The sequence below is a fragment of the Trachypithecus francoisi genome, unplaced genomic scaffold (genome assembly GCF_009764315.1).
Source record: "Trachypithecus francoisi isolate TF-2019V2 unplaced genomic scaffold, Tfra_2.0 Lachesis_group12, whole genome shotgun sequence".
Lineage (NCBI taxonomy): Eukaryota > Metazoa > Chordata > Mammalia > Primates > Cercopithecidae > Trachypithecus > Trachypithecus francoisi.
In genome coordinates, this window is record NW_022681457.1 from 14,303,941 (window position 1) to 14,376,029 (window position 72,089).

At 40.1% G+C, this 72,089-nt stretch overlaps 3 protein-coding genes across 16 annotated transcripts in view; all 3 read right to left on the minus strand.

The window, feature by feature from the left end:
• Nucleotides 1-5,298: 5,298 nt before the first annotated feature.
• Nucleotides 5,299-23,901, minus strand: ZNF227 (zinc finger protein 227). 7 transcript variants are annotated; one of them, XM_033224798.1, is made up of 6 exons: nucleotides 23,476-23,901; nucleotides 22,837-22,995; nucleotides 18,272-18,333; nucleotides 14,784-14,910; nucleotides 13,517-13,579; nucleotides 5,299-7,843 (listed from the first exon to the last, which is right to left on the minus strand). In XM_033224798.1, the coding sequence occupies exons 1-6, from the start codon at nucleotides 23,642-23,644 to the stop codon at nucleotides 5,724-5,726; spliced, it is 2,700 nt and encodes an 899-aa protein (XP_033080689.1). In that variant the 5' UTR covers nucleotides 23,645-23,901; the 3' UTR covers nucleotides 5,299-5,723. The 7 variants fall into 7 exon arrangements, with proteins under 7 accessions (XP_033080689.1, XP_033080688.1, XP_033080691.1 ...); XM_033224797.1 differs by having other exon boundaries at nucleotides 13,517-13,600; XM_033224800.1 differs by lacking the exon at nucleotides 23,476-23,901 and adding an exon at nucleotides 23,312-23,469 and having other exon boundaries at nucleotides 13,517-13,600.
• Nucleotides 23,902-48,777: 24,876 nt separating this feature from the next.
• Nucleotides 48,778-61,453, minus strand: ZNF226 (zinc finger protein 226). Of its 4 annotated transcripts, none has more exons than XM_033224809.1 (6): nucleotides 60,943-61,452; nucleotides 60,291-60,341; nucleotides 55,770-55,825; nucleotides 53,938-54,064; nucleotides 53,189-53,281; nucleotides 48,778-50,957 (listed from the first exon to the last, which is right to left on the minus strand). In XM_033224809.1, exons 3-6 carry the CDS (start codon nucleotides 55,782-55,784, stop codon nucleotides 48,784-48,786), a joined length of 2,409 nt encoding a protein of 802 aa, XP_033080700.1. In that variant the 5' UTR covers nucleotides 55,785-55,825; nucleotides 60,291-60,341; nucleotides 60,943-61,452; the 3' UTR covers nucleotides 48,778-48,783. The 4 variants fall into 4 exon arrangements, with proteins under 4 accessions (XP_033080700.1, XP_033080702.1, XP_033080704.1 ...); XM_033224811.1 differs by having other exon boundaries at nucleotides 60,840-60,954; XM_033224813.1 differs by lacking the exon at nucleotides 55,770-55,825 and having other exon boundaries at nucleotides 60,943-61,453.
• Nucleotides 61,454-68,063: 6,610 nt separating this feature from the next.
• The window catches only part of ZNF234 (zinc finger protein 234), a 17,048-nt gene continuing 13,022 nt past the window's right edge, over nucleotides 68,064-72,089 (minus strand). For all 5 annotated transcript variants that reach the window (XM_033224820.1, XM_033224819.1, XM_033224817.1 and 2 more), the window contains one exon: nucleotides 68,064-70,526. In XM_033224820.1, coding sequence (XP_033080711.1) covers nucleotides 68,659-70,526 — 1,868 coding nt within the window. In that variant the 3' untranslated portion in view covers nucleotides 68,064-68,658. The remainder of the gene's footprint in view (nucleotides 70,527-72,089) is intronic.

Consider the following 72,089-nt stretch of genomic DNA (forward strand, 5'->3'; position numbering starts at 1 on the left):
CCTGTAGCTGGGACTACAGGTACATGACACCATGCCCGGCTAATTTTTTTATTTTTTTGTAGAGATGGGGTCTCACTGTGTTGCCCATGTTGCTCTTGAATTCCGGGGCTCAAGCCATTCTCCTGCCTCAGCCTCTGAGAGTGCTGGGATTACAGGTATAAGCCACCATGCCTGGCAAAAGCTGCATATTTTTAAATAAACCTGATTTTGTGGAGAAACTACCAAGTAAATAGTTTCAGGTAAGTCCTAAAAAGGATTTCTTCCTCAAGTGGACTGCAAAATTATAGTTGGAAGAGGTACATTCAGTTAGGTTACAGCTACTAGGTTAAAGTTTCAAACATGGCTTTTTCAACATTTGAGTTAATTTTTCAGTATTAGATTTTCAATCATCAAACAAGAAGAAATATTTTAAAATGACATCAACAAGGTCAGAAACGTAATCAAGGAAGTAGGAAATATAAAACATATCTCTTAGATGGGGGTGTCCAATCTTTTGGCTTCCCTGGGCCACACTAAAAGAACTGTCTTGGGTCACACATAAAACAACTGATGAGGCCGGGCGCGATGGCTCAAGCCTGTAATCCCAGCACTTTGGGAGGCCGAGACGGGCGGATCACGAGGTCAGGAGATCGAGACCATCCTGGCTAACCTGGTGAAACCCCGTCTCTACTAAAAAAATACAAAAAAAACTAGCCGGGCGAGGTGGCGGGCGCCTGTGGTCCCAGCTACTTGGGAGGCTGAGGCAGGAGAATGGCGTAAACCCAGGAGGTGGAGCTTGCAGTGAGCTGAGATCCGGCCACTGCACTCCAGCCTGGGTGACAGAGCGAGACTCCGTCTCAAAAAAAAAAAACACCCAACTGATGAGCTTTAAAATTTTTCAAAAAAAAAAAAAAAAAAAACTCATGTTTTAGAAAGTTTATGAATTTGTGTTGGGCCACTTTCAAAGCTGTCCTGGACTGCAAGTTAGACAAGCTTGCCTTAGATTGTTGACTTATTATAGGAAAAGCCTGAGTCGAAATGGAGCAAAAGACTTCCTAGGCAAATCTGGTACTTTTTGAAGGATATTCCATTCTTATATTTGTACTTTATTCATGTGAAATGGGATGCATGCTCTACAGAATGTAAACTTAGGGGTTCTGGCCTTGCAATGTAATTTATGCAAACAGCATTTAAGAGTAGCTTTGAAGTCAGCAAGATAGACCTGAGTTCAAACTGTGGTTGTGGCATTTACTACTGACTGACTTAGGGAAGGTACTTAAACCTGTAAAACCTATATTTACTTACAAAAAAAAATACAAACATAACATTTATTCATAGAACTGCAGATTAACTACACATTGGACACACAGCACATTGCTTCATACATGGTCCTAATTTTCTGTAAAAAATATGCTTGTGTTTTCTTATGTCAATTTGAGCATTTTTTTAAACCTAAAAGACTTGAGAAGTGCTGAATTGAGATAATCCATATCTGTAGTACATATGTATCTCAGAAGCAAGGCTTCCGAGAAACTAAAATTTGCTTAGACCAAGGAATGGCAAACTTCCTAAAAACGGCCAGACAGTAACGTTTTGGGTCTGGTGGGCCACGGATGGTCTCTGTAGCATATTCTTTTTTTTTCTTATAACTCTTTAAACATTTAAAATCTCAGCTCTCGTGTTGTACAAAAAGAGAACACAGGCTAGATTTGGCCAGCAGGCTATAGTTTACTGATCCCTTGTTTAGAAATTTCTAGTATAAGTTAGCAGATATCTAGTAATAGTGACATCTATGTTGAAAATAATAGTTAACACTATACAGATCTTACTATATGCCAGGCATATAGTTTTAACCCTTAGCACAGAACTAAAAGATATTATCCTCAAACATTGACGACACAAGCAAATTGAGGAATAGAGAGGTTAAGCATTTTGTCTGCAGTTACACAACTAGCAAATGGCTGCACTGAACAAGAAAGTCTAATTCCAGGGTTGGCTTTTTCTTTTTTTCCTTTTTTTTTTTTTTTTTTGAGATGGAGTTTCACTCTTGTTGCCCAGGCTGGAGTGCAATGGCACGATCTCAGCTCACTACAACATCCACCTCCTAGGTTTAAGCAATTCTCCTGCCTTAGCCGAATAGCTGGGATTACAGGCGCCCACCACCACGCCTGGGTAACTTTTTGTATTTTTAGTAGAGACAGGGTTTTACCATGTTGGCCAGACTGGTCTGGAACTCCTAACCTCAGATGATCCACCCACTTTGGCCAGCCAAAGTGCTGGGATTAAAGGCGGCAGCCACTGCACCCAGCCAGCTTTTTCAAGATGGGGTCTCACCGTCACCCAGGCTGGAATGCAGTGGTGCAATCATAGCTCACTGCAGCTTCAAACTCCTGGGTTCACGTAATCCTCCCGCCTCAGCCTCTTGAGTAGTTGAGACTATAGGTGTGAACCACTGTGCCTGGCTGAGAGTCCGCTATTATACTATACTACTTTGTTACCAACCTTCTGACTTGGTCTCTTTAACACTAGTTTCTCCTAAAATGCCTTTGTCCTCTCAAGAAGCAGTAGAGGGATGCGGTTTGAGACTTTGTCAAACTACCTCTGAGAAGGTTAAGAAGAGAATGAGAGGTAAATAAAGCAATGTTAATCAGTGGCATCAGTGACACTCCCAGGCTAGGAGAGCTCTGCAACAGTTCACAAGAAACCATTCCTTAACATTAACTGTGCTAGTACCTGCAAGGAAACATTGACTGGAAGGCTCTCATCCGAATATATCTGTCTTTGGATATTTCTATCAGATACTTTTCTTCATGATCCTACGGGAACATTTTATTTGGTTTAAAGGGTCAATACCCTGAGAATGCGAAAAATTGTAATGTTTGGGAGACTATGCCATTCAAAAATCATCTCTGGCATCAGTCATCCAATACTCCCATTCTCTCCAAAAGACAGAACCCCCAAGTTCTAGTTGGATGCATGTCCACATTCCCCAGTAAATATATGAATGATACTGGGAGACAAATATCTGATTCTTGAAGAATGAAGATGCAACACAGAAAAGGGGTAAGGCTAGAAAAAAAAAAACCAAACACTATGATATTAAGAACTGGAGATAAAAGCAGGAACTCATCATTAATTCTTTCTACCTTCCTACTTCTCTTCCTGTCTATATACCTCTTTCCCCTCCTTCATCCCCTAGTGGAAAAAAAAAAAAAAAAAAGAAAAAAAAAGGCACATCTATTACAGCTATTACCCAGATCTTGATGTTTAACTACCATCCCCCAATCAGAAGAATCTGAGTTCTCAAAGAAACAGCAAATTCCATGGATGGGGCAGGAAGAATACAAGATGAGCTTGGAATATTGTATTGTGTAGATGTGCTCAAATTTATTTAAAAATACATGACGGGCAAACAAGACAGAAGGGAAACTTCCTTAGTGTAGAACAACAATCTAACAAGTATTGGAGGAATGATGAAGGTTGAATATATCACCCTACACCGTCAGAGCAATTACTGATTTAGGCCAGACGTAGAGAATACTTAAACTAGTGGAGGAAAATTTATGAAAAACAAGCTATTTATAGAGTCAGGAAGTGTCTCCCCACAAGTTGCCTTTGTAATTATTAATTACAAAGAAAAAAATAGTAATTTCGCAGTGGAAAAACCCAGCACGGCCCTCCCCAATCAAGTGTTCCAAGTTAACATCACCTATAAAGGTACAAACATACCGTGTTTCCTGATGTGCTGCACACCACTTAGAGTCCTCAGGGAAAAAAATGTAATTCAAATCCAATTGTAAGGAAACCTCAGGCAAATCCAAATTAAGAGACATTCTACAAAATAATCTCAAGAATATCAAGGTCATTAAAAACAATGAAAGAGGTAGCAATTCAGATTAAAGCAGTCTAAATGCAATGTGTAATCTTTGGACTCTCGAGCAGAAAACCAATAAATATATTATTGGGATAACTGTAAGATTTAAATAAGGTCTGTAGGTTACATAGTGTTATGCATCAATAGTAAATTTTCTTTCTGGGTGCAGTGGCTCATGCCCATAATCCTAGCATTTTGCAAGGCTGAGGTGGAAGGATCACTTAAGTCCAAGAGTTCGACACCAGTTTAGACAACATAGCGAGAGCCCATCTCTACAAAAATCTTTAAAATTAGGTGGGCATGGGGGTCAACGCCTGCAGTCCCAGCTACTTGAAAGGCTGAGTGGAGAGGATCGCTTGAGCCCAAGAGTTCAAGGCTGGGGTGAGCTATAATCACCCCCCTGCACTCAGCCTGGACAACAGAATGAGACCCTGTCTCTAAGTAAATAAATCACTGGAATGTTGCATTAAAGCTAAGCAGATATCCTTGTTCTTAGGAAAGCACACTTAAGTATTTAGTGTAGGGAGAAGGATATAACATATTCATATGGCAAAACTTTATGTATAAATGCATATAACATGTATAAGTATGGGTATATATATGCTCATACTTATTGAGAGAATAATTCAAACATGTTAACAACTGGTGAATCTGGGTAAAGAGTATATGGGAGCTTTTATATAATTTCTATAATTTTTCTGAAAGTTTTAAATTATTTCAAAATAAGTTGAAAGAAATATAAAAATATACATAAAGTAAAATCCCATTATTTAGAGAGAACTATAAATACTTATTCATCTATGTGTTTTTACAAAATAGGATCACATAAAAATCTCACATTTTTTTTTTCAAGTTAATATACTCTGAACATCTTCCAACATCCACAGCTAAAAATTTACCTTTTCCCATTTGATGTCTGCATAGTGTGCTGCTGGATTGGTAAAGCACAAAATACTTTGGCAATCCAACTATTTCTGTTTGCTATTAAAACAATGATGCACTGACTATCCTTTATTTGTTTATTTATTTGGGACGCAGTCTCACTCTGTCACCAGGCTGGAGTGCAATGGCGTGATCTTGGCCCACTGCAACCTCCACCTCCCGGGTTCAAACGATTCTCCTGCCTCAGCCTCCCAAGTAGCTGGGACTATAGGCACGTGCCACCACGCCTGGCTAATTTTTTTGTATTTTTAGTAGAGACGGGGTTTCACCATATTAGCCACGATGGTCTTGATCTCCTGACCTCATGATCCACCCGCCTTGGCCTCCCAAAGTGCTGTGATTACAGGCATGAGCCACCATGCCCGGCCATACTATCCTTTAATATACCTCTATGGCAGACATATATTTACTTCTGAAGATCAAAGATTCATCCCTGGGGATATATTCCTTAATTTTAAATCTATGTACCATATAAAATAATCATATTATGACTCCTTAGTTACAGATCAGTAATTTTATTCATTATTCATAGCTTTACAGCTTTCATGAAAATAATGATCACTGTAGGTATAAAATGAAAATTAAAAGGAATAATAACTCAAAACTCTCCCTGGCCAAAAAACCAGTTAGCATATGGCAAATATCCTTCCACACATTATCTTCAGGCATATATTCACATTGAAAGGTGATCATTTATATTAACTAGATCTTACCAAGAGAGCCACAAGCCCCATTTTTCCCCTAAATACGAGTTCTATTCCTGTTCATGGTTCTATGTCATCATCTTGATGGATTTGTTAGAAAGATTCCAAGCGTGAATAAACCCCCTTCCACTCTCAATACTTTTATAGGGTTTACCACCAGCATGCACTCTCCAAAAACTTGAGAAGGTCCATTCAGACAAAAGTTGGTAACATACTTCTCATTTCTAAAGCTTTTTGCCAGTATGGACTTTCTGATGATATGTAAGACGTGAACGGTGACGGAAGTCCTTATCACATATGTCACATTTGTATGGTTTTTCTCCAGTGTGGACTCTCTGATGGGCTTGAAGACGTGCACTCTGACTGAAGCCTTTACCACACTCTTCACATTTAAAGAGTTTTTCCCTGGTGTGAACACCCAGGTGGACTCGAAGATTTGAGGGGAGACTGAAGGCTTTACCACACTCCTCACATATGTGGGGTTTCTCTCCCGTGTGGACCCTCTGATGATGGCGAAGATTCAAGCTCCTACCAAAGCCTTTCCCACACTCTTCACATTTGTAAGGTTTTTCTCCAGTGTGGCCTCTCTGATGGTATATAAACTGCGAACTGTATCTAAAGCCCTTTCCACACACATCACATTTGTATGGCTTTTCCCCCGTGTGGACTCTCTGATGGGATTGAAGACCAGAAGACTGACTGAAGCCCTTACCACAGACACCACATTTGTATGGCTTCTCTCCAGTATGGACTCTCTGATGTACCCGGAAATCAATGGCCTGACTGAAGCTCTTATCACACTGCTCACATTTATAGGGTTTCTCTCCTGAGTGAACTCTTTGATGGGCATGAAGATTTGATCTCCAACTGAAGCCCTTCCCGCATTCCTCACATTTATATGGTTTTTCTCCAGTGTGAATTACTTGGTGTAGTTTAAGATTTGAACTATAACTGAAATCCTTACCACACACATCACATCTGTATGGTTTCTCTCCAGTGTGGACTCTCTGATGGGTTTGAAGCTTTGAGGACTGACTGAAGCCCTTCCCACACGTTTCACATTTGAATCGTTTCTCCCCAGTGTGGACATTTTGATGGACTTGGAGATTTGAAGCCTGACTGAAGCCCTTACCACACTCCTTACATTTATAGGGTTTCTCTCCCGTGTGAACTCTGAAATGAATATGCAGATCTGTATTACGGGTAAAGCCTTTCCCACACGCCTCACACTTGTATGGCTTCTCTCCTGTGTGGACTCTCCGATGGCATATTAATGGTGAATTGTGGCTGAAGCCCTTACCACACACATCACATTTGTAGGGTTTCTCTCCAGTGTGCACTCTCTGATGGATGTGAAAATGTGCAGCCTGAGTGAAGCCCTTACCACACTCCTCACATTTATAGGGTTTCTCACCCCTGTGGACCCTCTGGTGAACACGGAGATTAACACTCCAACCGAAGCCCTTACCACACTCTTCGCATTTGTATGGTTTTTCTTCAGTGTGGACTCTCTGATGGCACTGAAAATTTGAACTTTGACTGAAGCATTTACCACATTCCTCGCATTTATAGGGTTTCTCTCCAGTATGAGTTCTGTAATGAATGATAAGACCCGTGCTGCTACTGAATCCTTTGCCGCAACTGTCACATCTATAGGACTTTTCTCCTGTATGATTAGATTGGTAAGAATGAAAAGAGCTCTTACTGAAGCAATCACCAGATTCATGACATCTATTGAGTTTCTCTCCTGGGTGAATTCTCTGAAGAGTTTGCAGATGTGAGCTTTGACTGAGGCATTTTTCTCCTGTGTGAACATTCTGATGAAGGGGAAGCCCTGGATTATAACTGAAGCCCCTTCCACACTCACCACATGGATGGGGTTTCTCTCCTAAGGGTAATTTCTGATTGGTGCCATCACTAATGATTTTGCCATATTCATTACCTTTGCAGGGTTTTGGTTCTGTGTCAGTTTTAATATGCTCATGAAATGGTGACTTCTTCATGAAGTCTTCATGTATATGCAGGTTATTTTTCACATCAATTTGCTTACCTCTACTCTGAATCTGTGACTCACTCAGATATATAATCCTGCAAGAATGCTGGGTTCTCCAAAATGAAAACTCTTGATTTTCAATATAAATCCCTTTAGGGTTCATTATATTGTTCTCATTTTCAGAAACCTGAATAGAGTCACCTTGTAGTAACTGGGAACTCTTCCCCTGAAGACACCTGGTTAATTCCCTTGCAACCTGTTTCCAGATTTGCCAGCAGGATAGCTCTTGATTTGAAAGGTATTTTAATGCAAATTTTTGGAGTGTCTCCATCTTATTTTGATGCTGGCTGCCTATAAAAAAAAAAAAAGGCAATATTTAGAGATGAGAGCAGTAAATGCTTTCTTCAGAAATATCAGAATTTCACACTTAGGTCATGGGAGAAAGCCTTGATAAACCAGGGAAAAAGTGACCTTGTCCTTACAACATCGTGTATTCTTTTGTCATGTTTTTCATACAGGTGTAAACAAAGAATGGGGTCAACAGGCTCCCATTCACTAAGTATAAACATGATCCATTTAGAACCATAAGTCTAACAGTTTAATATGAGAGCTAAAAGCTAAAATCAGGTAGCTGCAGGGCAACAAAAAGACAATCCACATTGCGACCTACAATAACATCAATTAATAGCCTACTCACCTCTTCCTCAGTAGGCTTATGACAAGTGGGATTCTAATAACCAGTTAGGTTAGAAAAGTTCGGACTGTAGGCATAAAATAGTATTTTAGATCCTGTTAGAAACTATTATCCAACAGGAAATTTGGGAAAGCAGTTGGAATAAGATCATTGTTCTAAAACCTGGTAGAAATCCCGGTCTCTGGACAAGAAGTGGAAAAGGGAAAGTTAATCTTGTGTAACTAGGAGAGAACTTCGGAGAGGAAAGAAATAGAACATAATGCAAACTCTCAAAGCCAACACAGAAGACGAAGAGAGGGACAGGTATGTTCAGCTTGGAAACTTCCTCCCAGAAAGCAGGGAGCCTTGCTTGTTCTCTTGCTCCTGTCAGGTCTCTGCTCACATATTACATGTTACTCTATCCATGATGCCTTCCATAACACACGATCTAAAAATAAATCAACAGTACCACCATACACCTTTTTTTCTTTTTTTTTTTTTAAACAGTCTCGCTCTGTCGCCCAGGCTAGAGTGCAGTGGTGCAATCTCAGCTCACTGCAACCTCCACCTCCCAGGTTCAAGAGATTCTCTTCCTCGGCCTCCCAGGTAGCAGGGATTACTGGCACATGCCACTACACTCAGCCAATTTTTGTATTTTTAGTAGAGATGGGGTTTTGCCATCCTCGCCAGGCTGGTCTCAAACTCCTGACCTCAAGTGATCTGCCCACCTCGGGCTCCCAAAGTGCTGGGATTACAGGCTGAGCCACCACACCTGGCCTGCCATACAACTTCAACTCTTCCCAGTTCGATTACCCTGCTTGACTTTTCCCCACAGTACTTATTATTTGATTTACTATATACTTTCTTTTTTTTTCCTTTGTCTCTTTAGACCCACTAGAATGTAATGGTCATGAAAAAAACACGCATTTTGTTTTCTTCATTGCTTTATCCCCACTGTAACAAGGGTTTTCAAATTGCTGCGATGCATTAGTGCACCATGAAACCAAGTATATAACTTGTGACCAAAAAAAAAAAACCAGAATAAGAACATGCTTAGTGTGTTAAAAGCAATAAGAGTACCACTACAAGAAATACTTTAGTTTGTAAACATACACATAAATATAAACATATTTATGCTTAGTCAAGATGTAAAATTATACTTATGTTGAAGGTCATGGTTAGAAACGTATGAAAGACTTCGGCTTAAAATGTTTAGGGGGTGGTTTACCAAGTCCTAATCAAGTAATTTGCCTAAATGAAATGTTACATTCTAATAATACAAACTGAAAAAAAAATATTGACAGGTATCTACACATTTCTGGATATGGCAGGATGAGTAATGACACGCGACCCCCAAGAGATGTCCACATCCTGAACCCTCAAACCTGCGAATAGTTAATGTTATGGCAAAAAGGAATTTACAAGCCAGGCAGCTCATACCTATAATCCCAGCACTTTGGGAGGCTGAGGCAGGTGGATCACTTGAGGTCAGGAGTTCGAAACCAGCCTGGACAACACAGTGAAACCCCGTCTCCGCTAAAAAACATACAAAAACAATTAGCCTCGCGTGGTGGCGGGCACCTCTAAGCTACTAGGGAAGCTAAGACATGAGAATCACTTGATCCCAGGAGGCGGAGGTTGCAGTGAGCCAAGATTGCGCCACTGCACTTCAGCCTGGATGACAGAGCAAGACTCTGTCTACAAAAATTTTTTTATAAAGCAATTTATAGATATGATTAAATGAAAGCTCTTAAGGAGATTATCCTAGATTATCCAATGAGCCCGAAGTAATCACAAGTCCTTACAAAAGGGAAGAGGGAACTGTCCCAGATTTCACCCTATACATCTCTCCCTTTTGCTGGTTCCAATGTGTATCTTTTTTGCTATAATAAAACTGTAAGTCCAGGCCGGGTGCAGTGACTCACGCCTGTAATCCCAGCAATTCTGGGAGGCCGAGGCGGACAGATTACGAGGTCAGGAGATTGACACCATCCTGGCTAACACGGTGAAACCCCGTCTCTACTAAAAAATACAAAAAATTAGCCAGGTGTGGTGGCGGACACCTGTAGTCCCAACTACCTGGGAGGCTGAGGCAGGAGAATGGCGAGAACCTGGGAGGTGGAGCTGTAGTGAGCCAGGATCGTGCCACTGTACTCCAGCCTGGGTGACAGAGCGAGATTCCATCTCAAAAAAAAAAAACAAAAAAAAAACTGTAAGTCCAGCACCTTCCCGAATTCTGTTAGTCATTCTAACAAATTATCACGGAACTCCCAAATTTGTAGCTACTTGGTCAGAGGTGAGCAAAATTATCTGGGAATCCCTAAACTTAGAGCTGGTATATAGAGAGCAGTCTTGTGGAAGACTATGCCCTTACTCTGAAAGTCCAGACTACCTTCAGGTGTTTGGTACCAGAAGTCATTGAAACATGTAAAGTGCTTCTCATATTGCTTGTGGTGGAAGCTAAGATTAATACATGTGGATGCAAATTACACTGGAAAACCAATTTAGAAATTCTGGAATTTTCTTTGCCTAATCAGGACTCACCGCAACTCCACAGGTATGTCAGTGCCTTTGGACTTCTGGAAATGTCCAATTCAAAACTGCTGAAGAACTACTGTATGTAAGTTATATAACTGTTTGGGTATTAGAGGGAAGGGAAAATGGGAAAGTGGGAAGTCCGCTGTATGGATAAGGCAGTTTTCACCAATTGAGTAAAGCCAACTTGATACTGATACAAGGAAACTGATGAACTGTAATACCTGCCAATTGCCACTGATAATTTTTGATAGTGTAGTTACACATTCCAACAGCTGTGAATAGCTTTTATCTTCTAAGGTTAGTAGGTTTGAATATTTACATATCCAAAAATGTCTTAGAAATTACGAGTTATGTTAGACAGCCACTAGAAGACAGTGTTCCCAAATAATTAATCACACTGCTGTGCTCTCAATCTATGAGTTAACTCTCAGAGTAAAAGGGATGTGATGTCTACTTGTCTCCATTCTCTTTTTTTGTTAATAATTCTTATAAAAATAAACCCTTTGGCTGGGCATGGTGGTTCATGCCTGTAATCCCAGCACTTTGGGAGGCTGAGACAGGGAGACCGCGAGGTCAGGAGTTCGAGATCAGCCTGGCCAACATGGTGAAACCCCATCTCTACTAAAAGTACAAAAACAAGCCAGGTGTGGTGTAGCTGTAATCCCAGCTACTCAGGAGGCTGAAGTAAGAGAATTGCTTGAACCCAGGAGGCAAAGGTTGCAGTGAGCCAAGATCACACCACTGCACTCCAGCCTAGGTGACACAGCCAGACTACATCTCGGGGAGCGGGGGTGAGGAGGCAGGGGAAGCCCTTTAACATGTGTTCCTCTGACTTATGAAGAATGTTTCAGAATATTACTTGTACATGGAGCATAGTTGCAAAATCCTGAAACATGTTGAAGGTATCAAAGAAAAACCTTTGAGATAGGGTGGCAGAAAATGCTACAAGATTTGTTAAAAGAAGGACTTTGTTTATTATGCAAAAATGAAAAGTAACAATACCTAGGATAATTCCTGAGGTTAAGTTTGCATATGAAAATGAGACCCACTAAAGTGAAGCAAATATCTAACATTCCTAAACACGTCAAACATGAAGCAGCATGTAGACCTAAAAAGGGAGATGAAGCAAAGAAGATGAATTATATCCATCAACTACTCAGAGAATTCAGAGCCTAGTCTATCATGTTAATAGATAAGCTTCCTTGTTTTGTTTTTGGGGTGGGGAGAGCATATAAATTTACATCATCCATGGTGTCTCACGCCAGTAATCCCAGCACTTTGGGAGGTCAAAGTGGGTGGATCAGGAGATCAGAAGTTCGAGACCAGCCTGGCCAACATGGTGAAACCCCATCTCTACTAAAAATACAAAAATTAATTGGGCGTGGTGGTGGTCACCTGTAATCCCAGCAACTTGGGAGGCTGAGGCAGGAGAATCGTTTGAACCTGGGAGGTGGAGGTTGCAGTGAGCCAAGATGGCACCACTGCACTCTAGCCTGGGTGACAGAGTAAGACTCAGTCTTAAAAAAAAAAAAAAAAAAATTCACATCATCTAGGAATACCTAATTTTTATTTTTAATTTTGTGTGTGAGACAAAGTCTCACTATGTTGTCCAGGTTGATTTCAAATTCCTGGGCTCACTTGATCCTCTTGCCTCAGCCTCCCAAGTAGCTGGGACTACAGGTGTATGCTAACATGCCTGGCTAATATTTTTTTATTTTTTTGTAGAGATGGAGTCTCATTGTGTTGCCCAGGTTGGTCCGGAACTCTTCAACTCAAGTGATCCTCCCACTTCAGCCTCCCACGTAGCCAAGATTACAGGTGTGCACCACCATACCCAGCTTACTTTTAATTTTTAAGTAAGTAGACCTGAGGAATATGCAAATTAAAGAGAAAGCAAAGAGGAGAGAAAGGAAAGGTAAGGGGATGGAAAATGGAAAGAAGATGGTATTTTAAATTAAAATGGTAAATTTAAACATAGAAGACCTCTCTAATGATATAACATTTGAGCAATGACTTGAGTGCAATTAAGTAAGGTGCCGGGGAGACTCTCCACCAAGGCAATGAGGAGAGCTAGTTAGAAGCCATGGAACAGAAGGGAACTTGGTATGTTTAACAAATACTCCAAGGGCGGCCAGCATGGCTGAGATGATCTAAGCAAAGGGAAAGGAATGGAAGATCAAAGAGAAACTTGGTGAAATCTGACCAGAAAGGGTCTTGCAGTTCAGTACAAGGACTTTCAGTGAAATGGGAAGGTTATGAAGGCTTCTGAGCAGAGGAATGACATAATCTAACGTGTTCTTTAAAGAACCATTCTGGGCCAGCTGCGGCAGCTCACATCTATAATCCCAGCACTTTGGGAGGCTGAGGTGGAAAGAATGCTTGAGTCCAGGAGTTTGAGACCAGCCTGGGCAACACAGCAAGACCTCATCTCTACAAAAAATAAAAAATTCGCCAGGTGTCATGATATACACCTATAGTCCTAGCTACTTAGGAGGCTGAGGCGGGAGGTCCACTTGAAATTAGGAGGTTGAGGCTGCAGTGAGCTACAGTCACGCTGCTGCACTCCAGCTTGGGTGACGGTGAGACCCTGTCTCAAAAAATAAAGATATTTAAAAAAATAACCACTCTGGCTAACATTTAGAAAGTAAACTGTAGGAGCACAAGGGAGGCGGTGGGGAGACCAGCATAGAAGCTCTTGTTATAATCCAGGTGAAAGATGACCACATTTGGACCAGGGGGGTAATGGACATGGTAAGGTGCAGACTAACCAGTACCTGAAAGAACAGACACAGGGCTCTCACCAGAATACCTACTTCTTTGGGTTTCTGTTTCCATCATCCAAAGCTTTTCTTCTGCTTCCAATTGGGATACCATATCTGGTTGGAAGGGAAGATGCCCTATGAAAATGTAGATTTATATGTATTTAAGATGAACACACAACTAAAATACATTTTTGTCTGAACTGTATAAGCCTCACAACCTCTAGCGTGATATTTTATTACTTATTTTATTTATTTTTTATTTTGAGACAGAGTCTCACTCTATCGCCCAAGCTAAAGTGCAGTGACACAATCTCGGCTCACTGCAACCTCTGCCTTCAGGGTTCAAGCAATTCTCCTGCCTCAGCCTCCCGAGTAGCTGGGATTACAGGCACCTGCCACTATACCTGGCCAATTTTAGCATTTTTAGTAGAGATGGGGTTTCACCATGTTGGCCAGGCTGGTCTCGAACTCCTGACTTCAAGTGATTCACCCATCCTGGCCTCCCATATTGCTGCGATTAAAGGCATAAGCCACCATGCCCGGCCTCTAGAGTGATTTATTTTAAGATGTTTTTAGATCATGAACTATAATAAGAAATTTAGGTTGTGGCCTAGTTCATATACATATATATGTGTGTGTGTATATATATATCTCAAGTTATACTTAGCTAATGTCTGTTTTCATCACATTTGCAACACTGTATCTCACATCATTCACTGAAAATTGTCACAGTTTTTGATGCAATGTGAGCAGTTCCTGATAAGGAACTCTGATATTTTCTATCCTTATCTGTTTTATTTCACTGGAAAAAAAAAAGCCAATATAATGCACTAAGTTAATGTATTGATGGGTTTCATTTGAAAGACAAGGTGTTTGAAAGATAAAGCATAGAAGCTAAATTGTCCATTTATGGTTCATTTAAAACAGGGTTTTGCAACTGCGGCACTACTATTTTGGACTGGTCAATTCTCTGTTGGGAGCACTGTCCTGTGCACTGTAGGAGATTTAGCAGAATTCCTGGCTACTACCCACAAGATGCCAATAGCACCCCTCCGTCAGGTGTAACAACCATTTCCAGACATTGCCAAATATCTTCTGGGGGCGAAATCATCTGTGGTTGAGAACCAGCAATTTAAAAGGACAGAATTTTGCCTGAACAGAAAGACCGGAAAAACATATGCTGTTTTCCCAGAGATTAGAAAACCTTTCGTCTTCAAGAGCAAGGAATCGTTTTAAAAGGTTTAAACCCTTGAACACCTGAGAGCAAAGAGATTCTCAAGGGAGTTGAAATTCAGGGTCAGACAGTGCCTGTCCTCACCCACTGCAACCAGGTTCTTGAAGTTCTCCACCATGACATCTCGGTACAGCTTCCTCTGGGTAAGATTCAGCAGTCGCAGTTCCTCCCTGGAGAAGACTACAGCCACATCCTTGAATGTCACAGCCTCCTACAACATCAAACAGATGTAACCTCAATCTTACAACCAACCTCCACTGGAAGAAGGGTGGCATCAAGAAGGAAAAGAGCACTACAAAAAAATTGTTATAGATTCCAAGAGATCTGTCCATTTTCAGTTGTGATAGTTTTCCCTCTCTCACTATCTCCTACGCCCGTCCCCACAAAGCCTGGACTTTATCAGTGTTTTCTGTTTTTTTCTTTTTGAGACGGAATCTCACTCTGTCACTCATGCTGGAGTGCAGTGGCGCGATCTCTGCTCACTGCAACCTCCGCCTCCTGGGTTCAAGAGATTCTCCTGCCTTAGCCTCCCAAGTAGCTGGGATTACAGGCGTCCACCACCATGCCTGGCTAATTTTTGTATTTCTTTAGTAGAGATGGGGTTTCACCATGTTGGCCAGGCTGGTTTCAAACTCCTGACCTCCAATGATCTGCCCGCCTCGGCCTCCCAAAGTGCTGTGATTACAGGTGTGAGCCACCCCACCTAGCCCTATCATTGTTTTTAATGTTTGCAAAGCTCACAGGCCTTCAGCAACCCCCAGGACGGGTATATAGCTCTTCCTGTGCTTTCAAGGCACATGTCACATCCACCTACTACAGGATGCACAGCTGCTTAAAGCACTGGCTCTGGAGTCTGGCCAGGTTCAAATTTCAAGGTTTTGCCTTTTACTAGTTATAGGACCTTGGGCAAATTCCTTAATCTCTCACTAACTCAATTTTCTCTTCTTTATCATTGTATCTAAACTATAAGGTGTACGAGCCTGACACAGAAGGATCACTTCAGGCCATGAGTTTCAGGCTGCAGTGAGCCATGATTGTGCCACTGCACTTCAGCCTGTCTCACTTTTTAAAAATAAATACATTTTCAGGCTAGGCGCAGTGGCTCACCCCTGTAATGTCAGCAGTTTGGGAGGCCGAGGCGGGCAAATCACTTGAGGCCAGGAGTTTGAGACCAGCCAGGCCAAGATGCTGAAACCCTATCTCTACTAAAAATGCAAAAACATTAGCCAGGCGTGGTGATATGCATCTGTAATCCCAGCTACTCAGGAGGCTGAGGCAGGAGTATCACTTGAACCTGGGAAGCGGGGGTTGCAGTGAGCCAAGATGGCGCCACCGCACTCCAGCATGGATGACAGGGGTGAGACAGTATCTTAAAATAAATAAATGTTTAAAATTAAAATAAATAGATCATAAAGTGTTTGAAAGGATGATATGAATGAATATATGTAAAGCACTTAGAAGTGCCTGGCACACCATACGTGCTCAATAAATTCAAACAACGAATATCTTTATGATCTCTTTTGCCCCATTTTGTGACTATATACAGTAGTATTCCTTGGAACTGATGATTTATCTTTAACCAATCCAAATAATGTACAATTAATTACAGATTTTTACTCTAACCAATACTGCAAAGATCCTTTCACAGAGATAATGGTCAAGAAGAAGGAACTGCAGAGTGACAGAATATTTACTTTAAAAATTTTGGAAGTGTAATGGAAGATTTTCCTCTCCAAAGGTTTTCCCAGTTCACTTTTCATGCAACAGTATAAGCATTCCTGAATTTCTAGACCCTGGCTAAATAGGACTCAGTTCCTTTTTCTAAAAAGGTCATTGACAGTGTAAGTAAAACCAATATATAAATAGAAAGCTATTTTATTAACATTTTCACAGATTTATTACTGACCATCTTTTTTTTCATAAATTTGTTTCTTTTCTTTATGACACTCCTACTTATTTCTTTTGCTCATATTCCAGCTGGAATTTTCTCTATATTACTAATCTTAACAGGAATTTTAGCCATTAGACCTTTACCTAATGTTTACGTATATGCCACCGGTTTGCTGCCTGATAGCTTTTGCTGTAGGGAAATTTAAAACACTTATATAAAAACTGTGCTTGAGTATCTATGTTCATGGAATGACTAAGAGACAAAACTAGAGAAGAGATAGGCATTGAGATGGAAACTGGATGAGGGGCATTGCTGGGGTCTATCCTCCAAAAGGTAACATCAGGGTCAGCTGCACTGGTTCACACCTATAATCCCAGCACTTTGGGAGGCCAAAGTGGGTGGATCACCTGAGGTCAGGAGTTCGAGACCAGCCTGGCCAACGTGGTAAAACCCTGTCTCTAATAAAAATACAAAATTAGCCAGGCGTGGTGGTACATGCCTGTAATCCCAGCTACTTGGGAGGCTGAGGCAGGAGAATCACTTGAACCTGGGAAGCAGAGGTTAAAGTGGGCTGAGAACATGCTGTTGCTCTCTGGCCTGGGTAACAAGAATGAAACTCTGTCCCAAAAGAATAAAAAGGTAACATCAGGTACTTCTATGATATGCGCTCATGTCTGTGAATGGAAAACTCTTTTGTTCTGTCTACCTTTACATGAAAATAGAATACCAGATATTCCTAATAGTTGGAAGCTTCAGTGTCCAATGAGTCAGCTACCTGGGAAATTTGGGGCAGCTATAAAATGTTCCCAAAACCTGTTTCTTCCTATTTAAACTGCAGATAAATCATCCCCATCCTCACATCTGAAAAATGCAATGACAGATGGAAAGGGCTGGCAAGACATCTAAGTACTACTAGACCCGAAATTTATGTACATGTAGTTACTTTGATGAAGTAAATTCATACAAGAAATAAATGAGTGATAAAAACATAAACAGGAAAAAATATATAGCTCTTCTTCTCTGAAAGCATCTAATAAAATTACACCATGTCATTCTTTAGATGTTCTGTTTACAAAAACCTGAGGGAACCAACATGAAACTGAGATATGAACCTCTTCAATGCAGAGTTCCTAAAACTTTAAGGACAAATAATATTGAATTCCACCAGAATTTCTTTTGATGGAATTGTTTTTATGTGTAGGAAGAAAAAAGTCACTGTATTTACTTTAAAGTAGTAAAATTCTTAAAATTTCTGGAAGGCTAAATAAGGAATAGTTTCTTTTGTTGTTTTTTAAGGGCACTGCAATTCAATGGCATATGATGTAATCACATACAATGCAGGTGATGCAATTAAGTGGAGAATACACACTTGAAAATTTCATCTACCCAAGTATTGCAAAATGTGTATGAAAAAGGAACATGGGAAAATGAAAAAAGCTGGTTCATAAGTAGGAGAGTAGTGTAGATTATTTTTGATTAAAGCTTCTATTATTTTTTCAAACACTGTTTTGTAAAATAGTAAAGGTGATAAACTAAAACAAACAAAACACATACATGTTAGCATACAACATGCCCTGAAGATCTGTTTTCCACTAACCTTTCCAAGAAAGACAAAAAATAAATCTCTAATCTTTGAGAAATAAATCACACCTTAAAAGACAGTAAGGAATCCTTTACTTACCTGAAACTTGGTCATTTTCTCCTGCTCCTTCTGGGGAAGGTCATAGTCCTGAGATGGCATAACTGGGGAAGACCAAAGACGCCATGAGACACAAGCCTGCTGTTAGCCCATGTGGACATATAAGGAAATTACAGAAATAGCCCTACTTCAGACAGGTATAGCCACATACAGTTTGGTAAGCAGAACACGGACTGTATTCCAGCTACAAAAAGGCATGATAGTTCAGGGCCACTGGGCAGTGAAAAGTCTGCACAAATGCAGCATCCCTGCTACAAGGATATCTGATGGCAGAGACAGTAGGAAACAAGAGGCAGTGTAACAACATATGAGGGCTCTCAAGTCAAGTATCTGGGTTTAATTCCTAGAAATGATACTTACCAGCTGTGTAACCTTGGGGATATTAAAAACCCTCTCTGTGCCTCACTTCTCTTACGTATACAGTAAGGACATGGTAAGAATCATAAATCGTACCTCCCTCATAGGGTTTTTCCAAGGATTAAATAAGTAGATGGAGAGTTCCAAGAACCAGGAGACCCTTTCTCTTATAGTTACAAAAAAGCAGATGAGGCCTGGCATGATGGCTCCTGCCTGTAATCCCAGCACTTTAGGATGCCAAGGAGGGAGGATCACATGAGGTCAGAAGTTTGAGACCAGCCTGGCCAACATGGCAAAACCTCATCTCTACCAAAAATAAAAAATTAGCCAGGCGTAGTGGTGCACGTCTGTAATCCCAGCTACTTGGGAGGCTGAGGCACGAGAATTGCTAGAACCTGGGAGGTGGAGGTTATAGTGAGCCAAGATGGCGCCAATGAACTCCAAACTGGACAACAGAGTGAGACTGTCTCAAAAAAAAAAGCAGATGATACTTTGCATTATACACTTGGCTTGCAAATATTGCTCTCCTATGAAAGTCACCTTTAATTTCTGATAAGCCAAAATCTGACTTAAAATTTCTTTTTATTAATTTGTTGCCCAGCTAGTAATATTTTACTGACACTGATATCAGTTTTCTAAAATGTATCATTCCAGGTCCATTTACTTCATTAAGCCTGGAAACAATCATTGGTAAATCTCTTTTATGTGCACAGAGAAAAACACACAACAAAGGGAAAGATAAAGACACAAATGAAAAATCAAGAAACATGAAAGATAAATTGAGAGGCTTCCATATTTGTCTAACAGGAATGGGAGAAGAGAATGCAGGATGGAGGGAATGACTGAGAGGTCTTAATTTCAAGATACAATTGCTGAGAATTTCACACAATTGATAAAAGGTACAAGTTCGCATACAGAAATTCCAAACAGTATAAATAAAAATAAACATACTCCTAAACAAATCACAGTAAAACTCAGGAATGCAAAAGACTAAACAAACATAAAGAACTGGAAACAACAATCACCTTAAAGCTCCTAGAAAGAAAATATAGTTGACCTAAAAGAAATAACAATTGGCTTGACAGAAATAGGGTAATGGAGATTTAAAACAAATGAATATTACCTCCAAAATAAAGAAATTGTCAACCTGAATTCTATGTTCAACTAAATGATAATTTACATGAGAAAGAAACAATATTTTAGCTGAAAAAAAATGAAGAAAAATTTGTAACCATGTGAACCCTAAAAGATGGACTGTAAAAAGCAATGGTAAGAAAACATTTGTGACTATATTGGTAATATAGTAATCTTTGTTTAAAAAAAGCCAAAGAACTATAATGACAAATTTTGAGGGTGGTTATAATAAAAAGTAGACCTATAAACACCTAGTCTTCTTAAAAAAAAAAAAAAAAGGTACATCATCTTCTTTTTCTTTCTTTCTTTTTTTTTTGAGACGGAGTTTTGCTCTTGTCGCCCAGGCTGGAGTGCAATAGCACGATCTCAGCTCACTGCAACCTCTGCCTCCCAGGTTCAAGCGATTCTCTCACCTCAGACGCCCGAGTAGCTGGGATTACAGGTACACGCCACCACGTCGGGCTAATTTTTGTGTTTTTAGTAGAAACGGGGTTTCACTATGCTGGCCAGGCTGGTCTCAAACTCCTGACTTCAAGTGATCCACCCGCCTCAGCCTCCTGAAGTGCTGGGATTACAGGCAGGAGCCACCACGCCTGGCCCTATCTTCTTTTATATTTTTTTTAGTCTCAATATTCTTCAGAATAAGAACACATGCTGATTAAATTTAGTATTTGCTAAGAGAATATTTTTAAAGTTATAAGAATGACACAAAACCATATAAACCCCAGACCAGTTGAGCACAAATAAAAGGGAATAAGTTGAACAAAAAAACACAAGAAAGGAGAACAAAATATACACAGAGATAGTAAAAGCAAATTATCCCAGACTGCACTAAAAAAAAAAAAATTATATAAATATATTCTAAAAGACACTATGAAAACATAATGACAAAAAGTTTGAAAGAAAAAGACCAAAAAAAGATATACTGTACTGAGCAAATGGCAAAATAAAGCTTCAGTTTCAGAGGTCATGGTAAAATATGAAAAAAAACTGACCCCAGCTACTCAGGAGGCTGAGGCAGAAGAATCGCTTGAATCCAGGAGGCGGAGGTTGCAGTGAACCAAGATGGAGCTACTGCACTCCGGCCTGGGCAACAGAGCGAGACTCCACTTAAAAAAAAACAAAAAAAAAACCTGACCTGATGTCTGGTATATGCTTTAAGATAACCGTCTGCAGCCTTTTTGGCACCAGGGACCAGTTTCGAGGAAGACAATTTTTCCATGGATGGGGACAGGGGAGATGGTTTGGGGATGAAATGTTCCACCTCAAATCATGAGGCATTAGTTACATTCTCATAAGGAGCGCACAACCTAGATCCCTCGCATATGCAGTCCCTCCTATGAGAATCTAATGCCCCTGCTAATCTGGCAGGAGGCAGATCTCAGGCGGTACCACTCCAATCACCTCCTTCTGTGCCGTCAGGGTCCTAACAGGCCACAGACTAGTACCAGGTTTGCTGCCCAGGGGTTGGGGACTTCTGCTTTAAGACAATCTAGTTTTTTTTTTTTTTTTTAAAGGAGGGGGAGGTGGAAGGAGGAGGAGATAGTCTGCAGCAAATGTTGTGTTGATTACATGGGATTCACTGCACCACTCTTGACAGTTGAATATGCTTGAAATTTTTCAGCTGGGAACAGTGGCTCATGCCTGTAATCCCAGCACTTTGGGAGGCCGAGGTGGACGGATCACCTGAGGTCAGGAGTTTGAGATTAGCCTGGGTAACATGGTAAAACCCCGTCTCTATCAAAAATACAAGAATTAGCTGGGAGTGGTGGTGCACACCTGTAATCCCAGTTACTCAGGAGGCTGATGCAGGAGAATCACTTGAACCTGGGAGGTGGAGGTTGCAGTGAGTTGAGATTGTGCCATTGCACTCCAGCCTGGGTAACAAGAGTGAATCTCCGTCTCACAAAAAAAAAAAAAAAAAAGAAAGAAAAAAAGAAAATGTTCATAATATATTAAGAAAAAAACTACACAGAATACCAAACCTATTTTGAGAAACATCCATAGCAAATACTAAAGAGAAACACACTAAAGTGTCAGCAGTTTTATTATAAGTAATTTTTTTATTCTTGTTTTCTGAATCACTGTCCAATAGAAATATACTGAGACACATATGTAATTTTAAATTTTCTAGCAGTGACATATAAAAAAGGCAAAACAAAAACAAAAATAGGCAAAGTTAATTTTAACAATATATTTAAGCCATTGAATCCAAAATATTACCATTTTGACAAATAATACAAAAAATTATCAGTAAGCCATCTTACACTTTTTGTACAAAGTTTTTGAAATCCAGTGTGTATTTAACATTTACAGCACATCTCAATTTGGACTAGACACATTTCAAGTGCTCCTAGGGCACACATGGCTTATAGCTACTGGATTGGATAGTGCATCCTATAATGAGCATTCATTACTTCTATAACCAGAATATGACATATTTTGACATGGAATGAAATTAAGTAAGTGAGATGTTGTAAGATTTTTCTAAAAAATTCAAAATTCATCAGTGCAGTTTTTGAGGTCTTCCACAGTAAAATCTATACCTACATTCCCAAGGCTGATTTCCAATGACTCACCTGTAGCCATATGGATTACTATTTAAGATAACTGAAGATGACTATATCATTAAGATCACAGACACTGAAAAAGGAATAGAAAATAAACAACAACAAAAACCAAAGAAACAAAAACAAACAAACAAAAAAGATCACACACTCTGAAAAGGAATGCTTGGGTTCAATCCCAAATCCACCTCTTACTATCAGTTGAATAACTTCGGTAAAGTATTTAATAACATAAGCTCAGCCTAATTTCCTCATAACATAATAACTAGACCTACTTCATCAATACCTATGGTCCACAGACGAAAGGCTTAAAATCGAAGTGGTAAGATGTTATTGGTAATACTCATTTCCAAATAGCTTTCCTACCCACTCTCACATTTATTCAACAAATATTTCATCATTTTTCAGTAGTAACTTACTGAGTGAAGGAAACTTGACTAACTGAAAGGGCAGAAAACGGAACAACAAAGTGCGTTCAAGAGCAGGTACCTGGGGCTATGCTGGGAGAAGCCAAGAAGTCCCTCCTTCCTCCTCTTTGCGAATTAGGAGGCGGTGAATAAAAGGATGCTGTCAGCACGATGGAGTCTCCATCCCGGATAAACGGCAGTAAACATCCCCACGCATTGGAGCCCGATGACTCAATCCTTCCTAAAAAAAAAAAAAAAAAAAGATTAGTAAAAGTTCGGAAAGAGCTCGGTCTCCTGAAGGATACGTCATGGCATAAAGCCCTGACCTTTCTTCTCTCTTCACTGGAGCTTCCGGTAAAAAGGGCGCTTGTGAGGTAATCACTGTATCAACAGTACAAGCCAACTCGGTATCTGGTGCCACCACCGTTCTAAGGTTTCACCCGTATTATCTTAATTCTAATTACAACCCTACCCAGTAACTACTATCTTTACTGCTATTTTAAAGATGAGGAAATAGGAGCGCGTATCATAGTTAACTCGCTGTTTATTATACCCACAGAAGTAGCGGCGCTGCTCGCCAAGTGCAGGAGGAGAGCAAACTTCCACCCTCGGCCTCTCGGCCTCCGCCGCGGCCGCAACCTCTCCATCCTAAGACTGATGGCTGGGGAGCGCCTGTTCCCAAGCGGAGGCTGAAAAGGTTCAAGGTGGCGGCTTGACTCACCTCCCAGACCCAAAAGATGGTGACGGCCTCGCTTTCTGGGGCGGAAGTGGCTCTCCTTGCCCAGAGCTCTTGAACTACCCTTCCCAGAAGGCCCGCGCTCCTGCGGCCCAGTTGTTTCCGGACAGAGTGCTGGAATACGTTTCCCAGAACTCCCAGGAGGAAGAATCATCCAGGTGCCGCCCTCTTCGCGTGTAAAAAAAAAAAAAAAAAAAACAAAAAAAAAAGAAGAAGAGAAAGAGCGAGTGAGAGAAGGTTACCGAGAGTGTGACATAAGAACCTCCAAATTCTCGGAGCTCCCGGACTACAACATCCAGAATCCCCTTTATGGCTTCTTGCTGTTTAGCCAGGCGGAAGCAGTTCTCTGATGTCAGTGGAATTTAGGTTTTTCTTATTAACAAAAAGTAACAGCAAATGTGTGAAGAATTGGAGCCCTAAAATAAAAAAAAGATTATAGGCCGGGCGCTGTGGCTCATGCCTGTAAGCCCAGCACTTTGGGAGGCTGGGGGGCTGGAGGGGGCGGATCACTTGGTCACGAATTCGAGACCAGCCTGGCCAATATGATGAAACCCTGTCTCTACTAAAAATATAAAAATTAGCCGGGTGTGGTGGCGCGCGCCTGTAGTCCCAGCTACTTGGGAGGCTGAGGCAGAAGAAACACTTAAACCCGGGAGGTGGAGGTTGCAGTGATCCAAGATCCTGCCACTGCACTCCAGCCTGGGTGACAGAGTGAGATTCCGTCTCAGAAAAACAAAAAACAAAACAAACGATTATAAGAAACAGATCATGTGATCCTGTACTAATAGAATTATACCCACCACGTCCCCCAAAAAGGCAGGGGAAACCCTTTTTCACATTTAACAGGATCAACTAATAGGAAAAGTACTCTTTAGTTACAAAAAGAATGAAAGAGCAACCAAAAAATGCAAGGAAGGCAGAATATATTGTGGATTTCCACTTTTGTTAATAGCACAGTCATATAATTCAGAGCAGCTTGCTTGCTGAGGATAGCTAGACATAGAAAACACAAGCTTTGGCATATTGTGTGATCAATTCCTCAAAGCAACTGAGGCCGCTGTAATCATTCCTCAAGGAGTTTCTGACTCTGAAAGATGAACAAGTTTATTACTTCAGTGTTTAAACCATGATCTTTATTTGCTTAAATGTGTGATGGAATTGATGTTTTGAAGAATTGAGAGTTGAAAGAAGAGAGCAATACCTAAAAATATCCACATATCCACTACGATACATGTTTGCAGTTCTCATTTACTAAATATATATTCTTTATTCTGTTATATACAACTATCTCTTATAAAGAACCAAGTATGTGCCAGAAACTAGTCCAAACTATTCAGACTCTGGGACCCTCACTATATTTTCACAATTTTTTTCTTTTTTCTTTTCTTTTTTCGTGTTGTTGTTGTTGTTGTTGTTGTTGTTAGATGGAGTTTGGCTCTTTTGCCCAGGCTGGAGTGAAGTGGCACAATCTCGGCTCACTGCAACCTCCGCCCTCACTCAGGGTTCAAGCGATTCTCCTGCCTCAGCCTCCCCAGTAGCTGGGGTTATAGGCACCCACCACCACCACCACTGCGCCCAGCTAATTTTTGTATTTTTAGTAGAGATGGGGTTTTGCCATCTTGGCCAGACTAGTCTCAAATTCCTGACCTCAGATGATCCACCCACCCCAGCCTACCAAACTGCTAGGATTTCAGGCATGAGCCACCGCACTTAGCCCATTTTCACAACTTTTTAAAGACAAATAATGTAATGTCCTCTAGTTTACTCTTTGGGATCCAGAGGCAGAGAGAGGTTAAGTATATCTCCTAAAATGGAAATTTGATTATTTTCACCTGCATGTCTATCCAGTGCCCTTAAGAGAAGGTTCAAATGCTTTAACAAGTCACACAAACAGGAATTTTCCAGATGCTGTTTCTCTCTTCAAATCCACTTTCCACTCTACATGTCCAGTCATAGTGGACTATTTGTACTCCTACAAAAAGCCTCTAATTCTTTGTATTTGCTGTCCCTTCTGTCATAACCTGCTACTCTTTTCCCTCCTGGGTGACAGTCTTCATCCATAGCTTAAATATTCCCTGCTCTAGGAAGACTTACTGTGGGTTCTTGCCTTGCAAACTAATAAAAGTAGTGTGTAGTAGCCAAGATTACAGACTTAGTATGAAGCTGCCTAGATTAAAATACTAGTGCTACCATTTCTTCTGTCCCTTTTTTCTTCATTTGTAAAATGGAGACTATAATAGGGTTGATATCAGATACAAATGAATAAATACACATAAAACATTGGAAATTCTGCCTGATTCATGACTACCCTATAAAAAGTTAGCAACTGTTAACCTCAGATGATAAACACAGGACACATAAATTATGGATGGAAGGTTTCTACAAAAATTTGCTTTGATCATTAAAATATTATCAATAACCACACATCAACTTTTGATTACTGTGAAAAAACTAGAAGAATATGCAAATGCATCCCACCAAAAGTGAGATAAAGGGTCACTAATATTGACATTATTTCCTTTTATTTTTTCCTAAATCCATTTTGGGAATTCTGAATACAATCTAAATGATCTGCAGGTTTCTGTTTCAAGATACTGGGCAGCTCCACAAACCATAAACACTAAACTCCTCCTTGCCAGTCTTGTGCTAGGTGCTAAGCACATGGTAAAGAATGGGACATAATCCCTGCAACAAAGTAATATGCAGCCTAAGGGAGAAACAGATCAGATCTAAAAGACCCTAAGTAAAACATTCCAAATACGGAAGCCAAATTCATAACTATTCCTTTCCAAATCTCAATGTTTCCCTCTCCCTGTTTTTCACATAACTACCTTCTTCCTAGTTTCCAGGAAAGAAAACTCTGAAGTTATTTGCTTCCTTTGCTCTTCATTCATAATTACTTTATGTTAGTTAATTTTAATTTCTACTGACTAGGATTTGGTTTTGATTTTAAATAGTCAAACTCCTCCTCTTCCCACCAAAAACATATGTAGGAGAAGAGTAATAGATGCAATAAGATAGGCAAAATGTTTACAAGAGTTAAAGACAAATGATGGCGGGGTTGGGGTCATTAACACTATTTTCTCTATATGTATGTTTGGGAATTTCTATAAGAAAAATTACAGAAATACCATGTGGGTGGTATGGCACCAATGAATAAATGCATTTAAAATGTTAGCAGTGGTTATCTCTAAATCCTGAGATTATGGGTTAAAGGGACGGGGTCTCGCTGTCAACCAAGCTGGAGTGCAGTGCCGTGATTGTAGCTCACTGCAGCTTCAAACTCCTGAGCTCAAGCGATCCTCCCACCTCAGCCTCCCAAGTAGCTGGGACTATCGGTATGCAACACCACACCCAGCTAATTGTTTAACTATACAGCAGTGAATATGGGTAACTTTCATTTCCTTTTATACACTTCTGTATTTTCTAATCTCTCTAAAATGGTCATGCATTATTTCTATAAGGAGAACATAGACTCTAAAGCCCCAGATCACCTTCCAAACCTGATAGAAAAAGACTTCCACAAACCATATACACGATAATTTCGCACGGTTCTAAGAAAAATGTACAGCGTGGAAAATACGAACACAGACTTGAGGCTCCAAATTCTTGGGTTCATATGGACGTTCTGCCTCTTACTAACTGAACGTTTTAGGGTTCGTCTTCCCTTTTCTTCTTAGAGCATTTCCATAAGAAACCTAGTGCTTCTGAATCCTTTCTCTAACCTTTTGATATGCATGTAAATTTCGTTAGAGACTATGTGAGCCTCTAGCCAGGTGTACAACCTAGAAGTATTTGTGAAAGTTCTGAGATTTGTTCCTTTTGAATATAAATATCTGAGAAAATAACAACCCGCTGTCCCTATCACTGTAAGAGTTTAACCATGGTGCCTCTCTTTAAACTGTAAATCGGCTAGCAGATGAGGTAAGAGAAGTTTTATTATCACTTCGGATAAAGTTAGTTACTAAGACTGGATTCTCAAGTAAATTTAGAATAAATGTATAAAAGAATTTGCAGTAAATGATGAGACCAAGTCCTCTTATTGAAAAATCATTAATCTTGAGAACTGATGTACAGAGTGGTCAAAAGTAAAACTGTATAAAAAGTTTAAAACTGCTTGACTATACACATAGGGCGGAATTTTTTAATAATATTTTTCTTCAGATTGCCTACAATACTATACAGTGGTTGTCCTTATTCAGTAATAAGACAGCTTTCTTTTCTACATTGCGTAGAGAGGTCTATTATCTTCGTCTTTAGAACGTAGTGGTACCTACCACATAACGCTATTTTGGACACCTAATGAATAATTCGTATAAAAGTATAAGGACCTCCTACTAATGACTCTACTTCAAAAATGAGGAGAACGGCATAAAGATTAACTCACAAAACGTTATAACACTAGTAAGAGGCAGAGCTGCCAAGTAGGTGGGAGAGGCTGGCTGGGGAACGCCAGGAGACCCTCTAACCAAGCGACAACCGACACAGGACGCTCCCAACCCGGGGACGCACGAACTGCTCCAAACGTGAGGCTCAGTCGAGGGGAAAGAAAACAAACTGCTTCCAACTCCAGCCTCGAAGCTGGCCACAGCTTCTCAGGCCCTCCTCCAGACGAGGGCCAGGGCCCCGCTTGCTCCCCAACGAGGTTCAGAAAACTTGGAGGGTCCCTGCGGATCCAAACACTTGTCTCCTTGAGCCCTCTTAGAGCGAAAAAGCCTTCCGGCAACTAAAGAGAAACCCTGGACCATTTCCCACAATTCCCTAGCTCGGCCATCCAAAAGCGGAAGTGCCCCAGGCTATGCAGACCCCTGACTACACTTCCCAGAATGCCCCAGGAGGAAAACGGCTATAGTTCCGCCCCTTGGAGCGGAAATACTTCCGAGTAACCTGAGCTTCCGGGTATCCTAGAAAGCCAGAGCGAATCTTAGCCAAGATTTGCAATTTAGAGTGGAAGTGTCTGTCTTGGTGGTACCTACCGATTCTGTTGTTCAAGGACCTCGGGGAAGAAGTTACGGATCGGGAGAAGGGTACCTAGTAAAACTCAAAGAGCTGCCCTACAGGAATAAAGATAAAAGGCAAATAGATCGTCTTCACTAGGGGACTAAAGCAAAACTTGAAATCACATTCGTACCTGAAAACAGATTAAAGTAAACCTTTTCTGTTAGTGTTTGCAGGTACCTGACATAAACAAATAAAATATAGAGAAAGAGACTGTCGTCCTAGGCCTCATATTCTTTCTCTAATTTTAAAATATATTAATATTGGACAAAGTACAATAGTCCTTGAAGAAAAGAACATTTTAAGATATACAAAGAAACAATTCATAATAATGAAAATTTTCTATTAACTATAACAGCCGTATATAATACAAAGCAAACTTTATAAAGAAAAATTGATTGACAGACTCATAAGGAGAAAAACACTTACTAACAGGAGAGGTTTTAATACATAATTAGAAGGAAACACAGAAAGCCTTGAAATCATATACAGGTCCTGGAGTTAACAATGGTTCACTTAAGATTTTTCGACTTCATGATGGGGTGAAAGCAATACACATTCAGTACAGTGCCTATACAACCCTTCTGTTTTTCCCTTTCAATACCTATTCAATAAATTATATGATATTCAACACTTTGTTATGAAATAAGCTTCTTTTTGTTAGATAACGTTGCCCTTGGATCATCTGAGGTCAGGAGTTTGAGACCAGCCTGGCCAATATGGCGAAACCCTGTCTCTACTAAAACTATGAAAATGAGTCAGGCATGGTGGTGCGCATCCATAGTCCCAGCTACTCCGGAGGCTGAGGCAGGAGAATCGCCTGAACGTGCGAGGCGGCGGTTGCAGTGAACCAAGATCCAGCCATTGCACTCCAGCCTGGGCAACAGAGAGACTCCGTCTCAAAACAAAACGAAACAAAAAAAAAACCTTGCCCAACTGGGGGCTAATGTAAATGTCGTGAGCACGTTTAAGGTAGGCTAGCCTAAGCTATGATGTTTGGTAGACTGGGTGTATTAAATGCATTTTCGACTTGGGATACTTTTAAATTACAGTTCATCAGAATGTAAGCCCATTGTAAGTTGAGGAGCACCTATCCTAAAACAGGAGAAAAGCTGAACAAAAAAATAAAAATATTCGTCTCAGGAATTCAATAAACAAATATCAAAACCACAGTGGGTAGATGAACGAAATGATGAAGATAATAGGAAATGCATGAAATAGAACACGAAATGGAGTGGATCTTAAAAAGCAAAATGATCATTCTATAAATAGAACAATAAAATTGACAAAGTCCAGTGACAGTAAACACAAAAGACAGAAATGACATATTACCAATTTCAGAAGTAAAAGGGAGCATCACTAAATATATTAAGAGAATATTATGAGGAACATTATGACGATACATTTGAGAAATATAAATTCCCACTTAAAACTAAAACATACACAACAATTAACAAAATGTTGAAAATTTATCTCTGAGAATGAGAATGGGAAAAGAATGCTGAATATCACCACTTCTAAACAAATTGTACTGAACCTTATATCTTGCAACTTGGTCAAAATAATTTTATTATTTATTTATTCCTTTCTTTCTCCTATGGAACACTTTCATTTCCTCCTGCAGCCCCATATTTTGTTTGTTGTGTTTCTCTTTGTGTGTGTTTTGAGCAAAATGCATGTGATGTGGTTGTGTGTGCACGTTTTTAGTTTATATAAGAGGTATTATGTCATAAAAATAAATGTCAAGACTTTTGAAACTCAGCAGTATGTTTTAAAGATTCATCCATGTTTCTAGTATATATTAACCTATTTTATAGGACTAATTGTCTACACCCAAAATATTTTATCTATTTACTATTCCATGACAGAAACCTGGATTGTCAGTGGCAATAACAATGCTAGGAACATCACTATACATCTTCATAGAAATGTGTGACAATTTATTTAGGACACATATCCATAAGTGCAGTTGTTGGTTCATAGCAGAGTCATATACTTACACATTTACGAATAATATTAATAGCTATATTGCTCTCCTGAATGGTTAAACCATTCCACATTCTCATGAGCACTAAATACAGTTTGTTGTGTAACCACCCATTTCCATATCATCATTTGCCATGATCAGTCATCCTATGTCTTGCCACTCCATTAAACACATACTGGTACTTCACTGTTTTAATTACATTTATCTGATTTCTAATAAGTTTGAGCATTTTTTCAAAATACAGCCTATTCTGTAAACTGTATATTTATGCCCTTTTCTTCTGTTATGGGTGCCATATTTTCCTTGTTCACTTGGATTATATACCATTAATATTAATACCTTATGCATTTGAGACGTAGCAATATCTACTACTTGGTATTTTTTGATATTTCTTATAGAAACTTTATTGAGATATAATTGAAATACTATACAGTTTACCCATTTAAAGAGCACAATTAAATGAATTTTATTATATCCACAGAGTTGTGCAACTATCACTGCAATCAATTTTTAGGACATTTACATAATCTCAAAAAGATACCTGATACCCATTAACGGTCACTTCCAATTTTTCCCAAACTCCTCAGCCCTAGGCAATCACTAATCTACTTTCTGTAGATGTACATATTTTGAACATTTTCTGTCAGTGTACTCACACAATATGTGGTCTTTTGAAACAAACTTTCTTTACTTAGCATAACATGTTGAAGGGTCATCCATGTTGATGCATGAATCAGTTATTCATTTCTTTTCACGGCTACATAATGTGCCATTGGATGAATACACAACATCTTATTTATTCATTAATGGATATTTTGGATTGTTTCCACATTTGGCTGTAATGAATAATGCTGCTTTCAACATTTATGTACAAGCTTATATGTAGACATAGGTTTTAATTTCTCTTGGTTGTATATCTAGGAGTGGAATGCTGAGTCATATAATAACTCTATGTTTAAACCCTTGAGAAACTGCCAGACTGTTTGCCAAATAAATTGCACCATTTTACATTCCCACCAACAATGTATGAGGGTTCCAATTTCTCCACTCTCTTGGCAACCGTTTTATTACCTGTCTTTTTTACTGCAACCAATCTGGTGGATAAGTAATATCTCATTGTGGGTTTGATTTGCATTTCCCTAATGACTTATGACATTGACCATCTTTTCATGTGCCTATTGCTCATTTGTATGTCTTCTTTTGAAAAACGTCTATTCAGATACTTTGGCCCATTGTTTAATTGGGTTATCTGTCTTTCTAAAGTGTTGAATTGCAAGGGTTCTTTATATATTCTAGCTACAAGTCCCTTATCAGATATATGATTTACAAATATGTTCACCTATTATGTTGGTGTCTTCAGTTTCTTGATGGTATCCATTGATGCACAAAAGTTTTTCATTTTGAGGAGTTCCAAATCATTCATTTATTTTTTGTTGTTCCTTGAGCTTTTGATGTCATATCTAAGAAACCATTGCCTATTTCAAGGTCATGAAGATTTATACCTATGATTTCATCTAGTTGTTTATAGTTTTAGGTCTTACATTTAGGCCTTTTACCCACTTGAATTTTTGTATATGGTGTAAAGTATGGGGTCCAACTTCACTCTTTTTCATGTGCACATCCAATTTTCTCAGCACCATTCACCATTTGTTGAAGAGACTGTCCTTTTTTCATTGAATTGTCTTGGCACATGTACTTGATTTTAATATTCACATACTCTGTCTCACATTGAATAAACATCCTTAATTTTGAGGAAAGAAATTTAATAAACATTTTCCTTAATTTCTGTGCTTTTGAAATTCCTAGGTTTCAAGAATATTCTCTTACATTAAAAAAATTAACTTTCTAAATTTACCTTTGCCATTTAGGCCCTTTAATCCTTTTGAAGTCTATCTATGTAAATATTATTAGGTAAGGATCTGCTATTATTTTCCTGCATATATTTTAAAAACCTTAAAAATAATTATAATAAATAAATAATCATATTCATGGATAGACAATTTAATATTTTAAACATGTCAATATTCTTCCCCAAAGTAATCCATCATATCAATGCAAACCCAATAAAAATACTAGAATTTTTCTGTAAATTGGCACAAATATTAAAAAATTTGGAGTAAAATCTGAGAACTAAGAATAGTCAGGATAATGTGAAAGAATAACAAAATGGGGCCGGGCGCGGTGGCTCAAGCCTGTAATCCTAGCACTTTGGGAGGCCGAGACGGGCGGATCACGAGGTCAGGAGATCGAGACCATCCTGGCTAACACGGTGAAACCCCGTCTCTACTAAAAAAAACTACAAAAAACTAGCCGGGCGAGGTGGCGGCGCCTGTAGTCCCAGCTACTCAGGAGGCTGAGGCAGGAGAATGGCGTAAACCCGGGAGGCGGAGCTTGCAGTGAGCTGAGATCCGGCCACAGCACTCCAGCCTGGGTGACAGAGCGAGACTCCGTCTCAAAAAAAAAAAAAAAAAAAAAAAAAAAGAATAACAAAATGGAAGACTTACTTTATGAGATATTAAATCATATTATAAAGCTACAATATCAGTGTGGCATTTGCTTAAAGATATACAAAGGAAGAGAATAGAGGGTAGATCAAAGTAAATACTGTCATTTCATTTGTGAAGAAGACATGCTGCTGTACAGATTTTAAAAGTTCTTTTTAATATGTGCTTCTGGCCGGGCGCGGTGGCTCACGCCTGTAATCCCAGCACTTTGGGAGGCCAAGGTGGGCAGATCACGAGGTCAGGAGATCGAAACCATCCTGGTGAACACGGTGAAACCCCGTCTCTACTAAAAATACAAAAATTTAGCCAAGCATGGTGGCAGGCACCTGTAGTCCCAGCTACTTGGGAAGCTGAGGCAGGAGAATGGCGTGAACCTGGAGGGGAGGCCTGCAGTGAGCCAAGATCGCGCCACTGCACTCCAGCCTGGGGGACAGAGTGAGATTGTGTCTCAATAAAATAAAATAAAATAATATGTGCTTCTTCATCAATTAGATACCCACATGAGAAAATATATATTAGTCTGTACTTCACAGAATTCACAAATACAACTTTCAGAAAAACTGTAGATCTAATTTTGGAAAGTAAAGCAATGACACTGAGGGAAACAAAAGAATCTGTTTGTTGCCTTGAAGTAGAAAAAATTATTATATGAGACCAAAATAATCCACAATTTTTAAAAAATTAGTTGACTTAGACTATTTTAAACATGAAGAATTTCTCTTAATTAAGGCACCAATAAGAAAATGAAAGGGTAATTCTCAAATTGAGAAAATTTGTAAACCATATATATGACAAAAGATTCATATCCTGAGCATATAAAGAATACGTAAATTCTAAAATCTATAAGAAAAAGTCAGGCAAACAGATAAGAAAAATGTAAAAATAACTGAACAGATAGTTCAGAAAAGATGACATAAATACTCAAAAATCAAATAAAAAGATACTCAAGTTCCTGAGTCATCAAAGAAACTCAAAATATTGTGAGAACTCCACTACATTCCAACCAGAAAGGTTAAATTAAGAATTAGGCGGATCACGAGGTCAGGAGATCCAGACCATCCTGGCTAACATGGTGAAACCCCATCTCTACTAAAAATACAAAAAAATTAGCCGGGCGTGGTGGCGGGCGCCTGTAGTCTCAGCTACTCGGGAGGCTGAGGCAGGAGAATGGCGTGAACCCGGGAGGCGGAGCGTGCAGTGAGCCGAGATCGTGCCACTGCACTCCAGCCTGGGCAGCAGAGCAAGACTCCGTCTCAAAAAAAAAAAAAATTAAGAATTAGTCAAAGAAAGCTTGACAAAAATGCAAATACTTGGATCGTGTAGGAGTGTAGTTTTATACAACCACTTTGCAATATAGTTTTGCAGTAATTACTGAAGCTGAGTAGTTTTAATGCTACTACTAAAACTTTTAGTGCTATTACTAAAACTGTCCTATAACCCTTAGATCCATGCTTATATATATATATTATTAATAGAAGGAGATTCATATGTTCAGCAAAAGACATGTCTTTTTATGTTTCTACAAACACTATTTTATTTTATTCATTTTCTATTTATGTATCTCTTTTTTTGTTGTTTTTTTTTGAGGTGGAGTCTCGCTCTGTCGCCCGGGCTAGAGTGCAGTGGCCGGATCTCAGCTCACTGCAAGCTCCGCCTCCCGGGTTCACGCCATTCTCCTGCCTCAGCCTCCCGAGTAGCTGGGACTATAGGCGCCCGCCATCTCGCCCGGCTGTTTTTTTGTATTTTTTTAGTAGAGACGGGGTTTCACCGTGTTAGCCAGGATGGTCTCGATCTGCTGACCTCGTGATCCGCCCGTCTCGGCCTCCCAAAGTGCTGGGATTACAGGCTTGAGCCACCGCGCCCGGCCATCTTTTTTTTTTTTAGATGAAACCTTGCACTGTCGCCCAGGCTGGAGTGCAGTGGTGCAATCTCAGCTCACTGCAACTTCTGTCTCCCGCATTCAAGCAATTCTCCTGCCTCAGCCTCCTGAGTAGCTAGAATTATAGGCACATGCCACCAAGTCAAGCTAATTTTTGTATTTTTGGTAGAGACGGGGTTTCACCATGTTGGCCAGGATGATCTGGAACTCCTAAATTTGTGATCCACACACTTGTGATCCGCCCACCTCGGCCTCCCAAAGCTCTGGGATTACAGGCGTGAGCCACCGCGCCCAGCCTACAGGCACTGATTTTAATAACCAAGGACAAGAAACTACACAAAATCTATCAACAATTAAATGAATTAATAAGTTATGTGATATTTATACATTAAAATAATACACATTAATGAGAGTAAACCAGTTATATTCACTTCCAACAGTATGGATAAATGTCATGGGCATAATGTAGACAAATAAAGAAAACACAAAATTGTACATATTTCATTATTCTATTTATATGAAGTATAAAAAACAGCAAAGTAAATCTATGCTATTATAAATCAGAATAGTGCCTACCTTCAGAGAAAAGTAGGGATTTGAATTGGGCACGAACGTTTTTAGGGTGATGTGCTAATGCACCTTCTCTTAGAAATAAAAATGCAGCCAGGCGAAGTGGCTCACGCCTGTAATCCCAGCGCTTTTGGAGGCCGAGGTGGGCGGGATCACCTGAGGTCGGGAGTTCCAGACCAGCCTGACCAACATGGAGAAACCCCATCTCTATGAAAAATACAAAATTAGCCAGGCGGTGTGGCACATGTCTGTAACCCCAGATACTCAGTAGGCAGAGGCAGGAAAATCGCTTGAACATGGTCGAGTTTGCGGTGAGCTGAGACCTCGCCATTGCACTCCAGCCTGGGCAACAAGAATGAAACTCCGTCTCAAAAAAAAAAAAGAAAAGAAAAGAAAAGAGAAGGAAGGAAGGAAGGAAGGAAGGAAGGAAGGAAGGAAGGAAGGAAGGAAGGGAAAAAGAAAAAAAATGCAAAGGCAGGATTAGTTGTGTCAGAATTTTATTAGTGAAAATGACTGTGAGAGAAAACAGAGAAGCTGGAAGAATTAATTGCCAGACCACGATGTAAATCTAACACTGAGTAAAGAACAAAAGGCAGCCTAGGGAACAAAGTGAGACTCTGTCTCTACAAAAAAATACAAAAACTAACTGGGTGTGGTAGCACGTGCCTGTAGTCCCTGCTACTTGGCAGGCAGAGGCTGGAGGATCACTTGAGCGGGGGAGGCAGAGGTTGCAGTGAGCCAAGATTGTGCCATTGCACTTCAGCCTGGGTGACAGAGTGAGACCCTGTCTCAATAACAACAACAACAACAACAACAAAGGAAGACTGGATACAATCATTCTGGACTTCCACACAGCCTAAGAAAAGTTACATTAGGCTGGGTGCAGTGGCTTACACCTGTAACCCCAGCATTTTGGGAGGCCGAGGCGGATAGATCACCTGAGGTCATGAGTTCAAGACCAACCTGGCCAACATGCTGAAACCCTGTCTCTACTAAAAATACAAAGATTAGCTGGGTGTGGTGGCGTGCCTGTAATCCCAGCTACTCGGGAGGCTGAGGCAGGAGAATCCTTTGAACCCTGGAGGCGGAGGTTGCAGTGAGCTGATACCGTGCCACTGCACTCCAGCCTGCGTGACAGAGTGAGACTAAATCTCAAACAAAAGAAAGAAAAGTTACATTAAAGAAAAAGCCATTAAAGTCAGGTATTCACAATCTTATCTACCCAACAGAGAAGATACATGTCTTCCTGAACAGGTCTACCTTAGAATCCTTACTGCTCTCAGACATTGATTGGGAGCAGCAGCCCTCAGAAAATCTGGTCTTGGTTCTAACACAGGACTGACCTTAAAACACAACAATAGGGGTCTTTGGTTACTTGCATTAAAATATTTGTGAAGTACATTTTCATGGCTACCACACGATGGTTATGTGCAGTTTCTTGATACAGATGCTGGTATTTTGAATGTGTTGAAAATTAAACAATCATGACACATATGACATACACATTTTTCTACATCTATTTATACTTCAATGAAAATTTAAAATATGTGGTGCTATTCATATACTGGAAAATTCAATGTTGTAAAGCTATCAGTGCTCCTTTGAATAATCTGTATATTTAATAAAATTCTTAGCAGTTTTTTGGTGAAAACTAGCAAGCTGAGTCTAAAATCTGTAAAGAAAAGCAACAGTCAAGAATAACCAACGCATCAAAAGAAAATAGAGGCCGGGCGCGGTGGCTCAAGCCTGTAATCCCAGCACTTTGGGAGGCCGAGACGGGTGGATCACGAGGTCAGGAGATCGAGACCATCCTGGCTAACACGGTGAAACCCTGTCTCTACTAAAAAATACAAAAAACTAGCTGGGCGAGGTGGCGGGCGCCTGTAGTCCCAGCTACTCGGGAGGCTGAGGCAGGAGAATGGCGTAAACCCGGGAGGCGGAGCTTGCAGTGAGCTGAGATCCGGCCACTGCACTCCAGCCTGGGCGATAGAGCGAGACTCTGTCTCAAAAAAAAAAAAAAAAAAAAAAAGAAAATAGAAAGAGGTGGGTTTATGCGATAAGACATCAAGACTTTTTATGTATTTGTAGTAATTAAAACAGTGTATTATATATGCAATACGAATAGACTAATGGAAGATAACAAAAAGTTCAGAAACAGATTTACATATATCTAGTCATTTGATACTTGACAAAGATAATAACTGAAATGGAGAAATCTCTTAAGAAGTAAGGATAGGTCCTTTGTATATTCTTCAATGGAAAAATAATTCATCTTGACCTTTAGCACGTCTCATATGTAAATATCAATATGAGATGGAATATGGATCTTAAAGGATTTTTAAAAATAGTTACTAAAATATCTTTGTGGGCTTCTCTAATGTTGGCAAGGATTTTTTAAAGCACCAACTGAAAAATACAATAGAGAAACTTAAAATGAGAATGGTTGTTCACCAAATGTACCACAAGGAAAGTGAAAATGCTGGCCACATTGAAAAGACAATCACAATACACACACACATGTCAAAAGGCTTATAAGCAGAATATAAAGAAATCCAATAAATACAAGAATAAAACTGACAACCAAATAGACAAATCAACAAATCACTTGACTAAGTAAGCACTATACAAAAAAGAATATACAAATGTATAACAAGGCTTCAGATACATGCTCTGTTTGCTCAACTTCATTAGTCATTACAGCAGTATAAATTAAACCCTCAATGAGACAACTCTATCGACACACCAGAATGACTAATTTAGACTCATGTCTAACTGATATGTTATATCTTTTGACCAATATGTCCCAATCCCTCCACTCCAACCCCTGGAGTTGGAGTAGCTACTCTAGTACCCCTAGAGTAGCATTATACTCTACTTCTTTTAAAATATTAGAATGATGAATTTAAAAAATAATTTAAAAACAATTTAAGTCTGACAACACCAAGCACTGGCAAGGACATGAAGCAGATGGAACTCTACCATGGTCCTTGTAAAAATGTAAATTGGTACAATCACTTTGGAAAATGTTTCACAGTATCTGCTAGAGATAAATTTATGCATTCTCTATGACACAGAAATTCCACTTCTAGCAAGCAGAAACACACACACACACACACACACACCCGAAATATATACAAGATTTCACCCATGGGATGTAGTGTGCCTATACTTGCCCTACAGTAACAAAATAAGTAAACAATTGCTATAAAACAGCAGCATAGTTCAATCTCACAAACATAATGTTGAGCAAAACAGAGACACAAAAAGATATATACAATATGATTTCATATATATAAAGATACACAAAAGGAAAAGTAGTCAGCTGCGATAGAAGTTAGGAAAGTGATTATGGTTGAGAGAGAGGGGTAGTGTCTGAAAAGGAGCAGAAATGGTTCAATATCAGTCATGGTTCAATCAGGAAAGTGGAATCACTAGGATTTTAGGGACATTTTATGTCCCACATTTTAAAGTAGGAATTAGGTATACAAACATGGGAAGACAAATCAGAGATGGTAGGACTCTGAGAATTGAGGAATGTCTCACTACTGAAATGGAACTGTTAACAGGAATCATGGTAAGTTTAGTGAATTCTATGAACATGAGCCCAATGAACGCAATTCATTTTTTGAAAAATGACTGCCCTGGTCACAAGCAATGCTGGGTGGAATTCCATAGGAGAGAATAAAACATTTTGTAAAGTCCACAGGTGATGCTTTTATCAGAAGCATTGGAACAGGAAAGGCAAATTCCTATCTAGAGTAATTGTTTCTTCCATTGAAAACAAAGTGCTGTCTCCTTCATGATGAAAGTGGTTCGGTGTAATCAAATTCCAGCAGGAGGTTGGTAGTCCCCTTTGAAGAACAGTGCCTATCTGAAGCCCAGTGTTAGTCTGTACTTTTGATAGATTGGCCATATAAATGTGATCGTAGCCAGACTGGATTCAGTGAATGGAATTTCATAGTACTGAACTAATAAGCTCCATTTCCTCCACCATGACTACACTGTTCATGCACCCACTGGGAATGGACATGGTTGGCTAGAGAAAAATCTTGAAGAACATTCACAGAATGGACCATCTTGATCACCTGATTTTTAAGCTCACCTTCTTGTGAGGTTGCTCATTATTGACAATTAAATAGGTCACAAGTAATTTTATACTCTGCTCATTAAAAGTAGTCCACTCACATACCATTGTCAATTTGCCTTGTCACCAATTATCAGTCATGCTTATTTGAAGTCCATGACCATCCAGCAAAACTATTTGTTCCCCTGGCATCTTTCCTTCTGGGAAAAAAACTATGAGGTACACTACTCAAAATTCTAACAAATGGGAATATTTTCTTTTACCACTCTCCTTTGGGGCCACCACAGCATGAGGCTGTAGTGTGCCAGCTGTCCAGTTTTAGGTGATGCTAGAATATTATGAAGAATTACCTATAAACCAGGCCCACATGTTTCTTCTTCATTCAACTGATTATAGCAAACTCCTCATGAAGTCAAATGTATGGACTAAAAGACTGGTGTCACCATAGCAGGACAAATGGAACCAAGGGAGGTCATGAAAAGAAGGTTCTCATGCATATATGCCTGATAAGAGGAACTTTTGCACAAAAGACTGCAAAAATCACAACCTTGCACAAAGGCCACCACAACCTTACACACACAAAAATACTTTGGTTAGGACAGCTGCCCAGCAACTGGCTGTCCAACCTTGAATTACTACCTTTGTTATTGATCCTTGTAGTCAAAGATAATTGTTTCAAACAACTCATGTAACCCTCATTTCTCCTTTAAAAAGTCGTTGTCTTTCTTTACCTCCCTGAATACACCCACTATATTCCCATTGCAATACTCATTCCTGAATAAATACAATTTTCTTTTAGACATCTTCTCTCTGTGTCTATTATTTAGGTTGACATAAAGTTTGTGTCAAGAAGTGAGACTGAAGTCAGCTGACCTCAATTGGGCCAGCATCCCCTGGAGTCTAGTGAGATACCAACGTTGACCCCTTTTGAGCCCTCTGCTTCTATGGCCTTCCTTTTCTGCTCTGGTGAATCTTCGCTAGATTCTCAGACGTCCTTTGTTCGGTAAGTTCTTTTGACTTTATTCAGGATCTGGGTTTGGCTATAAGGCCACCTTAAATTAATGACCTTGCAACCCTTGTGGGACTACAAAAGACTTTTTGTCTTCTCTGGAAAGCCTCTTCTGGTATAAGGCCAAGTGTTCTTTTGGAGAGTACTCTGGTTCCTACAGAACTTATGTTCTGTGAGGCATGTATTTTCTAGTGAATTTGCTTTGGTTTTTCTGCAAACATGGTTTTATATTTTGTTTGCTCTGCAAGCCTGGCTTAAAATTTTTCTGGGCATGCTTCATTTGGTTTCATGTCAGTTTGGTTACATGCAACTGTAAATAATTTGGCTCTTTTATTTGTTTTCCCTGCTTGTTTCTGAACATCTTCCAAGAGAAAAAATAAACATTATAAACGGCACAGTATATTACTGTTTTAATGTATCATGACTAAAATTTTAAAGGGAAAATATATTTTTGTGTTGTCTGTATGTTCTTGTGTCTATATCTTATATGTATATATTTTCTACCAAAATATATGAAAGAGCTCTATTTAATTGACTTAAAGAAAACAATTAAGCACTTAATAATTTATCAGAAAAATAGTAGTTGACCCAAATTTTAAAAATTTCGTATGACTTCGGTAAATCTTTGGTAAATAAACTGATTCTAGTGGACAATTAAAGCCACTAGGACCAGGCATGGTGGCTTGTGCCTGTAATCCCAGCCAGTTGGGAGGCTGAGATGAGAGAAACACATGAAACCAGGACTTTCATACCAGCCTGGGCAACATAACAAGACCCTGTCTCTAAAAATATTTCTTTAGAAATTAGCCAGGTGTGGTGATGCACGCATGTCTGCGCAGCTACTCAGGAGGCTGCTGTAAGAGGATCACTTTGCCCAGGATTTCAAGGCTGCAGTGAGCTATGACTGCACCACTGCACTCCAGCCTGGGCAACAGAGTGAGACCTTGTATCTAAACAACAACAATAACAACAAAATAAGTATAATAATAAATGCCACTAGGAAGGTCACTGCCATCTATGAGGGACTCCAGTCTCCAAAGAAAACATCTCCCATGTAAGGATAAAATGATCACAGACAAGGAAGATTACCACTGAGGCACTTGTCAGTCTCAAGAAAATTTCTGTGCAACCAGGGAAAACTTGGTCATAGGTTAGACAACTAGGACAAAGGCCATCTGCCAAGCATAAAAAGATGAATTCTGTGCCAGGATGTAACGTTGGAAGACCTGTGCACTGTTGGTGGAAATGTAGAATGGTATAGCCATTATAGAAAATAATATGGAGGCTCCTCAAAAAATTAAAAATAGAATTACTAGATAATCCAGCAATCCCACTTCTGGGTATATATCCAAAAGAACTCAAAGCAGGATCTCAAAGGAATAGATATTCATTACAGCATTATAGCCAACATGCAGAAGCGACCCAACTGTTCACTGACAGAAGAATGGATAAAGAAAATGTGCTATACACATACAATGCAATATTATGCAGCCTTTAAAAGGAAATCCTGTTACATGGCATGACATGAATCAACCTCGAGAATATGATGCTAAGTGAAATAAGCAAATCACAAAAGGGCAAATACTGTAAGATTCTACTCATATGAAACATCTAAAGTAGTCAAAATCACAGGAACAAAATTTAGAAAGGTAGTTACCAGGGGCTGGGAGGAGGGGGGAGGAAATAGTATCTAATTGGTATAGATTTTCAGTGTTGTAAGATGAAAAGTTCTATTGATCTGTTGCATCATGTGAATAGAATTTACACTAATGAATTGTACACTTAAAAATGTTAAGATTAAAAAATGGTTAAGATGGTAAATTTAGTGTTATGGTTTTTTTAACCATAATAAAATTTTAAAGTCAAGCATACACATACAAAACTCACTAAGAATCCTACTAGTCATTGTCTCTCTTCTCTGGTGGTTTTAGAAGGGTCATATGCAGCTATTTGCTCTTTACTTTGGAATAGATATCTTGGTATATCTGATACCACTGGCCTTTAGAAAATAAAAAAATTTTTTTTTTGAAACAGAGTCTCGCTTTGTCACCCAAGATGGAGTGCAGTGGCGCAATCTTGGCTCACTGCAACCTCCACCATCTCCCAGATTCAAGCAGTTCTCTGCCTCAGCCTCCCGAGTAGCTGGGATTATAGGCGCCCACCACCATGCCCAGCTAATTTTTGTATTTTCAGTAGAGACAGGGTTTCACCATCTTGGCCAGGCTGGTTTTGAACTCCTGACCTTGTGATCCACCTGCCTTGGCCTCCCAAAGTGCTGGGATTACAGACATGAACTACTGCGCCTGGCCAGTCCTCTAGAAATCTAATGAACATAGCCAGCTCCTGAATTTTTGTATTATCCATCTTCTAACTAAAATGTCTATTGTAATTGCTTCTTTCTGCTTAAAAAGTACAATCAGCATTGTATCTACAGACTAGAGCAGGGGTCAGAAAGTTATTTCTGTAAAGAGCCAGGCAGTAAATATTTTAGGCATTGCAGGTCACATGATCTCTGTGGCGTAAATACTCAACACTGTCATTTTAGCATAAAAGCACTCATGTAATATGTAAAGAGTGGCTATGGTTATGCTTCAATGAGACAATTTATAAAAATAAGTTGCTGGAGATTTAGTCCATGAAATATAGTTTATCAATCCCTGGGTAAATTGTGAAAAATACTGGAAAGTAGATACAGAACTGAGCTGGGACCTTAAAACTGTACTGATGGCCCTACCAAACTAAACTTCTGTGGGTATTTACAGGCAGGTATAGAGAAAAGGCATATATTGGCTTAGTGGCTCTCTATATCAGGTGCCAGCAGACATGTTGATTTGCTGTACCAATAAAACCACATCTGGAACTGCAAATGACATCAACTTCTAATTAAGTTTCAAATAATTTCATGTAATTCTCTAGGATATAACTGTCTCTGCACAGGTCAACTGAGTGAATGAATCAGCATATGTACATGAAGGTGATCTGGCTGCAACATCTGTCACCCTATTGATCACCAGGGTTGAATCAGGATGTGACAGAAACCATAACCCTTGCAACTTTCAAGATACTGCTAGTGGCACTAACTTTTGCAATTCCTCCATGAATGTGGTTTTGCTTTCAGGTTACCATTTTTTGCCACATACAAAGCATTTATAGTGTTTGTCCTTGGCAAAACAGCCCTTTTTCCATGGATCAGGGAACATTCAGTATGAGGATTCTGCCAGCGATTGAATGCAGCTGTTGCAATTCTGCATTCTGAAACTTGGGAAATAATCAGAGGATGAGTTCAGGGATCCATTCAGACCACCACAAAGGGGCCCGAACAAAAGCATTCAGTAATTATTAGTCCTCTATAAGCCCTTCTGCTACCTGATGGGCTATAGTAACATTTTAGGGTTCTCAGAGTTCATGTCAATTCAGCTCTAGTAACCGGTAATCAATCCCTCCATGGGATTGAGTCCAATTACCTGTTTAGGCTGTTTTCAATTACCTAATCACAGCTCCATTAAATACGGCTGCAAGTCACTTGGCAGAAGTGCAGGATGATTTATGATAGATAAGTCAGTTTTGGCAGCATGTCAGTGTACTTTCTCAAGGAGACTTGACCTACACTTCATTCAAGGTGTTCTGGGAATGAGAACTCATTCACATCATGGAATTGCCTGAGAGGCCACAATTCTCTCTCATGTTGCTTAACCAGACCCCGAGTCTTTCCACTTATTCAAATCAAGCAGGGATTCAGTAGGCTTCTGGTCTATTTCAGCCAGAGGGACCACGCAGTCTACGAACAAATGCAAAGATCTCTGATAATCCCTTTGACTTTGCTGATCATTATGATAAACACGCTCATTTTGTCTCTACCAATGAAGTGCCTCCACTTGACCCCTGATGCTCCAGGATCCCATCATCCTCATTGAACTTTTTTTTAAATCCCATTTCAATGTCACAATTTTCCTCTCTCATTCCTGGTCTGCCGAGAAGAATTACTACAGCCTTCTCCAGGACTGCCAATGCACCTCTCGCCAATGAATTTCTCAAGTCCTTGGCAAAGTGTGTCTTCCGAATCTTCCCAGAGTACAAGGGTTGAGTAAGGCTTTACATAAATCCACTCCAGCATTCTGGCATTCCTATGTCTCTGTATATGTTCTATAACACTGGTTCTCATTTGGGGACAATTTCCAAACCCCCGCACTGATGTCTGGCAGTGTCTGGAGACATTTTTCCTTGTTATAACTGAGGGGGGTGTGTGCGTGCGCGCGCGCACGCACGCACTACTGGCATCTAGTGGCTAGAGACCAAGGATGCTGCTAAACATCCTACAATGCAAAGAGCATCCCCTAAGAACAGAGCTATCCAGTCCAAAATGTCAGTTGTGCCAAGGTCGAGAAATTCTATAACATACTTACAAAGTTCTGGCTTTTTTTTTTTTACTTTAGGGTAGGCTAACGTTTTTGCATCCAGGTTTCACACAACTGAGAAAACTACTGAAACTATTCCCAGATGCTCAAGCTAACACCGGGTCTGGAATCACTGTTCACTGCAACCATATCAGCAGATCCAGCCTAATCCATCACTATATTACTTCCACCTGATTCAATACCCGTGCGATCTACAACCATTTCTCAGGTTTCTATTGATATAAATTACAAAAATCCTTATTTTGTCAAGTGATCCTTCCACCTCAGCTTCCTGAGTACCTGGAACCACACATGTGTGCCTCCATGGCTAGCTAAGTTTTAAAACTTTTTTTGGAGAGACAGGGTCTCACTATATTGCCCAGGCTAATCTTGAATCCCTGAGCTCAAGAGACCCTCTCACCTCGGCCTCCCAAAGGGTCGGGATTACAGGTGTGAGCCACTGCACCTGACTGAGTTGAAACTTAATGCTCACAAAGGCCAAAAGAACTGGATACACAACTAGCTGTCTAATCTTGAGTCTAGATGAGAATCAAGGCCAGAGGAACCACAAACATGGTGAGTAGTAAACTACCCAACATTACAAATGAAACAGCACCTCCCTTCCACTGACTGTGAAAAGAAAAGATAGGTGCTCCCTGGTTGCTAGCCCCATCTTGAACCTAAAGACCAGGGTTAACCAGAAGGGTAGATATGAAAATCAAAAGAAAATCATTTTGGAATCCTGACAGAAGCAAGTCTAAGTCCTGCTCTACCTGGGGTCTTTTAAGTTATGGGAGACAAATCATTTTGGTTTAACATAAGGGTTGGTAAATTTTTTTCTGTAAAGGGCCAGAAAGTACATATTTTAGATTTTGTGGTCCAGAGTTTTTGTCACAACTACTAAATTCTGACACTGCAGCAAGAAAGCATACATAATACATTAAAACATAGGCATTGCTATATTCTAATAAATCTTTAAGGGAGTGGGCTGGATTTGGCCCACAGGGGGTAGTTTTTTGACCCGACTTAACCCACTAAACTACTGAGAGTTGGTGGGCTATCCTGATATCTAAGAGCAAACTAAACATCGAAGACTCAGGATTTCTGGTATCTAACACAATTTGAGGTATCATGGACTTTACATACTTAGCATGTTGAAGTTGCAGTCCAGGAACAACAGGAATTGTAATCCAAGTAAACTGTGGAAACCTCATAAAGATATATCCTTTGCTGAGTAAAGCCTTTAACCAAATAAGCTTTAAATGTCACAGAAATGCCTAAGAAAGAAATGGTATTAAATCCTGTTTAACTGCCTGTTCCCATGGTTTGTTTTCACTGACATCATGCTGTTCTCTCCCTACGCACCTCTTTTCCTCAGGGAATCTTTATTAAATTTTACCTCAAAATTTATGTATTTCCACTCTGTATCTTCAGAATTTGCTCTTTTTTTTGAGACAGAGTCTCACTGTCAACCCAGAGTGCAGTGGCGCGATCTCAGCTCACTACAACCTCTGCCTCCTGGGTTCAAATGATTCTTCTGCCTCAGACTCCTGAGTAGCTGGAATTACAGGTATCTGTCACCTCACCTGACTAGTTTTTTTTTTTTTTTTTTTTTTTTTTAAGAGTGATGGGGTTTCACCATGTTGGCCTGGCTGGGCTCAAACTCGTGACCTCAGGTGATCCACCTGCCTCGGCCATCCAAAGTGCTGGGATTACAGGCGCGAGCAACCGCACCTGGCCTCTGTAAATTTTATTATTTCTCTTTTCCACAACTCGATTTTCCTTGCCATACGGTACCTAGAAAGGCCCAGCCATTTCCCCCAATCAGACCAAGCACTTAAAAAGACAAGCCAGTGCCCTGGGTTATCTATCCATTCAGCCAGTGAGTACATCTGTCAAGAACTAAGTAACATTCCTACTACTGGAATTACACTAAAACCGTATTGATTGCACAGATTTGTACACAAAAAGGTTCAAATGCATTCATTGCAAATATATATTCACTCTCACCAATGCATCCGTATCTTTGAACAAGTGTTTATAATTGATTTCCAGAGTTCCATTCTTTAATTTTGGCCTTATTTACTATATGATGACACAAGATTTCTTAACTGTAAGGAATTAATATCTTCTAGTAATTTTTCAAATTATATTTTAGTTTTACTATGTTACTGTAAACTAACAGTATTTTACTATAAAACCGATGCTCAGTGAAAAAATTAAAATATAGAAGTTAAATGTGAAAAAAATTCCTGCATTCTCTTCGATGCTGTGGGGGCATAGGACAGACTGTCACATTATTAGATGCACTATTCACTCACGTGGACACACACGATTTTAAGGTATGTGATTTTTTTTTTTTTTTTAAGACTGAGTCTCACTCTATCACCCAGGCTAGAGTGCAGTGGCAACATCTCGACTCACTGCAACTTCTGCCTCCCAGGTTCAAGCAATTCTCCTGCCTCAGCACCCCAAATAGCTGGGATTACAGGCATGCACCACCACACCCAGCTACCTTTCGCATTTTTAGTAGAGACAGGGTTTCACCATGTTGGCCAGGTTGGTCTCAAACTCCTGACCTTAGGTAATCCACCCACGTTGGCCTCCCAAAGTACAGGGATTATGGGGATGAGCCACCACACCCAGCCTGTGATGTTCCTAAACTAAACCATTACACTCTTCTGTCATAAAATGTGGCCACCATTTTCAAGGATTCTTTTTACTGTAGTATATAAAAAATTATTTCTATTTTTACAAAATTCAGCAACACACTGATGTGCTACTCACATTTTCTATTTGAATCTCCTAATCAAAAATTCCTATTCTATGAATTCCAGAAAAAAGAGATGCACATTCTATAGTGATACATACTAACTTCTCTTCCAAAAGCATTTTTTTCACTGCCACCACTAGGAAAAGGTAAAAGTCAGTCATGTTCCAAAAATCGATTTTGGATGAAATTTATCAAATGTTATTTTGTCCTTTTTCTCAGAATATGGGAGAGAGAAGTTGACAAAAGAAATCTGCAATAGCCTCAAACTAAGTTCTGATTAAAGTAATGCTAAAGCCCTCAGAAGGTAATCATGTCAAAGCCTGAATGAAAATGTGAAAAAACCAATGATAAATTCAAGATCTACTAAAAAAATGTTTGTCATTAGCAACTCTGACACTTAAACCCCTGCCTTAACAGTTTTGAAAAAATAAGTGTAGTATGTAGCATCCAGTTATTACAAGATGAACAGTTATCTCTTACAAAAGATAACTGAATCTATACTACATAAAACCAGTACAAAAGCAGACGTCTGGGAAGATAGTACCCAACTTGATTAGTGAGGCTAAAGGAGGACAGGATCTAATCACAAGACAATACCAAATTAACATTGGAGAGTTCAGTATTTAGTGGTTTTCTACATTTCAATTGTCTCTTAATCTTATTAAGGCTACTTTCAGGTTTCCTGTTTACAAATTCAAGATATTCTGGAGGTGATCTCAACATATTTTCAAAAATGTTTCCTATTAACAAATATTGAGCACCTGTGAAGTATATGGCAATGGTAAGATTATGTAGATCCAGTAGTGAACAAAGTCTCTGCCTTTATGGAGTTAACATTCTAGTGGACACTTAATTTTGGCATGTCCACCATGTTGTAAAAGGCCTGAGAAAAATCTTACTCTAACACCCCTCTACTAAATAACATTTTATAAAGGTCAAGGTTCTGACTAAAGCCCTTGCTATGCTAATCATAAAGACTGTTTTGTTGTCTTTGGACCACTGGGACAAGAGAAGCTATGGCTGAAACACTGACTTTAGTAATTTTTTGAGACTTGATAATTGGAAGAATTCAAATGACACGAGTCTTCACAAGAATCATTTTATGGATTTTTTTTCCTGTGTGGATTCTCTGATGTTCTTACCACCCCCATTATTTTTATAGGATTTATCGCCAACATGGATTCTGTGATGAATTGTAAGATTTGATCGCCAACTGAAGCTCTTACCACATATCTCACATTTATAAGGTTTTTCCCCAGTGTGAACTCTCTGATGAGATTGTAGTTGTGAAGACCGACTGAAGACTTTACCACACATATCACATTTGTATGGTTTCTCTCCTGTGTGGACACTCTGATGAAGCTGAAGACTTGATGCCTGACTGAAGTACTTACCACACTCCCCACATTTATATGGTTTTTCTCCCGTGTGCACCCTCTGATGCATGTCAAGATTCAAGCTCCACTTGAAGCCCTTCCCACACTCATCACATTTGTATGGCTTTTCTCCAGTGTGGACTTTTTGATGGGCTTGAAGATGTGCACTCCGACCAAAACTCTTCCCACACTCTTCACATTTGAATGGTTTTTCTCCACTGTGGACTCTCTGATGGGCCAAAAGATTTGAGGCCTGCCTGAAGACCTTCCCACACTCCTCACAATTATAAGGTTTCTCTCCCGTGTGGACCTTACAATGAACATTAAGGGCTGATCTACGACTGAAACCTTTCCCACATTGCTTACATTTGTATGGTTTCTCACCCTTATGGATCAGCTGGTGAATCTGAAGTCGTGAGCTCTGATTGAAACCCTGCCCACACTCCTCACACTTAAAAGGTTTCTCTACACTGTGGGCCTTCTGATGGATTTGAAGATATGAACTTTGACTGAAGCCCTTCCCACATATCTCACATTTGTAGGGTTTCTCTCCTGTGTGGACCACTAGATGAACTTGATAATGGGAGTTCCTCCTGAAGCTCTTCCCACACTCACTGCATTTGTATGGCTTCTCTCCAGTGTGGACTCTCTGATGGGCTTGAAGATTTGAACTCAGAGTAAAGCCTTTCCCACATACAGTACATATGTATGACTTCTCTCCAGTATGGACTCCCTGATGGGCCTGAAGACTTGAAGGCCGACTAAAGCCTTTGCCACATTCCTCACATTTATAGGGTTTTTCTCCTGTGTGGACTCTCTGATGAATGTAAAGATTTGAGCTACAAATGAAGCCCTTACCACACTCCTCACATTTGTATGGTTTCTCTCCTGTATGAACTCTTTGATGGGATTGAAGATGTGAATTCCGACTGAAACTCTTACCACATGCATCACATTTGAATGGCTTCTCCCCAGTGTGGAGTCTCTGATGGTCCTGAAGATGAGAGGCCTGACTGAAGGCCCTCCCACACTCCTCACAATTATAAGGTTTCTCTCCCGTGTGGACCTTACAATGAACATTAAGGGCTGATCTACGACTGAAACCTTTCCCACATTGCTTACATTTGTATGGTTTCTCTATCACGTGGACTTTCTGATGGGTCTGTAGATGAGTGCCCTGACTGAACTCCTTACGACAGTCATCATACTTAAGTTTTTCTCCCACATGTACTTTCTGATGAACAGGAAGAACTGGGCTGTAACAGAAGCCTTTTCCACGTTCAACACATGTAAGAGACTTCTCTCCTGATTGTAACTGCTGATGAAGACCAAAGCTGGAGAGATCACTGAAGGATTTTTTACACTCATTACACTGGTAAGATTTCTGTCCTGTGTGAATTATGCTATTCTGATCAAATGTTGAAATCTTCATATTGTCTTTTTCATAATCATTGGGTCTATAAGACTTGTCACTTTTGTGTACTCTATGATCATCATGATGTGAAATCCAACTGATGGGATCAACACCCTTCTTACATTGATATAATTTATTTTTTATGGAAATTTGCTGATCTCTGTTCAATCTCTGTGACTCAGTCAGGAATGTCTTCCTCCAAGAATCCTGGGTTCTCAAGATAGGAAACTCTGGATTTCCAGTATCACTGGGACCATCTGCTTTATTTACTGTATAGTTCTCATCTTCGGAAATTTGAATAGACAGTTCTGCTCCTACCTGGCAAGGGAAATCACCTTGTTTGTGAAATTGAGAATTATTGATCATGGAGTCTTGACACCTGGTTAAGTCATTTGCAATTTGTTGCCAGATTTGCCAGCAAGAAAGCTCTTCTGATTCTCTGTCTTGAATAGTTACTAACTTACTTTGATTTTTCTCTCCTGTAAGGACAAAGAATTCAGAGAGATAGACAGTGAATTTTTTTGTTCAAAGATTTCAGATTTCACACTGAGGACAGATTAAAAGACTTTAAAGAGCCTCAGGATAGTTCTGCTCATCTTTTTCGACACATTTGAAGTTTCTGGTTTACATACTGACAGACACCAAGAGATGGTCCACCAAGCTCCCAATTGCTAAGCACTAATGAAATCCATTTAAAAACACAACTACTGACATACTATCTAAATTTTTAATCCCATGTCTTTCCTACCATAATATGGTATCAATAAGGAAAAACATTTTGTAGTGCTCACAGGTTTACAACCACAGCCCAGAAGTTGCTGCGTGGCAGTTATTAATAGTCACTCAAGGAATGTATGCATGTATGAATCCTTGTTTGGCTTCTGACATTTCTTTTAAACTTCAAATCCAAGTTTAAGTTTGAGCCAGGTCATAGAGCAAAAGAGCTTTTACAAGTAAGGTATCTGAGATAGAAAAAGAACTGGAAAGTACAGTTTTGCTGCAAAGCTGAAAAGCTGTACCTGAGGTAGGGGTACATACACCAAGTGAGTTATTGCTGAAGAGAAAAATCAAAGGTAATAATCACTTGGGGTGAAAGCAAAGCATGAAGACCTATGCACTGGATCCTTCTAAGGCTTTTGCACTGAGTCAAAATTGGAAGGCTAGCAAAGAATGCTGTTTCTTTGAAAGCTAGGTATGGAAAGTTTCTGGATGTAGATATATTTGTCTTTAACAAGAATGTTTTCCAAATTGACAAAGTGGTCTATTAGTGAATCGTGAAATAAATTTAATAGCTTGTGATATTTAGGAAAAAAAACAGATAAAGTATCATATCAGAATAATCACAAGCACTAATGGTGTCATTACATAAAAGGCCTTCTAAAGACATACGTATAAGCCTACACAATATAAATGTTTGAGAGGCAACAATGTAAGATCCATTTCTTTTTATGAGTGTGGACTTTGGAAGAAGCAAATGGGATGCCAACTGTGCAAACTTTTAAAGGAAAAGGCTAATGCTCATGTCCTGACTTTTAGTTTTACTTTTTCTTTCCTGATACAATGGATAAGGAAATCGAATTTTATTCCCTTCTATGGGGGAATACCTAAGAAATAGAAATAAAAGTCCTTATTTTAAAATATTCCCTCCCCGATGAATATGCTCTGCTACAAATACTCAAAGAAAGTCGTAAGGAAAGCACGTTATTCAGTTTGGTTACAACTATGACACTAAGTTCCCTAAGATACGGGTCAACTTGTACAGACAGGCAAACACATGCAAATATACAAACACAGACACTCATACACAAAGAGAAATTAAATTAGGTTAGGCATTCATTGGAAGACAAAAACTATTTTGCAATATCCCTTATTTATGCTGATTTGTTCACCACCTATTAGTTAGCTCCATGGAAGACAGATTTCCATTAACTCATTTATTTATTCAACTAATATTTATAGTGTCTCTGCCATGTACCAGGACTATTCTAAGTACTGAAGAGACAGCAACATATAGATAAAATTCCTCCACTCCTGGAGATTACACTCCAGTGAGGAGACACAGGTGGTAAATCACTAAACAAAAGCATATATGAGGTGATGATCAGTGCTTACACACAATATAAGGCAGTGCACAGAGAGTAAAGGAAAAGACTGTGTTTTTAATAGGGTGGTCAGAGGAGGCCTTTCTTATACTACTAAAACTGAGCAAAGAACTGAATGAAGAAAAGATCAGAAGGCTTATAGGTGAAAGATTATTTCAGGCAGAGAGAAGAACACACACAGGGCTGTGATGCAGAAGCATCCTTGATAGGTCTGAAAAGCAAGAGGGAGGACAATGTGGCTGGAATTCACAGAAAGAGAGAGAGTATAGAAGATATATTTAGAGAGGTAGTAGGGGATGAAGAGCACACCATGTAGGACTCTGTCAGTCACATTAAGTGGATTTTACTCTATGTAAAATAAGTTACAGATAATTTTGAGCAGAACAGCAACATAGTCTGACACAAGGTAACAAAAACTCACTGTGGCTGCCACTTAGAGAACAGACTGTAAGAGGAGAGGGGTAGGAGTAGGGCAAGCGGTATGAAAGGTGTTGCAATAATCCAGGAAAGAGATTTGGCAATTTGGACCAGGTGACGACAACAAGGCTGACGAAAAGCAAAGCAGATGGACAGTTAACTATAAGAACTCACAACTGTTTGGTTTTTACCTAAATTTCTCTGTCTTTGGGTTGCTGTCGTCATTATCCAAAGCTGCTCATTTCTTTCTATAGGTGTTACATCTTGTTTGAAGGGTTGATGCCCTGTGAAAATGCCAAATCACAAGTTGAAAATGAACATATTAGAGTTAAAATACACTGGAAATCTGAGTTGCAACTGCATATTCAAGACACTGAAAGTAGTGTTTTTCAAACTTTTATTTAAATTGTGACTCAGTAAAGAAACACCATTTATTGCATGACCCAGACACACATGCATAGATACATATTATGAAAACCAAGTTTGAATAATCTATTTTTAACTATTGTCTGTTTTCATTAAATCTCCTCCCACTGGTTCTCACATCAGTCAAGAAATTGGCCAGAGTTTTTGCTGCAGTGTGTGCCATTCTTCCTAAGGAGTTCTAGTATTTTCTACCCTATTTTATTTCACTGAAATCTGCTGGCAGTATTCAATAAATTGGTTTTATAATTCAATAATGGGGCAGGTGTAAAATATGAAAAAGAATACACAAAGCATAGCAGTATTCTGTTCATTTATAGTTCTTCTATAAAACTATAGAAAAACAAATGAAAAAGACCTAAAATATTCTGTTCAGAAAGACCAGAAACATCCGGTGTCTCTGCATCCCATAAAAATTTGGAAAGTCAGGTTTCCACACTCAGGGAACCATTTCAAGGGCCACAAAGCCTTAAAACTCCAAGGTCACAAAGATACTCCAGAGGGAGGCTGTCCTCACCCACTGACAGCAGGTTCCTAAAATTCTCCACCATCACATCTCGGTACAGCTTCCTCTGGGCAGGGCCCAGCAGCCCCAACTCCTCCTCCGTGAAGGCCACAGCCACGTCATTGAAGGTCACTGCTTCCTACGACAAAAACACATGACCTCAATCTTACAACCAATGTCCACTGGAAGATGGGTAACATTGAGAAGGTGAAGAGAACAGTTGCAAAGTTGTTCTGGATGCCGAGCCGTTTGTAGATTTCCCAGCCCTTCTCCTGTCTTGCCAATGCCATACACTGACTTACCAAAAGTGCTGCTATGAAAAAGAAAGCTTTGTGTATTTACTGGATGCTCTCAGTGAGTACTCTTATGAGGGAATTTCCTAGAATTGTTACCTACTGAACCTAAAACATTGCCAATTTCCCCAGAAAGGTTTACCAATTTAGTCCCAACAGTGTTTGATAGCACCTGTCTTCCTACTGAGGTGTGAACCAAGTGAGCAGTGTTACATGTGGAAATAAACCTAAAGGGCATGTCAGGTTTCTGAATGAAAGACTCTTTCTCTCTGTCCTCCTGTCTTGGTCTTTCACTTGAATATAAAACACTGATCCCGGATCTTTAGTTTTCCATGTGAACTTGAGCAGGTTCCTCATTTTTCACAATCCCTTTTCTATTTATGTATAAAATGAAGGCAAAACAAAGAACCTCCTCATAGTTGCTGTGAGGTATCAATATAGGGGCACAGTGTAAGTGCTTGGCAAATCCTTTCCTACCACTAGGCATTTAAATTAAGGTCACATATTACTTTGACTAAAAAAATATTCAAAGGGAGAAAGACTAGTAAACACACAGGGTATGGCTGAGGCATGGGGAAGACAGAATCTAGCTCTTGGAGTAAAAAAAGTCTAATATTTTTTCTGTGTGAAGCAGTTGTTAAATCTTGACACACTGTGCCATATTTGAATATTCTATCAAAAAACATCTGCAGTACCACACACAAAACATATCTTTTCAATTCTGAACACCTAATGTTACAGATTTTAAAAGGCAGTATTTTTCAAAATTGATTTTTTCAGAAAAAGTTAAATGCAAGAAAACTAACACTGTAGTTCCTAAAATAGTAAAAATTCTACACTAACTAAATGTCCATATAGAGAGAATAATTTAAAAACTGGATTACATAAATTTGATAGAAATATAACAAAAATGAATCATATTAAATTTAAGAAATATAAAATTATATCTATGTTTTGAATGCAAATATATAATTATGAGTACATACAATGAAGAGATTGCAGAAATAAGGTATTTGTCATTTCTATTAATTTTTCCTTTTTCTTTTTTTTTTTGAGATGGCGTCTCACTCTACTGGCCAGGCTGGAGTACAGTGGCACAATCTCAGCTCACTGCAACCTCTGCCTTCCAAATTTAAGTGATTGTCCTGCCTCAATCAACTGAGTAGCTGGGATTACAAGTGTGTGCCACTACACCTGGCTAATTTTTGTATTTTAAAGACGGGGTTTCACCATGTTGGCCAGGCCGGTCTCAAATTCCTGACCTCAAGTGATCCCACCCCCTGCCTCAGCCTCCCAAAGTGCTGGGATTACAAGTGTGAGCCACTGCGCCCACCCATCATTCTATTTTTTTCTACTTTTATTTGTAAAATAAAAATGATGAAATAAAACTAAAACCAAAACCAGCTAAACTTAAACAGGACAAAATAAGCACCTAGCACACTCAACAGGTCCTCAAATGCCTTGACTCTTACTTGAAAAAGAAAAACCTGGTCCCATCTCTAAGTACTAAAATGGTATTTTTAACAGGTGGGAAAGGCAAGCTCTACTCACCTGGAACATATTCATTTTTAATTCTTCCTTCTGGGGAAGTGCAGAGTCCTAAGAAGCTGAACGAGGAAAGAAGAGAGAAGTAAATGAAAACTGGGCAAGTATGTTGCTAATCCACGTGGCTGCTCTTTAGGAATTAGCAAAGGTGTGTGCTTCTTGGGGTAGCTGCAGCTTTATGTGGCTTTTAAGCAGATTATGACATGGATCCTAGATATCCATCTACCCCTTTCAGTAGTAGTTCAGAACCAGGCTAACCACACAGTGGCTTCACTGCCCACGTGCCTGTCATTCCACCCTAGTAATTCTTATTCTGAGTATGGTATAAATTGAGACAATATAAGCACAGTAGGCTCTGGAATTGATATGCAAGGGTTATAATCCCGACAGGGTACTCACTGAAGTATCACCTTGGGGAAATTACTAACATCTCTTTGCCTTACTTCTGTCATCTACAAGAGGTAAATAACAACAGTACCAACCTCATCGGATTGCTGAAAGGTAGAAAGCTCTTACAACACAGTCAGGTACCTTATTTCTTTGCAATTGCAATAAGTAGAAGATAGTCTATGGTTTGAAATTACCCTTAAAAATATAATTTCCACCAATAGAATATTATAAGATAGCTGGAGTTCACAGGTGTTGCTATGCCACGTGAAAGTCTTACAACTTCTGAAAAACATATTCTGTCTTTCCAATAATTTGCTAACACTGAACTAATAAAACCTAAGATACTGCAATTAAAAAACACAGTTTGACAATCCACACCTAACTTAAATTAAAAAGGCAGGAACCTAGCCAGACACAGTGGTTCACACCTGTAATCCTACTAGCACTTTGGGAAACCGAGACAAACAGATCACTTACAGTCAGGAGTTGAAGACAAGCCTGGCCAACATGATGAAACCCTGTCTTTACTAAAAAGACAAAAAGTAGCTGGACATGGTGGCATGAGAATTACTTGAACCCAGGAGGCAGAGGTTGCAGAGAGCTGAGATTGTCCCACTGCACTCCAGCCTGGGTGACTGAGACTCTGTCTCAAAAAAAAAGAAATAGGAGGAACATTACTCTATATTGTTACAAATAAAAGAATGTGTAATAAATAAATAGGTGACAAGAGAAAGCTCCTATAGTAAAACAGATAAACTAATAAAGGTAGAATGAAAGATAAGTAAAACATCATCAATAGATGCTAAAAACTGGTGAAAGTTTGGTGAGGAATAAGATGGCTAAATAGTCTCAAAGTATTAAGTGCAAAAGGAAAAAGGTAACCTGGCAGACATTTTATCCAAAAAAACAAAGTTGAGACCACTAGTGGGACAAACCCACAAACCAACATTTGACTTCTCCTATGATGCACTGAGAAGGATGCCTACTTTGATGGCATCTCTGCTGACAATGCATAGCTTGAATTTAATCATGAATAAATATTAAGGAAACAAAAAAAAGAGCATTTTACAAAATAATTTCTCAATACAAAGATATCAAGAGCAAAACAGAAAGCCTGAGGAATCATTCTAGACTAAAGGTGACTAATGAAACAAAAACAGTGCAATGCATACAATTAGATGGGAAACTCACCTGGGGGAAGAAATGACTTTCAAAGTCTTTAATGGGAAAATGGAATAAATTTAAATACAAACTGTGGATTAGATAACAGTAAGTTAGCAATGTAACTAATTTCATTTTGATCACTATCTCTACCTTGCTCTCAAATGCTTCAGCAAAAAGACAAAAACAAAATGTAAGTATGACAAAGTTGTGAAAGCAAAAAGACAACAAAAACAAAAACAAAAAAAACTTCTTTGACAACTAACAGCAGCAACAGCCAGAACCTGGTGTTTTCAATTTGTCAACAAGAATGAGACAGGTCTACTCAGTGATCATGGTGAAAAAGAAAAAAACAAGACAGCTTATAACACAGACAGAAATACATTCTACAATGACAAAAAGAGCCAAATAATTGCCTCTTCCATCTAACATGACCACTTTGTTATTAGTAACAACTCCAGTCTCATTATTTCCCCACCTCCTACATAAAAATTAAAACAGTCTGATCAAATTGCTGCTGCTTCTCGACAGCATCCAATCCAGAACAAACCCATAGCCTAAAACTCTCCCCAACTCAGCTAACATAAACCAAAATCCTATAACCAGGCCCCTGCTAATTGTCTCCTACCAAGACACCCCATGCATGTGTGGGCTCCTTGGATGCAGCAAGCTAAAACAAACTTAACTGTCTTCGGTTACAGGTATGTTCCTGGTAATATCTGGCTGATGATGGTCATTAACAGAGCAAACAGGCAAAACATAAACAACTGATGAATCTGGGTGAAAAGCATATGAGATTTCCTTATACTATTATTTTTGCAGCTTTTCTGTAAGTTTGAAATTATATTTAAAAAAAAAAAAAAAAGTTGGCTGGGCATGGTGGCTCATGCCCATAATCCCAATACTTTGGGAGGCCGAGGTGGGTGGATCACCTGAGGTCAGGAGTTCGAGACCAGCCTCACCAACACGGAGAAACCTCATCGCTACTAAAAATACAAAAACATTAGCTGGGCATAGTGGCGGACGCCTGTAATCCCAGCTGTTCAGGAGGCTGAGGCAGGAGAATCACCTGAACCTGGGAGGTGGAGGTTGCAGTGAGCCAAGATCACGCCATTGCACTCCAGCCTGGGCAACAAATGTGAAACTCTGTCTCCAAAAACAGAAAAAAAAAGAAAAAAAAAGTTAAATTAGGAAACAGTCATTAATCACAATAATAACGATGACGTGATGATGATGACAACTATGGCAATAATATCAAATGTTAAATTAACAATAACTAGGTAGCTGATCTTCCCACCTCAGACAGAAGGCCTCCAGAACGAAAGACGGCAAGGAATCTACTCCCCAAAGCCTGGGAGAAATAGATCTTTAGGACTCTAAGTCCCTCCATTGTGACTCTAGACTTGCCAGCTGCCTTCTACTCATGTCATGGTTTTTGCAAAGAAACTCGACAGTTAATATTTAGTGGGAAAGAAAAATCACCGGACTGAGTAGGGTTCTCGTATGGCCAGCTCATCTGGCAGGGTCAGTTTTATCTGTGACATCTGGCAGGGTCAGTTTTCTAGTCCTGAGTTTCCAGATAAGACCTTTTCCTGAGCTTCTCAAACTTTAACTTGCACCTTAATCGCCCTGGGATCTTGTTGAAATGCAGATTTCTGGGTCCTATCTGCAAAAATGCTAAATCAGAAGGTCCTGGGTAGGGCTCAAGAATGGGTGATGCCAATGTTGCTGCTTTGTGGACCACAGTTTGAGTAGTGTTGCATTGTACTCAGTCCCGCCCCCCAAAAAAACCCCTAATAAACAGAAATACCTACAAGAAAAACTTGACAGAAAGGCACTAAAACTATAGTTGTTATCTTTATACCCTAAGGTCATGGTGAATTTACATTTTTAAAATATATTTCTGTATTTGCATGATTATGTGTTACCTCTATTATTTGAAACAAATGAAACTAATAATTGAGAAAACTTTTTTTTTTTTGAGATGGAGTCTCGCTCTGTCGCCCACGCTGGAGTGCAGTGGCGCCATCTCGGCTCACTTCTAGCTCCGCCTCCAGGGTTCACGCCATTCTTCTGCCTCAGCCTCCTGAGTAGCTGGGACTACAGGCGCCCACCACCACGCCTGGCTAATTTTTTTATTTTTTTTATTTTTGGTAGAGACAGGGTTTCACTGTGTTAGCCAGGATGGTCTCGATCTCCTGATCTCATGATCCGCCCGCCTCGGCCTCCCAAAGTGCTGGGATTACAGGTGTGAGCCACCGTGCCCGGCCGAGAAAACTATTTTTAAAAACTCTTTTCTTTTTTTGAGACAGTCTTGCTCAGTTGCCCAGGCTGGAGTGCAGCAGTGTGATCTCAGCTCACTGCAAACTCGCCTCCCGGGTTCAAGCGATTAGCCTGTCCCAGCCTCCCAAGCTACTGGGATTACAGGTGTTTGCCACCGCGCCTGGCTAATTTTTTATTTTTAGTAGAGATGGGGTTTTGCCATGCTGGCCAAAATGGTCTCAAACTCCTGGCCTCAAGTGATCTGCCTGCCTCAGCCTCCCAAAGTGCTGGGATTACAGGTATGAGCCAGCGCGCCCAGCCACTATTTTTTAAAATGAACAGAATAGCCCAAACCTTGAGTGAAGTCCCAACCTATTTCCACATGATACTAGCCAGTTGCCTATGGCTGATGGAGAACATACCAAAGAAAACTCAGGTCTAGACTCAGACTGTCTCGGTTTCAATGCTAGCTCTGCCTCCCACTGGCTGGGTGACTATTACCAAAAAAGTTACGTTCTTATGTCCCAGTCTCCTCGGAAAAAGAGTATCACTTCACAGAGCCACTGTATAGTGGAAAGGTGTTCATTTATATAACCCCTTAGAATGGAACTTAGCAACTAACGCTAAATTATAATCACTTCTCATGCCCAAATACATGACCCACACATTCTGATTTACGTGAATAAAACAAGAATAGTAACAAGTCTTACTCACATGGGGTTCTGCTGCCTCCTCCTCTGTGCAGTGCTTTTTGAGAAGTCAGGGCTGGGGAAGAAAAAGGGGCTGTGAAATAACTAGGATTGTGTCTCCATTCCCGATACATCACAGTGGCATCTCCCAGTACCAGTCAGAAGCAACCCTCTCCTTCCTAAAAAGAGGTCAGGAACAATCTAGCTTCATGGGCTCAGAGGAGTTCGCTACAAAATGGGAGTTTCTAGGGAAATTTTAGTAGTATTGGTAATTCACGTGCCAGGCAGTTTTAAACTTTTTGTACTACCTCGTTTTCTCTCAAAACATTAGGAAGGTATGGCTTTTATTTTCCTTCAGAACAACAAACGAAGGCACGGGGATTAACTAACTCGCTCAGTGTGATACTGTATGAAGTGGTAGGGCTGGCTCATCAGGTGGGGGAGTCACAATGAGGGAGCCAACAGCCCGAGAGACCTTCAAACCCGACGAAGCATCACCGCACGAAGCCAGTACGCCCCCAGTGCAAACAAGCTCCGTCGAGGGAACGCAAAAGAGCATCCTAGCCCCCCAAACCTCCGCTCTTTGCCGCTACTCCTTTTTATCTCCAAACAAAAGACCGCTAGTTGTTGACACAAGCGCATTTCGGGGAAGTTTGAAAGGTTCCCGAGAAGCTGACCTGAATCACCAGAGCCAGGGAAAAGATGGCTGCTACGTCGTCTTCCTGGGCGGAAGTGCTTGCAATTATCAAAAGCACAGGGACTACACTTCCCAGAATTCCACAGCACTGCCTTCCTGGAGCCGGAAGTGCCTACAACTACCTGGAACGATTGGACTGTAGTTCCCAGGAATCCAGGGGAAATGTTTACAGTCTTACTGTAGCTAAGGTATGTGCGATTACGCGGAGCTCCGGACTACATATCACAGAATGCTAGAGTTAGGGGAAAAACAGAACAGTACCGCCCTCCTGGACTACACTTCCGGAATGTCCAAGCCTTCTGATGTGGAAGTACCTGATGTGGAAGTACCTTCTGATGTGGTAGTACTCAACTACCTTGAGCTCCTGGTTTTCATTTCCCAGAATCCCTCACTTCTCTTTAGGTATTATTATGGTCTGAGTGTTTTATGGCCCCCACCAAATTCATGTTGAAATACTAACTCCCAAGATGATGGTATTAGGAGGTGGAACCTATGGGAAGTGATCAGATCAAAAGGGCAATGCCCTCATGACTAGGATTAATGCTCTCTTAGAGGTGGCCTGAGGGAGCTCCTTTGCCTCTTTAGTTATGTGAGGACACAGCCAGAAGGACCATGTATGACTTAGAAAGCAGGACCTCACCAGACACTGAATCTGCTGGCACCCAATCTTGGGCTTATGTGCCAGCAATTCCACTCCTAAGTAAATACCCAAGGGAACTGAAACATGTCCACACAAAAACTTGTTCTAAAAAAGTTCATAGCAGCATTAGTCATAATAGTCAAAAAGTGGATATGACCCAATGTCCATCAACTGATGAGTGGATAAACAAAATGTGGTCTATCCATATAATGCAATATTTAGTAATGTGAATGAACAAGATAGATTCATGTTACAACATAGATTAACTCTTACGACATTATGCCAAATGAAAGAAGCCAGACACAAGAAACCATATGTGGTATGATTCCATTTGTATGAAATGTGCAGAATAGGCAAATCCATAGAGACAGAAAGTAAATTAGTTGTTTCCAGGCCTGGGGAGATGTAGTTGGGAATGGGGAGTGACTGTTAATACGTAGGGTTTTTGTTTTTTTTTTTCTTACTTTTTTAGAGACAGCGTCTTGTTATGTTTCCAAGAATGAAGTACAATGGCTATTCACAGGCATGATCATAGCACACTGCAGCCTTAAATTCCTGGGCTCAAGTGATCCTTCTCCCTCAGCCCCCTGAGTAGCTGAGACTCCAGGCATGCACCACCACACCCAGCTCATGTAAGGGGTTTCTTTTGGGAGCAGACAAAAGAGTTCTAGGATTAGATAGTGGTAATCATTGCACAATATTGTGGATCTTTTCAAAGACACAAAAATGTTATGTGACAATATCCCCTAAAGTGTTAAAATGTAGCTAAACTCAAAGCTAAGACAGGGAAATCCCAAGGACCAAAGATGAACAGGAAAGTCAAGCCCACAGATGGCAAAACTGAATTATCCCACAAGGGCTGGGCATACTAGGTAAGAGCTAAGGAGTTAATCTTGAATGTGGATGGGAGTTAGAGTAGCCATGCATTTTAGGAGACATGAACTATACAATACTACAAATGAGACAGTTCTCTCCTCTTGACTGTGAACAAACACCAACCAACCAAAAACAAATAAAGCCAGATAGCTCCCAGTTTCTACAACTATCTTGTGACTAACCTGAAGACTCAGGTCACAAGGAAAGTAGATGTAGACTGTACCTACAGTCATCAGTTATGGGGTGGAGGGGCAAGAAATTATTTGGTTTAGTCTACTAGTTTTGGTTACAAATTACCTTGAAGGAAGATGACCTAATGTAGTATCTGGTCATACAAAGAAAGAAAAAGAAAAGAATATAGGTACTGGATTTCTGAAGCCCTGTGTTCAGAAAAGAGTTAACATAGGTCTGAGACTGTTATACTTAAAAGGCCTGCCGGGCGCGGTGGCTCAAGCCTGTAATCCCAGCACTTTGGGAGGCCGAGACGGGCGGATCACAAGGTCAGGAGATCGAGACCATCCTGGCGAACACAGTGAAACCCCGTCTCTACTAAAAATACAAAAAAACTAGCTGGGCGAGGTGGCGGGCGCCTGTAGTCCCAGCTACTCGGGAGGCTGAGGCAGGAGAATGGCGGGAACCCTGGAGGCGGAGCTTGCCGTGAGCTGAGATCCGGCCACTGCACTCCAGCCTGGGCAACAGAGCAAGACTCCGCCTCAAAAAAAAAAAAAAAAAAAAGGCCTGCTTGCAACAGGCTATAGTTGGATGGTGTTCCCTTGTTAAAACTTAATCCCTTCTTGCTCTTTCATTGTTCCCACCATATGAGGACATAGCATCTGTCTCCTCCAGAAGATGCAGCAACTAGATGCCATATTGGAAGCTGAAAGCAGCAGCCCTCACCAGACATTAAACCTGCCAGCATATTCACCATGGACTTCCCAGCCTCAAGCACTGTGACAGATAAATTTATATTGTTTATAAATTACCTAATCTGTGGTATTTTGTTATAGCAGCACAAGATACAAGGTTAGCCCTTGACTGGTGTCCAGGAACTTGAATTTCAGGAAGATTTCCAGAATTCCCTGATAAGAGTGGCTCACCATGCCCCAGCTATTTGTATAATGTGATTTATGCTGAATTCCTTCTGGGAATCTAGAATTTTGGCCCAAGCTGGCCTATGTGACCAGTTCCAGAACAAAACAAACAAAACACAACGTAGTGCCTAGGGCACTAAGTCTCCATTGAGCTTCCTGGGTAGACATTTCACATGTTACAATTCAATGCTGAAGAAACAGTACATCATGAATGATTCCACAGGAAGAGGATTATTGGAAGCTTGTACCTGATTTCTTCTGGACTTCATCCCATGCACATTTTCCCTTTGCTCAACTTACTTTATATCTTTTACTATAATAAATCATAGTGACTATGATAACATACAGTGTCTTGAGTCCTCCTAGTGAATTACAAGAATGTGAAGGTGGTATTACCAATCCTCAGCACACCATGCAAATTGAGGTAGCAGGGACCTTAATGACTAGCAAGCATCCAGTGAAGGTATACTGAAGAAAATCAATAGTGGAAAAAAGTCTCCCCAGTTAGATATAATTTATTGAGTAAAGCCCTTTAATCCAGCAGTTCCCAACCTTTTTGGCACAGGGGACCAGCTTTGCAGAAGACAATATTTTTCCACAAGGTGAGGTGGGGGGGATGGGGATGGTTTGGGGATGATTCAAGCACATTACATTTATCATTTTATTCTCACAAGGAGCAAGCAACTTAGATTTTCTTTCTTTCTTTCTTTAACAGTTTCACTCTTGTTGCCCAGGCTGGAGTGCAATGGCGTGACCTCGGTTCACTGCAACCTCCATCTCCTGGGTTCAAGTGATTCTCCTGCCTCTGCCTCCTGAGTAGCTGGGATTACAGGCACCTGCCACCATGCCCGGCTAATTTTTGTATTTTTAGTAGAGATGGGGTTTCACTATATTGGTCAGATTGGTTTCCAACTCCTGACCTCAGGTGATCTGCCCGCCTCTGCCTCCCAAAGTGCTGGGAATACGGGCATGAGCCACTGCGCCTGGCTGCAACCTAGATCCTTCACAAGCACAGTTCACAATAGGGTTCATGCCACTGGTCTGACAGAAGGCAGAACTCAGCTTTGCTCACTGCTCACCTTCTGCTGTCTGGCCCTGTTCCCAACAGGGTCTGTGGCTCAGGGGTTAGGGACCCATGCTTTAATCAACTATACTGAAAATATCACCATCATGTCCAAGGAATGTGGAATGGCATTCAAACCCACCCTTTGACCTTACTTGTTCCACATCCAGTAAGTGGATTGCAGTATATTCTCCCCTTATGCACACCTTTTCCTCAGTAAACCTTTTTAAACATACTTCCCTAACATATGTATCCCACTTTGTTTTCACTTCCAGGATTTTCTCTCTGTGTGTTATGGATTACTGCTTTAAAAGATGTAGCAAGCGAGGCTGGGCGCAGTGGATCATGCCTGTAATCCTGGCACTTTGAGAGGCCAAGGTGGGCAGATCACTTGAGGTCAGGAGCTCAAGACCAGCCTGGCCAACATGGTGAAACCCCGTCTCTACTAAAAATACAACACTTAGGCTGGGTGCGGTGGTTCACGCCGGTAATCCCAGCACTTTGGGAGGCCGAGGTGGGCGGATCACAAGGTCAAGAGATTGAGACTATCCTGGCCAACATGGTGAAACCCTGTCTCTACTAAAAATACAAAAATTAGCTGGGCGTGGTGGCGCACGCCTGTAGTTCCAGCTACTCAGGACGCTGAGGCAGGAGAATTGCTTGAACCTAGGAGGCAGAGGATGCAGTGATCTGAGATTGTACCACTCCACTCCAGCCTGGCAACAGAGTGAGTGATTCCATCTCAAACAAACAAAACAAACAAAAAAACTTAGTTGGTGGCATGCCCCTGTAATCCCAGCTACTGGGGAGGCTGAGGCAGGAGAATCGCTTGAACTCAGGAGGCGCAGGTGGCAGTGAGCCAAGATCGCGCCACTGCACTCCAGCCTGGGCAACAGAGGGAGGCTCCGTCTCAAAACAACAAAAAAAAAGTGTAGCAGGCATTAATTGCAAAGATAATGTTGTTCACACTCACCCATTTATCCACGTATCTGGACAGATAATTTTTTTGTTTTTATAATTGGCTTTCAGAATCCATTACTTATGATCTTATGTGCCATATAACGATATAGAACATATTTTGAGGCTTTAATTGTAAGGGATTATTATATAGCACTTTTCAAAATTCTAATGTACATAATTTACTGCTTTGGTAATATTGATGTTCAATAAGGAATTAAAATTAATTTATGGAATTATAAAATGGAAAAATACCACAAAATGCTCATTGCTAGAGAAAATTGCTAAAGTATCCTTTACACATTATCTTAGGCATGTATATACACACTCACTCACAAAAATGTATGGATTTCATTATGCTACAAAGGCTATAGTCTATGATCTTCCAAAGGCCATATTATTTTTTATCCTGTCATTACAGATACCTGCCACCATTTTAATGGCTTCAGGTCAATACAAGAATGAAAATATCAAAAGTCAACTTATTAGAGAGGAATACACACTTCCATTTAAAACAATTAATTGACATCATTGATATGATACTTAGTCTTTTTGGTAGTTTAATCTCATAATCATAAATTCCAATTATATAACTTCCAGATCAGAGATATACAGTGTAAATTCTGAAAAACACTCTTCCTTAAACCCTTGTTTACTGGGAATAGGGAAAAGCATGGTAAATGTCAATCTTGCCCAAATAATACATTTGAAAAAATTATCAGAATTATCAAATAATTATAAAATTATCAAATTTCCACAAGCTGTTTTTGGTATTCGCTTAATGGGTGTGGGGTAAAAATATGGTAGAGCCCCTACCTGAGAAGTCTTTTTGTTTGTTTGTTTGTTTTTGGAGACAGTCTTGCTCTGTCACCCAGGCTGGAGTGCAATGGTGCGGTCTCAGCTCACTGCAACCTCCGCCTCCCGGATTCAAGCAATTCTCCTGCCTCAGCCTCCCGAGTAGCTGTGAGCCAAGATCGCACCACTGCACTCCAGCCTGGGCAACAGAGGGAGACTCAATAGGCGTCTGCCACCATGCCCAGCTAATTTTTTGTATGTAGTAGAGACAGGGTTTCACCATGTTGGTCAGGCTGGTCTCCAAGTCCTGACCTCAGGTGATCCACCCGCCTTGGCCTCCCAAAGTGCTGGGGTTACAGGCATGAGCCACCATGCCCAGCCAGAAGTTTTAATGAGAATGTTACAGTTATTAGAAGGCAATCATTTCAAAGTCTGGATGGAAATGTGGAAAGTTAGAAATCAAATAAATTCAAGGGGGTTGATAAAAATTTGGCATTGGCAACTACTTCTGACACTTTAAAAGTGTTACACTCCTGCCTTAACATTAATGGATTAAAAAATTGTGTAATATTCAGTAATCTCTTGTTGTCAGGTTAAATTTTTTTGTCTGCACTGTCAGAAAAATCACAAGATACTTCAACTTGGTCAGGTGTGGTGGCTCACGCCTGTAATTCTAACCCTTTGGGAGGCCAAGGAGGGTGGATTGCTTGAGCTCAGGAGTTCAAGACCAGCCTGGGCAACATGGGGAAACCCTTTCTCTACCAAATATACAAAAATTAGCTGGGCGTGGTGGCATGTGCTTGTGGTCCCAGCTACTCAGAGGGTGGATGGATTGAGCCTAGGAGGACGAGGCTGCAGTGAGCCATGATTATGCCACTGCACTCCAGCCTCAGTGACAGAGCGAGGTCTGGTCTCAAAAATAAAATTAAAAATAAAGGTACTTCAACTTACGTTTTATACAACCCTTGGGAAACTAGACAGGCTCTCAAACAATAAGAACCAAATTTGAGAGGAGAGACTAGAGAGAGGACAGGTGTCAACTATAAAAGGGTAATACCTTATTAATATTGTAGGCTGTAGTATCCAGTGGTTTTCTGCATTTCAACAATGTTCATTTCCCCAAATAATTTTATTTTGCAGGTTTCTTCCTTTGGATGCAGTGTTCAAATATTGCACATTTACTCCTTTTGATTCAGTTAACACATAAGTATTGAGCACACCTACAAGCACTAGTCAATGTTAACGTTGTATAGATTCAGCAGCAAACTTCCTGACCCCATGAAGCTTACAGTCTAATGGACATCAATTCTGGCACCTTCATCAGTATACTTTTTTAAAGCCCAGGTCAAACTCATTTTCTAAGTCCTGTTTCCTAGGTGACATGTCATAAATGTCAAAGTTTTGACAGAATTTTTTTTTTTTTTTTTTGAGGCGGAGTCTCGCTCTGTCGCCCGGACTGGAGTGCAGTGGCCGGATCTCAGCTCACTGCAAGCTCCGCCTCCCGGGTTCATGCCATTCTCCTGCCTCAGCCTCCCGAGTAGCTAGTTTTTGTATTTTTAGTAGAGATGGGGTTTCACCGTGTTAGCCAGGATGGTCTCGATCTCCTGACCTCGTGATCCGCCCGTCTCGGCCTCCCAAAGTGCTGGGATTACAGGCTTGAGCCACCGCGCCCGGCCTGACAGAATTCTTTACTGTACCACTTAACAAGGGTTCTCAGCTGTGTGGTCACTGGACCACCAGGATATGTTGACCTATTGCTTAAACACTGACTTAAATAAAACAAATATTTTAAATAAGAGAATGCTATTGTAATTAGAAGGCAATCATTTCAAAATCTAGATGGAGGCCAGGGGCAGTGGCTCACGCCTGTAATCCTAGCACTTTGGGAGGCCGAGGTGGGTGGATCACATGAGGTCAGGAGTTCGAGACCAGCCTGGCCAGTATGGTGAAACCCCATCTCTACTAAAAATACAAAAAGTTGCCAGGCGTGGTGGTGCGCGCCTGTAATCCCAACCACCCAGGAAGGCTTAGGCAGGAGAATTGCTTGAACCCAGGAGGTGGAGGTTGCAGTGAGCTGAGATCGCATCACTGCATCCTGCATGGGCAACAAAGCGAGACCCTGTTTAAAAAAAAAAAAAAAAAAAAAAGACTAGGTGGAAATGTGAAGCATTACAAATCAAATAAATTCAAGGAGGTTGATCAAGAAAATTTTTTTTCTCCTATGAAATCATTAGACATTCAGGTTGTACATGAGGTTTTTTTGTTTGTTTTTAATCACCTTGTAGAGATTCCTTCCTCTGACAACTCTCTGATGTTCTTATTATTCTCATCATTTTCATACAATGTACCAGCAGCATGAATTTTGTGATGACTTACAAGATTTGATCGCCAGCTGAACCTCTTACCACATATCTCACATTTGTAAGGTTTCTCCCCAGTGTGAACTCGCCTATGATACTGTAGTTGTGAAGACCGACTGAAGACTTTACCACACACATCACATTTGTATGGCTTCTCTCCTGTGTGGACACTCTGATGAAGTTGAAGACTTGATGCCTGACTGAAGTGCTTACCACACTCCCCACATGTATAGGGTTTTTCTCCTGTGTGTACCCTCTGATGCATGTCAAGGTTCAAGCTCCACTTGAAGCCCTTTCCACACTCCCCACATTTGTATGGCTTTTCTCCAGTGTGGACTTTTTGATGGGCTTGAAGGTGTGCACTCCGACTGAAGCTCTTCCCACACTCTTCACATTTAAATGGTTTTTCCCCACTGTGAACTCTCTGATGGGTTAGAAGATGCGAGGCCTGACTGAAGACCTTCCCACACTCCTCACAATTATATGGTTTCTCTCCTGTGTGGATCCTACAATGAATTTTAAGATCTGCTCTACGACTAAATCCCTTTCCACACTCTTCACATTTGTATGGTTTCTCGCCGGTATGGATCAGCTGGTGAATCTGAAGTCGTGAGCTCTGATTGAAGCCCTGCCCACACTCCTCACACTTATAAGGTTTCTGTACACTATGTGCTTTCAGATGGATTTTAAGATATGAACTCTGACGGAAGGCTTTCCCACATACTTCACATTTATAGGGTTTCTCCCCTGTGTGGACTACCAGATGCACTTGATAATGAATTTTCATTCTGAAGCTCTTCCCACATTCATTGCATTTGTATGGCTTCTCTCCAGTATGGACTCCCTGGTGGGCCTGAAAACTTGAACTGTAAATGAAACCCTTACCACACACTTTACATACATATGGTTTCTCTCCAGTGTGGATTCTCTGGTGGGCCTGAAATTGTGATGGCTGAATAAAGCACTTACCGCATTCTTCACACTTGTAAGGCTTTTCTCCTGTGTGGACCCTTTGATGGATACGAAGGTTTGAGCTACAAGTGAAACACTTACCACAGTCCTCACATTTGTATGGTTTCTCTCCTGTGTGGACCATGCAATGATTATTAAGTGCTGATCTACGACGAAAGTTCTTACCACATGTATCACATTTGAATGGTTTCTCCCCAGTATGGATTCTCTGATGTTCCTGAAGATGGGAAGCATGTATGAAGGCCCTCCCACATTCCTCACAATTGTAAGGTTTCTCTCCTGAGTGTAATTTGCAATGCACAGTAAGTGTTGATCTACGACTGAAGCCTTTCCCACATTCCACACATTTGAATGGTTTCTCTACAGTGTGGACTCTCTGATGAGTTTGCAGATGTGAGCTCTGACTGAATTCCTTACCACACACGTCACACTTATAACGTTTCTCTCCCATGTGGACTCTCTGATGAATATGAAGGGCTGAGATGTAACAGAAGCTTTTTCCACACTCATCACATGTATGAGATTTCTCTCCTGAGTGTAATTGTTGATGAAGATCAAAGTTGCAGACATCAGCGAAGGATTTTTTGTACTTATCACATTGGTAAAGTTTCTGTCCCGTGTGAGTTGTATATAGTCCTGCCCTAACCTGGCAGGACAAATCACCTTGTTTGGAGAACCGAGAAACATTTATCATAGAGTCTTCATACTTGATTAAATCACGTGCAATCTGTTTCCAGATTTGCCCCCAGGAAAGCTCTTCATGTTGTCCTGCTTCTGGAACAGTCTCCATCTCACTTTGGATCTTGTCTGCTGTAAGGACAGAGAATTTAGAGATGTGGAAGCTCTGTTAAAAGTTTTCGAGATGTCATACTTAAGTGAGAGCATGGGATTTTAACAAATCCAGAGAAGGTCCAGTTTGTGTAATGGTTTTTTCCACTGTGTATCATGATCTCTGATTTCCATGCCTAGATAAATCAAGAGGTGGTCCAATTGGCTGCTATTTACCAGGCATTAGACCATACCAAGTCTCCTACGTGAGACACAAGGTAGAAGTCAGAGTTAATTTTAAAATTTAACATGATACAAATTGTTAAAGTACTGCCATTTCCATCCAATTTTAAAGTCAGTGTAGAATAATAAATAGTAAATTATATAAATATAAAAAGCATAGGCCAGGCATGGTAATGCCTGTATATCCCAGCATTCTGGGAGGCTGGGGCAGAAGGATAGTTTGAGGCCAGGGGTTTGAGACAAAGCAAGAATGTATCTCTATATTAAAAGTTAAAAAAATGTAGATAACATGAATCAACAAGAACTTCAAGGGAAAGTAAGAAAATAATCAAATACTCTGCAGTTTAGGTTCATGTTACATATTCAAATTATTACATAACCTGAAATATTTATATTTACATGTTCAAAATACAGTTGAACCTTGAACAACACAGGTTTAAATTGCATGTGTTCACTTATACATGGATTTTCTTCCGTCTCTGCCATCCCTAAGACAGCAAGATCAACCCCTCCTCTTCCTCCTTATAATGTTCTTAATAACACTTTCTCTTCTCTTTATTCTAAGAATAAAGAATTCTTCCTTTATGGTAAGAATACAGTATATAATACATTATAACATACAAAATATGTGTTAATTGACTATGTTATCAGTAGGTCTTTCAGTCTATGAGTAGGCTATGAGTAAAGTTTTGGGGGGAGTCAAAAGTTATACATGGATTTTTTACTGAGGGGAGTTGGTGTCCCTAACCCCCATGTTGTTCAAGGATCAACCATATTCTTGAATATTCTGCATAACACATACACTTAATCTTATTTTTCTGTGTTGACAGACATTAAATGAGTTGGCAGCTATTATAAACTCTTGACCACTTCTAATATAACTTAGATTTAAAATGTGTCTTCTGAAAGGTTTATCCTTAATAATATTCCAAAATGTTTAATCTTGTACAAAGACATATAAATATTTGGAAATAATTTTTTAAATGAACTTTTCCACAAAAGTTTAGTGGAAAGCAGTACCTCTAAGAAAATTTTTACAGGGGAAAAACTTACTCCCCTCCCTGCAGGAATAGTCATTTAAAAGCTGCCTCTTGGCAGGGTGCAGTGGCTCACACCTGTAATGCAAGCACTTTGGGAGGCTGAAGCCAGAGGATCACTTGAGCCCAGGAGTTCAAAACCAGCCTGGGCAACACAGCAAGACTCTGTCTCTACAAAAAAACTTTTAAAAAAATTGGCCAGATGTGGTGGCACGCACCCATAGTTCCCACTATTTGGGAGGCTGAGATGGAGGATCACTTGAACTCAGAAGTTAGAAGCTGCAGTGAGCCATCATTTTATCACTGCACTTCAGCCTGAGTGACA

Bases quoted from the DNA above. Each gene is read 5' to 3' on its own strand.
- ZNF227 (XM_033224797.1), bottom strand. From the start codon at position 23,644: ATGATTCTTCCTCCTGGGAGTTCTGGGAAACGTATTCCAGCACTCTGT. The intron at 18,334-22,836 runs GTACCTGCTCTT...GGTCTTCCCCAG, and splicing joins TTCTCCCAGCATAGCCCCAG to TTATGCCATCTCAGGACTAT. The intron at 14,911-18,271 runs GTAAGTAAAGGA...TTGATGTTGTAG, and splicing joins AGAAAATGACCAAGTTTCAG to GAGGCTGTGACATTCAAGGA.
- ZNF226 (XM_033224809.1), bottom strand. The intron at 53,282-53,937 runs GTGAGGACAGCC...GCATTTTCACAG, and splicing joins TAGGAACCTGCTGTCAGTGG to GGCATCAACCCTTCAAACAA. The intron at 50,958-53,188 runs GTAAAAACCAAA...TTGTCCTTACAG, and splicing joins CCAAAGACAGAGAAATTTAG to GAGAGAAAAATCAAAGTAAG.